The sequence below is a fragment of the Megalops cyprinoides genome, chromosome 1 (genome assembly GCF_013368585.1).
Source record: "Megalops cyprinoides isolate fMegCyp1 chromosome 1, fMegCyp1.pri, whole genome shotgun sequence".
Classification (NCBI taxonomy): Eukaryota; Metazoa; Chordata; class Actinopteri; order Elopiformes; family Megalopidae; genus Megalops; species Megalops cyprinoides.
Window position 1 is genome coordinate 28,499,626 of NC_050583.1, and position 72,089 is coordinate 28,571,714.

At 38.5% G+C, this 72,089-nt stretch overlaps 3 protein-coding genes across 4 annotated transcripts; all 3 read right to left on the reverse strand.

Annotated features, from left to right (window-relative positions):
* Positions 1 to 2,587: 2,587 nt before the first annotated feature.
* On the reverse strand, positions 2,588 to 22,368 carry LOC118784089 (epithelial membrane protein 2-like). Of its 2 annotated transcripts, none has more exons than XM_036538086.1 (5): positions 22,275 to 22,368; positions 7,448 to 7,560; positions 6,897 to 6,990; positions 4,502 to 4,642; positions 2,588 to 3,926 (listed from the first exon to the last, which is right to left on the reverse strand). In XM_036538086.1, exons 2-5 carry the CDS (start codon positions 7,523 to 7,525, stop codon positions 3,757 to 3,759), a joined length of 483 nt encoding a protein of 160 aa, XP_036393979.1. In that variant the 5' UTR covers positions 7,526 to 7,560; positions 22,275 to 22,368; the 3' UTR covers positions 2,588 to 3,756. The 2 variants fall into 2 exon arrangements, with proteins under 2 accessions (XP_036393979.1, XP_036393987.1); XM_036538094.1 differs by lacking the exon at positions 22,275 to 22,368 and adding an exon at positions 19,472 to 19,508.
* A 30,455-nt stretch (positions 22,369 to 52,823) lies between these two features.
* Positions 52,824 to 56,242, reverse strand: LOC118783261 (Golgi apparatus membrane protein TVP23 homolog A-like). The gene is made up of 8 exons (XM_036537031.1): positions 55,989 to 56,242; positions 55,804 to 55,886; positions 55,324 to 55,468; positions 55,078 to 55,167; positions 54,495 to 54,626; positions 54,193 to 54,321; positions 53,597 to 53,629; positions 52,824 to 52,930 (listed from the first exon to the last, which is right to left on the reverse strand). The coding sequence occupies exons 1-7, from the start codon at positions 55,995 to 55,997 to the stop codon at positions 53,603 to 53,605; spliced, it is 615 nt and encodes a 204-aa protein (XP_036392924.1). The 5' UTR covers positions 55,998 to 56,242; the 3' UTR covers positions 52,824 to 52,930; positions 53,597 to 53,602.
* Positions 56,243 to 58,952: 2,710 nt separating this feature from the next.
* On the reverse strand, positions 58,953 to 61,487 carry dexi (Dexi homolog (mouse)). Its single transcript, XM_036515537.1, has 2 exons — positions 60,385 to 61,487; positions 58,953 to 59,847 (listed from the first exon to the last, which is right to left on the reverse strand). Exon 1 carries the CDS (start codon positions 60,789 to 60,791, stop codon positions 60,522 to 60,524), a length of 270 nt encoding a protein of 89 aa, XP_036371430.1. The 5' UTR covers positions 60,792 to 61,487; the 3' UTR covers positions 58,953 to 59,847; positions 60,385 to 60,521.
* Positions 61,488 to 72,089: the final 10,602 nt, after the last annotated feature.

Sequence of the window (72,089 nt, forward strand, 5' to 3'; positions counted from 1 at the left end):
TTACATGAAACTGCCAGTGAACAGTACTTAGTTTGTAATGATACTGTTGTTCTAGTTATTATCTATGTGAATGAGCTTGGTAACAAGCTGGCTTCTTTGTTTCACACAGTGTTACACATTAGGGTTCACGTGCTGGCTTAAAACAAGGACTGCTTACATCTTAAAGAGATGGCAAACATTTCCACCTTCGGTAACTTATATTGTGAAATGGTCCAATTACAATATTTATGTTTGTATGTCAGTGAATATTGTCATCCAAACTGACCAACTGGAACAATGAATTGGACTTGATCGTTGTATAAAGTGGATGTGTCATGGCACTGCTTAGGAGTGCAGCAGTTACATTTGAGCCAGTTTTCATCTACGTTGTGTGCTAATTTGATTTTGGTAGATATTTTTATGGCCACAAAACATTTAACCATTTTCTGATAAAAAAAAAATGGCAGGATCAGAAGTGAGACTGGTGGGACTGGGAGGCAGAAAAAAATGAGATTGAATACATTCACATGCAACTGATATATTTCAATAAAGAATAAATCTAAGGACAGCCACCTACATGCGTTGAAGGGAAGTCAGGGAAAACATGTTTAAAGGAATTATAAATCATGTGGTCATTCATCACTTATGCATTATAGAGGGTGAATACAGTACCTCTTATTGACATTAGAGTTTGACACACAAGTGCAGAAAATAGAGATTTCTCTGCTGTGAAAATGGTTCCATGCTCCCTTGGAACATTTTTAAAATTTTATTTTGGTGACATTACCCTGTAAACTAGCAAACAGTTTCATTGTGTGTCACATGTGATTCTGAACAGCCGTGCCTCAAAGCATGCGTTGCTGTAACTACTTGCAGCATACCATGTTAAGACAAATGGGTATTCCACTACTTTTGATATTATGGAACTGATGCTTTGTGGAGGCTTCAGTAGCTAAGCAACTGCTACATTTCAAGCAATTTTGAATCAATACAAGTACAGTTTGTTCATGCTCTTTTTTCTTTTAAAGGCTATGTTAAGAAGGATTACATTTTTATGTGTGTTTTTCGGCAAAAATCTGAATAGTCCTAGCCTTTGTACCAGAATAAGTCAGAAGTAAAAGCTATTCCTTAGAGAGGTAGCAATGATTCCACTCTTGAAATAAAGTAAAATTTTTCAACAGGACAGAATACTATACAGTTTCTAGCAGCTGGCACATTTGTTTGCAAATTAAATTTAATGTATTGTAAATGCATATGACTGATTTTCCATGTGTTAAGTTAAATTCTTTATTTAGCATTTACATAAATGCTAAGTAAACAAGTGCATCTTCATAATAAAGAATTCAAACATTTCGCATCATGTCCACTCCACAGACAATGTAATCTGACAAAGGATCTAATTGTAATCATGGAAATAATCTAATCATGGAGCTATACAGTGATAAGCAACACAGTTTCATAGCAGGAAAAGTGACTGAAATGTCACATGCTTGAATAACATAACACAGTCAAGTTCACCTGAGTAATAAATGTCAATTTCTCATATAAATCAAGCTATCCAGGAGATATAGGTGATGTTTCCTGTGTCTCCAGTAAGCTGCAACTTGACTCTACATTGTGATTTCTCAGTTGAGTTGCGTGTCTTCAAGAATGACACCCCTTTCACCCAAACAGCCATTGTGAATAGTCAGCCGGAGGGTATTGTAAACCTCATTCTTCTACAGGGGCATTATATTTTCATTTTTGTATGGGCATGAAAAATATGTTATTGTATCAGTACTATGAATACAGGGGGTGATAAATGGTACAAAATATGTTGAGGAATTTGATGCCTGTGATGTAATGTAAAATGTCACTATATTACTGTTCTGTAATTACAGTCACAAGCTAGTGATATGTTTTTGCTAGGTAGATTGTCAGACTTGTTAAACTGCCTTACAGGTTTTTTTAAGGAACCAACATTTGATCTTTTTGTGTTCTATGTTCTCATTTCGTAATTAAAAAAGCAGTTTGTTTCTTTCATTGTTGTGTGAATTAGTCAGGGTTGCAACGTCTTTGTGTTCATATTCACGTCTATTTCACCACATCTTTCTTTGTTTCATTGCTATCAAAGACCATAAGACACACAAGAATTTGTGAATTATATTGGAGATTAAAACCATGTTGTGTCAGAGATACATCTGTTGCTGGTGGTTAGCAACCTTGTAACATGAAACTGAGGAAAAAGCCATATTATTTAAGAAAGCCGCAGGAGGTGAAGAATGAGGAAATTTGTATTTTTGTATTAAAAGCTCACTTTAATTGGACTTACACACATATACAAACCTTTGTAGGGTTCTCTATCAAACTGCTGAAAAACATGCAATGGTGCACTTCTGGAACAGTTTTTAGATTTATACATTAAAAACATAGCTGTCATTTTATACAACTTTGAAAGCTGTTCAGAATTATCTAACACAAACTATTATCTAACAAATAATAAACAAAGGTATACAAAAAGTAACAAAAAAGTTCAAGCTTACTGAAATAATACTTCATTACACAAAAAAATCAACAGCACAATAATGCTTAAGTCTACTAAATAAATATTGTTTAAGGGTTTGTTGGCTTTAAATTCACTATTTGTTGTTGTTTTCCTCTTCTAGGACTACAAATACTAGACTACATGAATAACAAATTAATACCCCCAAAATGATTATTCTGTACAAAATTCACTTCCTGTGTATGTACTGTATGACTGATTAAGAGCAATTAACCTGAACAGCAGAGCTTCATAAATGAAGGAATTAAGATTAAGCCAAAGAGGAGATGGCTGCCACAATTCAGGCCTCTGTTTCACCTGCTGTCAGTGCCATTCAGACTGTCAGGCCTCCTCGTTCGCACAACTTCCACATATTTGGGTCTCCTCCAATAGGCAACTTCATTGTTTAAATTCACTTTTTATACAATAGTCTGCTTCATATGTAAACACAAACTTCCAATGCAGAACAAGAACCTTTGAAATATACAACTTTAGGTCACAATAGCTGCTCAATAAATTTGGTCTGAAGCAAATGTGAAAATATTCCTCCAGAAAAAAATGATGGAATGGATTGCATTTTTAATAGTACTGTACTAGTTCATGCTGTCAGTTGAATATAACAGATAGACAAGTACCCAAACTACATTTTATTGAGTGATCTATAGAAACACCAACCCTCCACCTTTAACTTTATTTTCAAGTAAGATGTAGTGATCTGCAAATTTGGCTGCACATTTATTAAAATGGATTTCTTATTTCACCATGGTAATCATGAAGGCACTTCATTACAGTGAAGATGACCACTGCCAGATACATGCTTGACAGTAATCATAAAATGGTCCATTTTCTGTTTGCCATGAGGGACAATTCCAAAACTTACCCAAGTGTAAGTCCTCTAAATTTTAAAACTGTCTAGTGGTTTTACACAAATGCATTTTCTGTGAAGCCTCATAACTTTCATCTATGTGTTCAGAAGTCTTCGTTACCAGCTTGCAAGCTTTTCCATCACAGCATAACGTGTTTTCACAGAACGGGGATAAAAATGATATATTTAAGGGTTAAAAGTCTACATAATACAATTTCTGGTTTAATATGTTTCCAGTATGCTACTATTGCATTTCTTCAGTCTTTGTAAAATGTATTTTTATTATTTGTCACTGTATGTTCATTATACATAAAAAAGTATATACAAAACATCTGTTGCATCCACCTAGTTGCAGTTTATTACTTCTGGTGAGGTGTTTGTTTGAGGTGATCTATTTGCGTTTTCTCAGGATTAGATACATCAGGCCACTGATCAGAGAAACAGGGAAAGCAATCCAGGCTAGGACAAAGGAGTAACCATAATTCCCATCTTTGAACTCTTCTGTTTGGAAGCTTTCATGCTGAGCTGCATAAATTGAAGCTCCAATCATAACACAAAGACCTTGAAAGACAAAAACAGAGGCATTAGTAAGTTACATATATAGAACTTATGCCTGAATACAAATGTTCCATAGCCAAAGTAATTAACAATGGGTTGGCAGTAGTATGCATGTGATATACACTTCCAATTAATGCTTATAAAAATCCAGAATGGCAAACACAACTGAGAAATATCACAGGATGTATCACACCCTGAGGTTAAGTACAGTTTTGCATTTGTGCTCTCAGGAAAAATTAACTACACACATTTACCCATTCTAACATGAAATTCCATATGGAATATATGGAATTAAAGATGGTATTACTATTACTTGTAATGTCTGGAAAAATATCATATATAATTTACATGTCATGACTCTTAATTTATAATACTTTGGCATTAAACTATGCAGAGGATACAATAACATTGCTTCCACAGTGTCGTCTGTGTCTTGGTGAAGGCTTGTGCTACTCAAGTTTTCATGACATTCAACCTAAAATGGAATGGTGCGTTGAGGAGGAAAAAATAAAATGAATGAATATTATTCTATCCTGTCACATTCTTGATGCACTTTTGCCATTGCAAGGAGAACTTACAAGACAGCAGCTGAATGACTGCAGTAAAGACAAATCTCTCTCCTTGTTTCAGACGGAAAAGCTGCAGGATGAATACAAAGAAACCAACACAGGAAAGGATGGTGGCCAGTATCATTGTTGCCTGCACAGCCTGGAGGTAGCCTGTGTAGTTAAAAAAGAAAGATTTGCAAACCTTGAAAACTAGGATATCTTGTCTTATCTACCTGAATTCTTTGAAAAAAAAAATGTGAGTATACATGTAATTTTCTCTGCTAAAAGCCCAACCTCAAATTAACATTTCGGTAACAATTTTATTTCAAATGTTATAAATCCCATGAATTTAACAGATGACCTTGAAATCTTAAAAATCCTAATACGAATATATTAACAGGGTAAAAATTAAAGCAATGAAAATGGTATTTCTACACACTACTTGTTCATATTTAGTTGCTAAAAGTAATACTGGTGTTGAGAAAAAGAGAAGTAGAATGACAGTTTTGCATGACAATGAATTCTGGATGAATGCTCAAAGGGAATACCTTATGAAAGTAGAAGAATGTTTTATACAGCGTGTACTGTTCTTGCAGGGTATAACACAAAAGTTAGCTGCAACAGACATTGCTGCAACAGACATCTTGAAAGTGCTTTGCATGGATTTGCTTGTCAATTGATCTTTGTAGTCTTTTGCTGACATAAATGATGTCTTTGCTTGTTTGCTCAAACAGAAATAAAATGAAGACCTACATGACTGGTCAGGAATGGAAATATACATTGTCCCTTGACGATTCATGAGTAAAATCAAGCTATGTCATAAACAGTTGTCTTCTTATACAGTAAGAATGATATGGTATAATTCCTGCTTCATTCCTAACCACTGAGAAAACTAACTACTTGGAGAACCATTTCAGAATGTTCTCACTGTAGCGGCCAGAATGCCTGCCTTCTGTGCCATGCATCAGCTAAGTGGTCGGTGGTTCCTCTTGTTGCACAGGGGAATACAGCAGGAGCAAATCCAAATAATGCCATTTTGGGGATTGGTTCAGGTGAGTTTGCTGATAGTTATAATAACTCACCATGCAGCAAGCAGTCTGAGTACCAGAAGTAAATGCTTTGTTACAACCCAATTTAGAAAGCCAGCTAATATTGTATCTAGGTGTTAATACATCTAAAAATATCACTCCTCATTGAAAAAATACCTCTTGTTCCCACAGTAGATTGTTGAATAACACAGCGCAAAAAAGCTTACATACAAAAAACCTGTGAAATATGGTAGAACCTTTTTAGTTGTGTTTTAAAATACAGAGCAAGAATAAACTACATGGTTTGATGAATTCCAACAATGCCTTCATTATAGACAAACAATACACTACATTTAAATATATTTTTAAAAACATTGCTTTGCATGATGAATCAAAAAGTGTTATGCACACTGCTTGTTCATTAGACCCTTGCTTACAGGGTTGAGACAACTTTACGTAAATTTCAGAAATACAGTGTAGCGAAGGGCAAGAGCAGTCACCCCACCGAGGCTTGAACCCGGGTCTACAGGGTACCAACCATGCAACTTTGACCACGACACCAAAGAGCCTGGCTCCCTTCGCTACAAATGGTGTCAGAAGTGGGAAGCACTGGTGAGTGGGGCACCCTGGGATGGGAGAAGTACGGCAAGAGAATGTGTGAGGGACGCCATGGTGCGTGAAGCGCACGGGTGTGCTTCCCGAAGGGGAGGGCAGTGTGATGGAGTGCCGTCACTATGGTTGAGTATGTGCTCTGACTGCCTTACCAACAAGCCTGGCTCTTCGGTGTCACAGTCAAAGTTGCATGGTTGGTACCCTGTAGACCTGGGTTCAAGGCCGGGTGGGGTAACTGCTCTCGCCCTTTGCTACATACAGTATAGCTATAAATATGTTTTCTGTTTTATGTATGCTGTTCATTATTAATAAATGATGACACTGTGGTCAAAGACATTATGTGATACTTGAAGAAACTGTACATGAGAAATAAATGGCCATGTGGTACTGTAACAGTAGTACAGTATGGAGTAAAAAAAATATCTTCAAAATGCAACTGAGTTAACTGTTAAATGCATGAACAGGCATGATTACAATGTCCTGCATGGTGGAAAACTTTTAAATTCACACCACACTTAAAATCACACAATCGCTGTGAAATGGATGTGGATTTTCCAGTAGTTTTCACTGTAGTTGATTTAATTGTACTATACATTACCATTAATTAATGCTCTATAGCCAAGTTCATCCAGTGATATTTTTTTATAAAGCCACTGAATTCATAGGCCTAATTATTATTAATTGTCTAGGCATATTTCTGTAGTAAAACGTTCATGTAACACACCACATTAAATCACATTAATTAAATGATCATGTCAGACAACAGGTACAGTCTTGTCGGTTACCTGCTGTGTGAGATTCGCTGTTCTGAACTGCAGAGCAACTGCTATTGCAGGTGTACCACAGATCAGTGTAAGCATTTCCTGCTACCCACCAGGCCTACAAGTGAAATAGGTTACAAAACATCATCAGACACAGGTACAGGAACCATTCTGACAGCTAAAGCCTTCTAATAAAGCTGGCTGAAATCACATTCCATCCAATATTCAGGTAGTTTCACAAGGTACTCATTTCAAGTCATTTTTTAAAACAAAGATGGAAAGCATGTAATATGTCTTGTATTAAATGAAAATACAGGAACCCATGTTTGCCTGGGATGTTATGTACTTATGAGGTTCACTTCCACAGTAGTCCTTTTCAGATAACAATAACAGAAACTACTGAGGTTTTATGGGTGTCCGAAAGCTGTAGTCTACAATTTTTCTATTATTCATCAATTTGTATATCTACCCTCTGTCTGTCAGTCTCCCCCCCTCTGTGTGTGTGTGTTTGTGTTTGTTTGTGTGTGTTTATTGGGAATTCCAGACTGGGAAAAGACTGCAAACTCTCCTCTTACGTTATTTATTGTTGCAATGAAGAGCAGTGTAGCTGAGATGACATGGAAGAGGATGATGAAAGCTAGTATTATCAACATGGCTCAGAGATAGGAGGTCTGGGGCAGCTTTGTGCCTAAAAATCAGGGCAGAAAAGGAAACACATGTCAGATGTTCACGGGCAAACATGGAATTGACAAAGGACCAATGTCCCCTTTGTTTTTTCGCCTACCACATAAAGCAGTTTTAAGCAATTGCTGCAAACACAGAATTATTATGTTAAATGGAAACAGAAGCTGGTTACATTTACAATTCCACAATAAAAGAAATGTATACCTTGTGTCATAATTTCTGACAACATTACACATAAGGTAACTGTTGCCCACTTAAATTTGTATGGAAATGGCAAAGGTCCAAACATGTTCATCACTGATAAACAAAGTGCACACCCACATTACACACTCATAAACATACACACTGCCACTGTAAAGAAATAGCTTATACTAATGATTGTGGAAGTGGTGCCATTGGTAAATAAATAAGAACACAGAGGACTTGTTCATATTATAAAGACAAGAATGGGCCAAAAAGCATATGGTCTCTCTCTAAAAAGACATGACATGTAGGAATCCTTTCTGGCAGCCTGGTTGCTCTTATCAGTACGCCCTGAACTGACCCTTGTGTACAGCAGTGAGAGCTGCTCAACATGTTTCTTTGAAAATGTAAGATCAAAATGTTTTAGATACAGTTGCCTGTGTGAAATTTCACAGCAATGTCATGCACAGAATGCCTCTGGCTGTGAATGAATCTCAAAAAGAATATGCTTCTTATCACAAGGTTTCATTCAGACGAGTTTTTATGTGGATGTGGGGTGGGGTGAGCAGCTACTGATTACCTTGAGATAATCAAAATGGAAAATTACAGTTAATAAATAAATTTGTCAATCTTTGGTTTCAAGTCAGTTGTGACCTTCTGGCAAATGTAATCCAAAATAAATATGAGATGATAGAAAGCTGAGAATGGCACTCAGAAAAAAGGTGCTGTGTTTATTAATAATTTGGAAATGCCACCATTGTTCTGAACACTTTTTCTCATGGCTGCTTTGTTAAGTAGGTTGTTCAACATTTGAAAAATGTATAAAAATGCCTGATTATTGAAAACAAAATAATACCATTACAAATATCAATGACAAATAAATTGTCACAAATGAAAATGTTTCATGAAACCTACTCAATATAACTAGTCACAGTCAATTAAATCCACATCCAAATGTTCTTTCCTTGATCTTCATCTGAATATCAGATTTGAATATCAGAATGTCATTCTTCATCATATTTAAAGCAATTATTTTTCCAAAGGCAAGGTTCAGGGATAGTCTGACTATACCATGAGATGCCACCTAGGCTCATTTGAAAGGACAAGTATTAATAATGGTTTGCACGAAATCCAAAAAATATACATTCTTTTGAAAGTGATCTTTAGGTCTTTTTTATATGTCTAGCATATAAAAAAAAATCCTTGTTTATTGATGTAATAATCTATCGTCTGTACCGTGGGTTTACTTTTGTTTAAGAATGGGGATGAACAGGTTGTCCTTTAAAATGCTATGTTAAGTTAAACTATGGCACAATAAAACAAGAAGAACAAAAAATCGTTGCTGTGAGAAACAGGAGACGTGATGGGGGTTGATTCTGTTCATGAAATGCAGTCAGATCTTTACAAAACCTTCTGAATTGTGTGCCTCATGTAAGTGTCTCTGAGTCATCTCATTTTCCTTTCATCTTCACACAGACCTGTGCCCTTAACTCCGCACTTTCATCACCCTATTCTCCTCAAGCTCTTTTGAGAAGAGAAACTCTGAATTGAGGGCTTTAAGACAGCACCACAAGGCAGCTTTCTTTATAAAACTGGCTGGCAACTCCAATGACCTCTTCCTTCCTCTGTCAAAACAATTTCTTTGCCTGAACCCTTGTCCTCCTTATCCACGTACTTACCTTCAGGATAATTATATCAACAGACATTTAAGTGGGCTGGGAAAACAAACAGCAGGATGAAGTACCTTTGCTTCACATGATGCATAATTACATGTTCATCTGACTTTAATGACTGATTATTACAATGAGTTTGGTATTTGTTTTGGCTTTAATAAAAGTGAAACTAATTTCACAAGCATAAATTCCACCTAAAGCAGGGTCCTACTTGACACCAGTGCTGTCCAGTTCATCACCCCCCCTACTACTACATACTCACAGTGGTCTGCCATGATTTACAACTGCTGGGCTGTGCTTTTTTCTAACATGACCTCCTGCAAAATCCTATACTGGAGCATACGGTGCAATCAGGATACCACCTGGAGGCTTGGGGTTTCCATGTAACTCTGCTTTTGTAATCATCTCAGGTGACAGTTACAATGTACTGATAATTATTGTGTAAAACTAACATGTACTACACAATGAAGCTCACATTTAAGGTCATTATGAATAGCTGTTCATGCAAAGGCAGCTCACCTTGCAGCATAGTGTTGCGCTCCCTACCAGGACAACAACGTTTGATTGATATCTGATATAAAGTCCTTTCCAATAGTCTTTCCCAACCACACCAATATGACAGATTAGCATCAGTAATGCTAGAGAGCTGTGCTATCATGCTAGCATGAAATGAAGGTAATGGAAAACGGTTACATATGGGATAGCCAGAGCTCCACACCATGTCTGTAACAGGAATAACACTGAAAGGTTTTGATGGCCTAATGACCTAAACCTGACACCAAGATGCAACAAGCCTTGATTTGGCCTTGCCCTTCCTGCTGCAAATACTAATGAAGGATCCTATGGGTGGTGAAAATAGTTTCTGTTCTGAAAACATTGACAATCTCCTCCACAACTATGACAAAAGACCCACAGGTGCTTAATTTAGTCCCATAACAGATCAAAATGTTATCTGAATATGGTTTCAAACAATTAATTTTAAACCACACTGGAAGTTTTTAAGCAGATAAAGTGAATATGGGCTGAGCCTTTAAAAAAAAGGTAAAGCTTTACTAGTAAAGCATAGCACACAGTTGGTGGTATAGTGGTTAGCATAGCTGCCTTCCAAGCAGTTGCCCAGGGTTCAATTCCTGGCCAATGCAAAAAATGCTCTTTGTATTGTACCTCACTTGCAAGTCGCTTTGGATAAAAGTGTCTGCCAAATGAATAAATGTGTCCTTCTGTTCCAAACTACTAGTAGGCTTCAGAGTAGTCATGTCTATAAAATGTAACAACGACAGAAACACCTACAATGGGCAACAACTTGTTTATGTACATTGATGAGCCTATCATAATTTTTTACTTTCTCATCTCATCCTCTACTACCACTTAATTTCGCTGATGCTGAAAGAGTCACTGGTTTCCTGTGCACTCGAACTTTCTGAAATTTGTTCCATGAGAGACTGTTTGATGTTAAAGACTAAAAAAACAACTTCCACCCTATTTCCTCACTTCTGTTTTTATGTCTTATTTCAGAGTAACAGTGTATTGAGTATTGATGAGTTATTTCTTTATTTATTATATTGTTGTTTATTGCATGGATCTGTACAGTATAGCAAATAGAACTGTTTAAGCAGAATGTTCCATACAGAGGATATAAAGATCAGTGAATCATTATAAGAAAGAGCAGTACGCTGCTGCAATCAGTTACTGTTACTGACGTTATTTGATTAGCTTCTACACTGCACTTACCACAGCTTGAAAACAGGACATTCTGTTTTACTATCTTAAAGGGGAAATGATGAGTTTACTAATCCTTATCTGCAAATTCCAAATTTTTACATTGTGATGGATTCTTGAGATCCCTAAAGTCACGTTTTAACCGAACATGAAGCGAAAACTCACTTCGCTTTCCTCGCGCGGGTTTGAAAAATGAACAAGCGAATGTCACGCCACGTCACAGCAAGCATTTTTGATTGCCAACGCTGCTAGCAAGTGTCTGAAGAGATTTCTGGAAAGGGGGCATGGCTTCTAGCTCTACTTGAAGGTGATTAGCTTTCACCAGGTGAAATTTTCACTCGAGTTGAACATTTTTTAAATCAAGCAAACTGTTGCAAATGCTCACTTCGCCCATTTCGCGTTGCTCACAGTTTCGCTGCAATTAACTCCACCCATTCGCCTCCTGCCATTGACTTTTCATGCATTCCTGTTGCTTGTAAATTTCACATTTGGTTAAATCGCATCTTAATAATACCAACACTCCAAGGAAGCAGCATGTTTCCACTAGATTCATTCAAACTATGGAAAGTGTCCCACCTCATTTCCGATTACAGATAAAAAATCTTACTAAAACTGAATTCCAGGAACACTGATTCCACAGTTTTGTGCATTCCCTGCAAGACAGTCATTCCCAATATTTTAAGAATAGATTGCTTTGGTCTGCTGAGTATAAATGAGTGAAGGCAGAGGTTAGCGTTAGTAAACAGTGGTGTGTGGTGGTCTCAACACACATGTGGTTTCCATTTACTGTATCATCCCTTTTATCTAAAGGAAAGGGTGAGAGTCGCAAGAGCAGGGAAGGAAACCCAACAGAAGCATGAAGGAATGAAAGAATATGCCAAACACAATACAGAATCATGTAAATTGGAGTATCACCGCACTAGGGGAATTACAACTGATTGATTAGGTTCACTGCATTGGTACAGCTCTTTATAACACAGCTACGCCTATTCAAATTCATCAGTCCAGTCGTGTTTTGGAGGAAAACAGTCAAATATCAATTCACTCATCATAAAGTGAACAAAAACCAATACAGCTGTCACAGATCAATTATTATTTTTTTTTTTACATATTACTTTTTTTCCTCACAAAGTCGTATAGGCCAATTTTTCCTACCAAAAGTAGAGCCTGGGACATAAAACCAAAGACATAAAACTGTATTGTACAATACTGAACATTCATGGGTAGTTTCTACCTATGGATGTGCAATATGGTTTTTATGTCCTTACAGCTCCACTCCAACTGCATTCTGAAAATAGACAACCATGTAACTGTTTCTTCCTAGAAATGGCAGACAGTATGGGTACAACATTCAGTGTACCAACAATCCTTAACTCCAACATGTGGAAACACTTTGGGTCTTACTAGAAAAACTGAAATTTGGTAAAAGAAAAAAAATAAATAAATAAATAAAATAAAAACTCTTGCAATATGCAAAAAACTTTCAGCTGAGATATTTCAGCAGCATCACAAACCTCTCCACACCTATGCGAAGATGGCATGACGTGACTGAGACCAAAGCTCGTCTGTTAGCAATGCAGTGAATGACGCGCAAGCTGAGACCGTGACAGGTATTAAAACCTTTTTCCACAGTTCCTTCGGACACAACTCTCTCCAGTCAAAAGCAATAACAGCTTCAATTGGCTACTTCATTTGCAAGGACTTGCTCATTTCATGAACTACAGCTTTAACGAGAGTCATGGATTTAGAAATATGTTCGCTGCCCTGGATCCCAGGTACACCAAACCCAATATTTTTCAGAAAAATATATCTGGGAGCTGTATGCTAAAAGCACAACAGGCAGGGCAAGTGGCCATAAGAACCAGAAGTTGGACACCTTGTTCAACTGACTTGTCCACGATCCTAACAGTACATTTTGCAAACACGAGTGTTTAACTTGGCACACATGTGAGAGAACAGCACAACTATGTTGCGAGAGGCATGTGTAATATGGGGGACTGATGACAAATAACATCTCTTGTGATGGATAATGCAAGGAATATGGTAGTATCAAGAGTCAAGGCACAAATGACCCCGGTGGGCTTCTGTTTTCTGCACAGCTGGACACATTGGGCGTTTTGTAATTAATAGGGTAGAGATTATTCACCTTCTAAACCACCAATGTTAGGTGTGATGTTTTTTGGCTGTCTTTGAAGCAAAGGGAGACAGTGGTGGTTATCTATAATGGTAAGGAATGTACTGACATTGTTACATGAAATAATATACTGAAAATATATAGAAACAGAAAGGAAAAGTGGTGTATGGAAGAAATACATGATTTCCTTCCTCATGTCATCTGATATCAAACTGCAGCAGTAGGGCTCCCAAGTAGCTCAAGCACTTGCGTTGAGTACAAGTTGAGCTCTGTAGCCTGGGTTTAATACCAGCTGTGTCATCAGTCAACAATGACCAGGAGCTCACAGCACTTAGCTCACTGTAGTATTCTGGGTAACCTGCAGTTTAAAAATACATATATTTACATTGGTGTGTGAGTGAATCATAAGATTACAATTCTCTGCATGAGTGAAGTGGATGCCTTGGTAAGAGATGACAATGTTCAATTGAATTTCAAGAGAGGGAGTGTAATCAGGGAGAAGACAGAAAAAAACTGAAGCAGTGATCTACTTTCAGTTTAGCTGCTGCTATGGAATATGTAAATGAGCATCTGAAATAACATCTACAAGCACTATGCAAGTAACAGAACTCCACCACAGCCCAATTCTCTGAAAAGAAGCCCCTGATTAAAGGAACGAAAGTGCCATGACATCACTGAGAAATGGAGGAATTGAGGATATGGAACAGAGTAGTAAAATAACCAGAAATCTTGTGGTGACAAACTGGTGATGGATTTCTGGTGACGGCAACCCCAGCTATATGCTTTTGAGATTATTACCGCACCAAACCTCAACCATTTGCAAAACCATTCGCCAAAATGTGAGCAACAAAAGATCTCCAACCTACATCAAAATACTTGTGAGTTAGTTTAGAGTGCTGGTAAGTAATCTGAGATATAATTACTTTTGCAATGTTAAGAAAAACAGTGAGAACCATGAAACTGAAAATGTAAAATTATGTGGTTTGCTCCTTTAAGAGAACAGGTATAACTGCCCAGCCTGAACAAATTTAAACACTGACTATCTCACTCTGACACCAAGCAAAACAAAACAAGTACATGACCGAGCGCCCACTGAAATTTCTCCATGTTGGCAACCATTTAAGATGATAATCTTGCTTTGCCTGGAGGTTTGTGTGGGAAAAGAGATCCATTGTAAGAGTTCCGCTATGCCTGTTTAAGAGCGTGAAATGAAATACAGCATCAGTATGACACAACATCAGCCTACATTACAGATGTGCACAAGTGATCACCATTACACACAAAGCAGCTGTGTACATCACACCATACAGGATGTAATATATTCTGTGATTTCTGTGGGTGTCTGCAACATCAGAAATGGAAAGTACAAACTGTGCACCCTGTAGCCAGGCATTCATGCTACAGAAACAAGACCCACTGCTAGTGAATTGCATTTATAAGTCACTGTAACCTGACTTAAGACTTAAGACGCTGTAAGACGCTCAATCCTACCTCTCTGTATGCGCTGTCAGTGTGTCCTGGAAGAGTGGTTTCTCTACACCCCACAGGCTGCCTACAAGTGTTCCTCAAGGCTCTGTACTTGACCCCCTCCTCTTCTCTCTTTACAATAATGTTGGCCCTGTTGTCTCCACCAATGGTTTTTCATACCACGTCTACACTGATGACACTCTGCTTTTCCTGTCTTTTCCTCAGGTCTCTGCGCACATCTCACCTTGCTTGAAGGACACTTCATACTGGATGGTAGACTGCCACCTAAAGCTCAACCTGGATAAGATTGAGATGCTTTACATCCTCTCCAGGCCCTCTCTGTTTCAAGACCTCTCCCTCAGCCTAGACACTACAAGCTATTTTACTGATACCACTTTTACTATCAAGAGCCTTAGGGCAGTCCTTGACAACTTTCTGTCCTTCTCTTCACAGGTTGCAGTGGTGAGTTCGGTCTGCAGACTCTTTTTGTACAACATCCAAAGGATCCACCCCTAACTCACTGTGTATTCTATGCAGCTCCTAGTTCAGGCCCTGGTCCTCTCATATGTAGACTACTGTAACTCCCTTCTTTCTTGTCTTTCTGCTTGTGGCATCAAACCCCTGCAGCTAATCCAGAATGCAGCTGCTGAACTTACCTACAACCTTCTTAAACATAGTCACACCTCTCCTCACCTTACTTCACTTGCTTCCTGTTTTCACAGGCACCTATTTCAAAACCTTGGTGCTGGCATACTGGACAATGAATGGGACAGCCTCCTCATACCTCCAGCCAGTCTTCAAACCATATGTACCAGCCATATCACTACACTCTGCAACCTTGAGGCAATTGAGTGTCCCTTCCCTACAGGGTCAATCCTCTTAGCCATGATACCTGTCTGTTCTGGTCTCCCAGTGGTGGAATGAACTTTGCACAGTGCTCAGAACAGCAGAATCACTGGCCACCTTCCCACTCAGACTGGAGACCCACCTCCACAGACCATACCTAAGTTCCACTTCAATCTCCACCCCCTAACACCTACTACTTTTATTTCTTGCCACTTATTTACCTGTAGTATCGTGATGTGTTATAGATACTGTGATCCAGTGACTGTGTGATGTATGATAGTGTATGTACCCTACTTCCCTTAGTTTTCTAGTTGTCTAGTTTCAGGATAGCACAACATAACTTGTGGTAGTGCTTGAATGGTATTGTGCTCACAGTCATTGGTCTGGGAGTGTTGGTAGCCTGATCTGACACTGTTGCTAATTTAATTTGGATGGATACACTTCAGTTCTCTTGTGCTGGAAGTCACTCTGTTAGTCTGTTCTCACAGTCTTGCTAATTTACCTTGGATGAATACACTGCTGTTCGCTTGTGCTGGAAGTCATTCTGGATAAGAGTGTCTGCTAAATAAATGTAATGTAATGACCAGTTCCATTCATTCAAGCATGACTTTTATCTTTGTAGCAAACATTTCTTGATATGATTTGCTTTGTGACTGGGGCTATGGATTTGACTTTTGTATGGGGCTGGGGGGTTTAGGGCCTGCTAAAGTTTCATATATAATCTAAAAACATCTGAACGTTTGTCTTGGAAAATGGCAGGATTAGGCTGTTCCATAACAGCTTCACTATCTAAAATCCTGTGGGTTTGTAATGACAGTAGAGTTCCCCCTAAAACTCCTCAAGATTCCACCATCTATAAAAAAAATCATAAAAGTCTTGTTGCAAATGAGTTGCAGTTGGATTTTTACAGCTGTTTTTGCTGGGTCTACCGGGCTGCGCATGTGCCAAACGGTTTTGTGCCCCGTGGAAAATGCTGACTTGGATTTCAGTTTTAATGTAATTTTTCATAAAACAAAAGCCGCAGTCTCCAGCATATCTCACAAAATTTCCGAACCCAACACTGCCGAAAACAGACACAGCATTGGTGGAACAAATGATCAAAATGTGGAAAAAACTCAAAATGACTATACAGCTTTTAAAATTCAGCAGTAAATGGAATGTTCAAGCCTGAAATGTTAAAGCATCTTGTTATAAAGTTCTGTCCATCCCTTATACGTGCTAAACATGCCCATATCACACATTTCCCTTCAACTGTCTTTAATTTCAGATTTTACAATACCAATATGTGATGCTATCTTTCATAATTGTTTGTAAATCTGCTATTTAAATGACATAAAAACCTGAAAAAATGTTAGATGTTAGATTAATGGTTGCTACTTATGCCTACCCCTTGCTGTGTGTATTTCATGGATGGATTGTTACTAAAGGGCATAAATTATTTATCTCATCCCCATTATGAATAATATCCTTTAACCACTACTGTACGCAGGTGAGGGTTACACTTTTAGTACATTCTATGGCATGCAGTACTCACACAGGTGAACCTTGGGGATGTGAAATAATAAAGTATGCATTTACTGTCAAAAATGACATATTCTGCAAAAACATGTGCTTGAACCATGAGGCATGACTGCAAGCATTCTGCATGCTGCTTAATGTTCAGGATTTGACAGTTACTGTGGGCTTGTATTGGGGCCCTAATGGTTGTGCCTAATGGGACGGTGCTCATACGTCATTATTGTCAGGGTCACATGCATCTATCACAGAAGAATGAACACTGAGTACAGCTGTGCTCCCACCTCAGTATAATATATGCAATCATTAAGAAAGCAAGTGATGGAACAAATGAAAACCAAACAGCATATGCTCTGATATGTAAAAGAGATGCAGGGTGAGAGAACACAAAGCTCTGCTCTCCATGACACTGACATCATCTGCACCTTTTAATGTCATCATGAGCCTGACGTAAAAAGCTGAATTCCTAATTCCAGATTCTCAGGGCAAACACATGTAAAAGATATTGGCATGATTTTCACAAGCAGAGAAAAGTGTTTTCCCATCATGCTTGGGATGTGCACATTCCATTTATTTCTTTGCCTACTGTCAGATAAGAAAGTATGCTTCAAAGAGATATTTAAAGCTCAACAAAGACCTTGCTTAAAAAACAGACATTGTCTAAGAATGAAGACTGAAAGTCAGTTGATCCCTTTTAATTTAGCCCTCAGAAGTGAATATCCAGACAACAACTGCCAAGGAAACTGCCACACTCTTTGCTTAACAGTTCCAACCTGTCATACCACTGACTGCTTTTATCAGTGTGAGATCTTTCAAATTCCACTTCCTGTATTTACCAAGCTCTGGACTTGCCACAGAGTCATTCACAGCACAAAGAGACCATTCATTTCCAAGACTGACCATGGGCACAACAGCCTAAAGCAGTCACTGAATATTTACATATTTCAGTCACAGTCCCACTGTTATTGAATCACGGGTATCCTTGTCTAAAAGGGTGAATGTTTTGTACTTCGTTTTTACACATTTCCCTTCAACTGCAACAAAATGGTCCAGCCCAGCTGCTTCGTTCATGTCCATACACAACTTTGTACATCCAGATCTTATTCTGGAGAAAGCACCACAAGCCAAGTCCTTCCCTGGTAGCTGTCCCATTATGAGTTTCAACACAGTGAGTGTGTTGGGGTCAGTCTGTTCAAGAACTGAGCTAACTCCCAAACAAGATTCTTGAAAGGTCGAACAGAGAACAGCACAGCAGAGAGCCCATTGAAACATGCTGAGCATAAAGCTTTCCAGTGAGATGTCTCCTGACCAACCAAACAAATGGAGCTCAAACAAAAAGCTTATATGGGCTGCCATACTATAGATTATTTATCACAGACAAGCAATCAAAATCTATTGAGACCCAGTAAATTTGTCCTCAATATTCTGTTGGTTTGATACAATATCTCAGATGCTTTAAAGTAGCCGAAAACCATCTTCAGATTTTTCTTGTGTTCTTTCTCCTAAATTCCACAGTGAAGCACTGTGAGACTATAAAATGTCACATGATGCCTTATCTGTTATTTTCCCTGATAGAATTTTACATTTTGTTTTCATTATTTTGTTGCATCTATGTAAACATGACAGAATTTATTTTAGTCGTTTTTATTTATAAGAACTAAGAAGTTTGCATGAAAATGTGCTCTTTTAGCTCAGAATACATTAGACTTAGGGATATGCATTATTACATAACAAGGACAGACATCTTTAATTCAGATGTGTGTTTTAGATTGAGGGTAAACAACACAAGTCTGGTATATGTCCTGTGTGGTTTTCATAACAACCCTTCACACAAGGGGTTAAACCCCAGCACATCTGGAAGCTGTATAGTGCAGCTAGAACCTAGACCATAATAGAACAGCGACCATGACACAGTGTATCGAGACCATTTTCTACAGCACTCATTTTTGTAGGCTTGTTTTTCTGTCTCTTCATTGTCATAGACTTTATGGCTAGGATTGGTTTGTTCTGCCTCCTCATGCAAATACCAGATTTCACAAAGTCTACAGCCTCTCTGCGCCAATTGCTTCTGTTTACAGTGCTCCTAATGTTTAAGCCATATGTGCCTGCTGACGGTGTGTGTGTGTGTGTGTGTGTGTGTGTGTGTGTGTGTGTGCGTGAGTGCATGTGTTCCTCCCCCTTCCTGTCAATGTGTGATCTCCATAGCAAGCTACACATAGATGCATCACGGTGCTCCCGCTCCACGTGGCCAGCAGGGCTCAGCACACTGCAGGCTAGGTTTCACTTGAGGAACTTCACTTCCATGCAGCCTTACTCTAGTAAACTCACCCAAGACATCTGTAATTTATTGTTTCGCTCACTGGTCAGAAATAACTCACCCAAAATCTTGGTCGCAGATTAGAATGCTCCAGACTATACCTCGGTTTCAGACACAAACACGCGCTCTGTGAACTCTGCTCTCACTCATTAAAGACAGATGTGTTTCACTGAGCCTGCATTCTTTGTTTAAAAGGCAAAAGCAAAAAAAGGATTGGCTGAGGTGGACAAGCCCAGGAAGGAAGTATTTTTTTTTCCTTGTGCCTCCGTTTCACTCAGACTTTCATTTCTGGATCTCAAAGAGGAGCAAAAAAAAATAATAAAATACTGCACCCCGGCACATTCACTACCTAAGTTAGAGCACAGCTGACCTCAAACCTAAAGATAACAGCAGTGAGTCAGAGAGCTGAACACTGGTTTTCCATAAGGTTTTAGAATCACAAAGACTTGTCAGCTCTTCCACAGCCAAAGAGAGACTCTCTTCCTGATCCAGACTTTGACAACATCAGTTCTGTTGAAAGTGCCCTGGGGCACATATCCAATCTAATCTGAGAAGAGCACTGCAAACTGCACATATTCAAAATGCAGCAAAATGTCACCATCTATTCCTTTCTTTCCAGCACACACAATGACCCATTTCATTTGTTGTCTGACTTCCCACTCTCTTCTCTTAGAAGAATGGTAAATTAACACATGGGAAATAGGGCTCAGCAAACAAACCCTTACTCAATATTTCCCACAATTATTTAGAGATTTAATGGAATATAGTGACTCATTCAGTGCTCATATATGATTTTGGACAAATACTCCTGTAACTCATATTTAACCAATATTAAATCACCTTTGTAACTGTGAGTTTACTACAGTGACACCATATGGACAGGTCATAAAGAACTACTGGATCAACTTGAACACAGCTTGAGAACAAGCAGGTCACACAAAGCTGTGTGCATGTAACTGCACTATAGTAAAATTCAGCTGTAGGTGAATATAATAGCACATGCATCAGACTATTAGTAAATGGCTGGAGGAAAATTTTCAAAACACAAATGCCGTTTTCCTCAGGCACAGTATGAAATTCCATTCATCTGATGGACCTTTAGAGATCCACTAGGACATGGTCTCTTAAGAGTCATAAATCTCTTAAGTTCATACAGTGTTGAAAAGTAGTGCAAAAGCAAGACCTACTGACACACCTCGCTGGCTGGGAAATTTAAGAGAAACCTATAACAGTCATTGATGAATTTGATGAAGTCTTGCTGTCTGAGAAAGATTACATGAACAATTCCTTTCATTTTATTTGAAAAAGGCCTCAGTAATGTATTGTTCAATGAGTTTAACTCCACAAAGCACAAAGTGTTCTCCATTCTCTGAGCAAGAATAGAAATACAGCAAAGCACAACAGTAAAAAGTATAAATGACTCTTATAAGTATACAGCACAAAAACCAATGGAGAAAAATGCTAAACAATGATTAATTATCTATGTTCAAAAAAATATCCAATACATAAAGACAAAAATTATTGCAGCTTTTCTAATGGTTTCATTTTCATTTTTCCCCTAACAGCCCCGGTTGTAATGGACGGACACACACACACACACACCTTGCATAGTTAAAGCATTATGTAACATCATGCACAGAATCCAAATACCTATGTGTTTTACAAAACTCAGATGAAGATGTTTGAACCATTTGTCAAAGGAAGCTTCTATCACAGTAAGGACAAGTCTTATATCATGTCATATATTCTTATATATTTGGCAACTTTTGCAATGAGGTAAATTTCTACCTTATCTTTATGAGAAGGAATAAAAGACTAACCTTTGCGCACAGACTGAATTCTATGTCTAACCATAGATAAACCACAGATGGCCAAATATCTCATTTATTTGTCTCTCTACTATATTTACAAACTGTGAAAGAATGTAAGGTTTGCATGTATTGCTCGACCAGCTGCAGCTTTCCAGCTACCATGTTCCATGCTGTATACACAATCAAAACACGTCACTGCAATGCATGGAAACCTACAGAATTCAATCGGCACCATTCGAGTTACTGAAGTATGCTGCCCTAGATTGCCGAACACAATGTCCTTGTGCAAATCCCTGTAGTTCAACATAAAAATACCCGTAAGCTAACTACTGCAAACATTCCGAACATATTGTCCGAAACTAAATCTGGTTCCTAAATAATTCTGACCACAAACGTTCAGTTCACGTTCCTCTTTGTCATTACAACCAAAATTCAGCCAACGCAGTAGTCGCATCAGTTAAGTGCTGAACATCAAAGTTCCTCCCTAAAAGGACACCAGGAGGCGTCGTATGAGCCACCGAAGGGGAAAAACCCTTAAAACTAACAAAAGTTTTTCATTCTCAGTGCCCCACCCCCACCAAAATAATAAAAGTAAAAAATGCAGGACGTATTTATATAGTTTTATTTAGTGATGACTTCAGTGTATTTACGTAATTTACTTAGTCAAGAAAAAATTTCCAGAGTTGCTCATTAAGAGTGACGATAAAGGAGAATCGAAACGCTAATACTTCATATAAGCGGTTTCTAATGATAAGAATATTTTAAACAAGTATTTAGTTACTTCAGGACTAACATGGACAACGCCCCTTTGTGGAAGTTAAACGAGTTTAAATTAAGTTATAAACTTCAAGTATAATGCTCGTTAACCATCCAGTGCTCTATGGCAGATAATAACATATTAACGAATTTTACCAACCGTTGCAGTATGTCAAAAACAGAAAATTCCAAGCCTACCTGTTTACATGCGATAATATTATGTATGGATATTTAAGCCTTAAAATATGTCGTATTTTACTATAAACCTGTTTTAGAAAACTGCGAACAAATACTCACTGTTATGAAACGTACGCCTTGAAGTTTGGTCAGTTCAGATATAGCAAGCCAGACGTGCAGACCTAAAGATGCAGATCAAACGTGACTGGAACAAAGTTGTATAGTTGTAGTACTATGCAACTATAACTGAGCGTTCACGCTCCACCCACCGAGTGACGTTGCAGAACTGAAATTGGGTGTGGTTTGGAATTTAATAGTTGTTTTGCCAGAGATGGTATAGTGAAAACGGACGCAATGGCCATTCTATGATTTAAAAACGGTATTTCTTTATATGTTTAAAGCGACAATGCATCATAGTCAATGCCACGAAGTTTAGCTTTTACTCAGTATAGAATGTAATGTTCTTTGATGAGCAAGCGCAACGTGGATAAATGTCTTTTCAAAACAATAAGCAGAAGATATGCATTGGGATGAGACAGTAGCCTATTATGTGAAGACTACTATACACATTTGTAGAATCTAAACAGAATCGTAAAATGATCTCCCAAACATTATGAAACGTCTGACGTGTCGTTTGTCTTTGTTAAATGTTTCTGATATAATGCAATAGAATACAATGGACATGGCTACAGAAGTATTGTCTTCAAAGTTGTTTTTGAGAAGTGATATTGTTAAAATGTAAACAGCGCAATAAAATATCTCTCTGTGACAGTTATAGTGTGTAATAGTGTTAACTTTAATGTTTCTTGTTGTGTTTCTATTGTTTGGAAGGAAAGTCGAGAACTTATGAAGACTAATCAGTGAACTATCCCTTATTCACCAGTGGCTACCTCTACTATTGTTGCTTGGTTAGGCACATAGAACTGCAAGAGCTTCTTGATAAGGTTGGAGCATGACAGAAAAGGAGCCTGAACTGAGGAGAAAATGGGCAGTCTTATCCTGTTTGCAAACCTCGCTGAGAGAGGCCAGCAACAGGAAAAGAAATGCAGGGGATTTGCTCTCAAAGGAAACTGTTAATCTCGCCACAGTGTCCCAAGCAGTCTACTTTAAAAGCCTTTCATTCCTTGCTATGGATGGTTTCTCCCACCGCAACAAATAGAGGTGCTTTTCTCCCCAAGACTTTCTTTATCTTTGGGCTTTTGCTCACGTGAATTTCTTACAGATATGTTCTTTCCAAGTCGAAATAAAAAGTCGTTTTTGCTTTATTACCCAATATTTAACCTCTCTACCTTCAAAAGGGAACTCTGCATTGAATTTATTTATTCCATTCGTGACAGTGTTCTTGTCATATGTCCCGCCTCCTTTTTTGGACCGATGTCCTATGCCAGACTGCAGCATATCATCTGTCTCGTCTCATCTTTGAGCCTGTTCATTTCCTGTTCATTCCTCCAGGTTCAAGTGCAGCTTTTTTCCCTTTGTTATTCTGAATATGTGCAGTGGAACTGAGGCAGACTTCAGTGTTTTATGTTACCTGGAAAGGGTTTCCCCACTCTCAGAGACTACATTTTTTAGCTTTATGATAGTTTTAAAGTACTTGTTGTAAACATTGTACCTCTCTGCAATCTTGTTCTACCCTCCTCTGAATCATTTTGAAATATTCACCTTTTTTTAGTTGAGTAAGTCTTATTGAGTAGACTTTAAATATCTTTACCAGAGCATGGGATTTTTCCAGTATTATCCAAAAATAAACAAATACAAATGTATTATTATTAATTTTGGTGATTTGGTCAAACTTACTAAAATATAGCGTGACAACACTGTTTGCTGCATTAAGATTGGTTATACATGTCTGTCTAAAGGCCATGTTTGTATCAAATTATTTTTAGTTAGCATTATTAGTCTTTATCCTCTAAAGTCACCCCCCCTCACCCCACAGTAATTCATATTTTTGAAGTGAAAGTATCTCAGCTCGACACTCATGTTTTTTCTATTATTTTTTGTATTTATTTATTTTATCTAGAGAGAAAATAACTTGATGGATGTACAACATTGAGGCTGGAACAGGAAAAACATCTTTTTTTCATAATTGTTCTCTCAGTACTGTAGTTCTTGAATTTAGTCCTCTATGAAAGTGTTCTGTCCACAATTACTGTCATCGATCATGACACTGATACAACCACATACACAGAGCCAAGAATGTGAGGAATTCAGTGGCTATGTAAAGGGTGCTAGACCATAAGAAACAGATTTTCATGCCAATCAGACAAGCATGCCATGTTAGCCCATTAAAGGCAGTCTGTTCATTGCAATACGTACAGTCCTCATATTGAGTATACCACATGTGTGCCTCATTCTTTACAGGCAATGATTTGGGGTAGGGAAAAAAATCCTTTCCTTAAATTGTGCATTAATGTGAAACACCCCCTCGCCTCTGCAAGAATTCTGGCCAGTGCAGTGGAGTCACACACAAATGCTAATCAAGTAGTGAATGCAGTTAATCTTCCTTGGAGTATTTCAGAGCGAATTTGGCTTTCAGCTTTTACACAGTATAATGCCAATTACTTGTAAGTACACTGTAAACATTACGCTTTCTCACAACAGTTTAACCAATCTGACACACTGGATTCTTGTTTGTCTGTGTTGACTTGTCTCTGAGCTGCAGGAAAAACATGTGAGGGCTCTGACATGTACTGTAGCAGAAATGGATCGGAACCCCGCTTCTTCCATAATTTAGTTTTCACACTGCTCTGCAATTACACAGCTTGTGCCAACCCACCCTGCGATGTGCAATTCTAATGGAAGCGTGATCAAACAGAGCTGTGATTCTGAGAGATCGTGCCAGGCTACTGAGGAACTGGATTTGCTCCTCTGTGTTACCACATATCAGGTGTGCATTTTTGTGGTTTGCATCACCTTAGTTGATGGTAGTGAAGCCTAAAGGAGTAACAACGGAATACATGACAATAGCTGAAAAATAACCAGTGCAATGTAGAACAGTTATGTGTCTTTTTTCATTTTTCTGTAACAGCATAGTGTAGTCTTGCTTTTGGAATTCTTCCAAAGGAAAAAAATATACTTTCTTAATATCTGAAGTATTTTTTTGAATACTAATAATGTTACTCTATAGGGAAGGGGAGGATTGGGCCAACAAGCTGCTCAAGCCAGTGTTTTTGTATGATTTCTTTTTCTGTCGCCTGAGAAGTATTTATACTTGACTTAATTGTAGTTCCATCACCACTGATCAACACTCATGAATATGCTGCAGTAATCTGGAGACTCATCAGCATCTTGCTGATTTTATACAGTCACAGAGCAGCGAGTCCTAGAGATTCAAGTGTAGTCACAAGGTTAGCATTTATTTGCATGTAAAATGGCAATTTGCCACAAATGTATTATTTTATAGGGCCAGCACAGCTGTTATCAATGTAATGCTCATGCGTATAAATATGAAATTGAATTGGTTTAATGACAGTAACAGTGATAAATGGCCAGTTAAACATGAAAAACTTCAAAGTAGTGATCCATATAATCAACGCTTGAGGGAGAACATACTAACGCTACAGGGGAATCTGATTTAATTGTGAATGCTATTTCTTTTCCTTTGAACCTATAATGCAACTTATATATGGTATTTTAAAGAACATCACATTTCATTACCTAAAGACTACACATTTTGAAACAGATATCATTGTTGTTATCAGTATTTTTAACCTCCTTGGTGTCCTGCCCTCTCATTTGTAAGTTGCACCAAAACTATTTTTGCTGTACAAAATTATTTTCTTTTTGTTACAAACTAATCCCAAAACAAAATGCTTTTCGGCTCTTTTATACTGAAATTGTGACACAAGATCACAGAGGTAGTCACAGCGATCAATGGCCCCTGTAGTGGATGTCTGAAAGTCAGCTTAGTTGAAACATGGCGTGACAAGCAGCTGTGGAATAAGCCAGAAGGGTGGCCAAGGAGAACAACAGAGATTTGAGTTAGAACAGGATCTGTAATTGGCCCTATGGTGGACTCTAAGGATACCTCCAGCTAGAGCCTCTGCTGCAGAAACCTCCTCTGCTGCAAAAATAGGACAAAACTAACTACACATGAAAAAGCAGTGCAAATATAGCAATGAGATCACAGATGCATGCCTCCATGTACCAAATTACATAAAACTCTGCAGCACACTACAACATATACAATTGCACAAAGAGGAACAAAAGATTATACTTGGGTAGGGGTTTTGGGTACCTTATATGATCATATATAAAACAGACATTTGAAAACATGCCTCACACTCAGAATTGACTTGTTTCATTGTTTTGAAATATTACACTTATTGAACATTATATTGTTTCCTTTATTTCCTTGATCTATACGGCTACATAAGCAAAGGTACATGAGGTGGATATTTATCAGGTAGCCAAAATGCAACACAAAATTTTTTTCATGTGAAAGAGAAATCAATAAACGTAATTAAGAATCATCTTTAATTCTGTAATTCTGTGTTTGTAATTGTCAAATAAGACACTGTTGTTTTAAAAGCAGAATTGTTTAGCAACACAGAGTACATTTTGAATAGTATCTAAAACTACACACATGACTCAAGACTACTTTTACAATACTCGAAGCTGTCTTGTGTTAGTTTTGTATACAGTGACATGAACCCCCCCCCCCCCCCCCCCCCCCCCTTATAAACATTAACTGAGCGTTTGAAAGCTCTCTTGACCCATTTACAAAAGTTGACCACATGTGTGGTCCAGAGTCATTATGTGGGCTGCATATACTTATCTTGCAATTCATCTACAGAAACAGATTGGAGCCTATGTTGTAATGTTAGCTGCTGCTGTTTCATACACTGCAGTTTGTCTCCCTACAGTAAAGAATGGTTTTCTCCTCAGGTCAGCTGTACTATATCAGGCAGCCATTTTTCTCCTCCTAGGCAGCATGTACAATGTGCCCTACAAAGGAGACAGCATCTGTAAGGAGAAAAAGCTCTGCAAAGCCAGCTGAAATGAGCTTGTGTTTTACATCCTTCTCTTCTTAGCCAGTATTCCTCCTTGTGCATTTCACCCTCGTTTAATACTCCTCTGGAGACCGCTCAACAGAGCAGCTGTTAAAGGGAACCAGCATCTATTATTTGACTCGCTTTACAATCACATACAATCAAGCTTCATAAGTAACTAAAAGAACAAGGTAAATCAAATAGTAAATATGTTGGCCACTCTGGTTTTGAGCCTGTAGTATTAAGTCTGTGATTACATACAACATCTGGATGTCTTTTGCATTCTTTGTCAAGATTAGGACACACTTCTGTTGAAACAAGCAAGAGAATAAACCAGGCAAACCAGGTATGATTTGTGCATTCTATCAGAAAAGTGATCACCAAAAAGTTGTAATGCTTAGTATATTCAGTATGGGAAGACCAAGCTTGAAAAACCTTGCAAACAAAATACAAACTACAATACCTTCTGAACTAATACAGAAACAGCAGCCTGTCCCACTTTAGGGACTGTTAACCATCTTCATTCAATTATTACGTTGAATTGGTTGAAAGTTTCTCCAAATATACTCAATGTCTGTAACCTTTTACATACAGTAATGGACTGTAATATAAATACATTTGTTGTATGCTCAGAACCACAGCTTATTTGAAGCCCTGCTCTGTGTGATTTAATTCATCAAAAGCAGGAAAAGTGGGTGAAAAGCAGCACTGTGTTTGGAAAAGAGTCATGCTACAAAATGCGCTACTTGTTTGGCAGTCCCAGAATGAGTTTACAGGATTTTTTTTAGTAACTACAGTGATTTAATCTCATTTGGATGAAATGTATAGGCAAAACCACAACACATTTTGGAATCCATGTGCAGCTGTGTTTTACTGGAGTAATCTGGAGCTCCCTAGTCAGAGGAGTGCCATGTGTCTCCTAGGACCTGGATCTTCAACCCTCTGGCTCTGAGTCTAAAACCCAAGTTCCAGAAGCAATTGCTACTCCTACTCTTAGGCATGTGACGCAACCATATAATCATAATTCATTACTAATCATAATTCATTGCTTACCACTTCCTTTAGAGTGCATGTTTTCCTTTATATCAGCTATACCTGAGCACAGTGAAATGCAGGCTGGGCTCAGTTGCATGCTGTACCTATTATTCGGTGTGACTAACTGCTTTGAAGATGGATTGATCTCTTGTGTGTTGCACAGCAGGTTGCCATAAAATATTTGACTTCACACAGCTGTAGCCCATCGTCATGTTGTGTTATTAATATTTTTAAAATCTAAAATCAATAATAGTTGCATGGCTAGATAGGTTTTGCAATTTCACTTTTAAGAAATATTTAGTCTTACATTTTGCCTTACTTATTATAACTGACCACCAGCAATATAACAAAAGTACAGCAAATGCATGCTTAGCTATGTTCTTTAAAAATACACTGTGTAACCCATTGCTTTCGATTTATTTCGAGATACATGAAGAAATATGCAGCTAGTTAGTTAGCTACTCACACTTCTATGAAGATAACAATCCAGGGGCACTTTGCCATTTTGCATAGCACAATGCATGCATTTTTTAGTTGCCAAATGTATTTAAATACATAGTGAGAAACATGCAATTGCACGAAGTTACTTGAAAAACATTGTTCTGTAGTATAGAATGGACACTTGGTGAACTTGGTGAAATGGCAAATAATGAATTTGTATGGTGGGCCGAGAGACAGTAAACCTCTGTTTGCTGGAACATTCCTGGGCCAGCTATCGCCTTGGAAAAAAAAAAAAACATGATGGAAGTACAATCCACCATCTGGAACTGTACCAAGTCCTCATGCTACGCCTTTCTTCTGGCTCAGAGTGGCCAGTGAGATCACAGTAAGACAGAAGCACATTACTGGCACTGTTAATAGCTGTTAAAGTTGTTAATAGTTAAAATGTGCTATAATCAATAAGTCATGCGGCTGCTGCTGTTGCTATTGTTTTAAATGAAAAAAAAAAATCCATTAAATTTTCCCTTGCTATTTATTTTCCAGAAAAAATGACCAACTCTCTTACTGAGTGCCATAACATTATCTAATTTTCTTCCCTGAGAATTCAGTGACTCTAACATTCTGTAACCTTCCTGAGTGTGCAGGCCCACACATATGCAAAACTGCTGTGATCAGTATCAGGAATGGCAGGTGTGCTGCCAGCTTGACCAGCAGGGAACGATGCTCCCAGGACAAGCTGTTCCAGTCAAACTGGTGGCCTTTAGGGGAGCTGAAGTGAAACAAGGACACCTAAACCTGTTATCCTGTCTGCATAAACTCTACAGCTGATGGTGGCATCTGCCCTGGCTCACTATATCTACTGCTGTCTAACTTGCATGCATTACTTCCCAGCGAACCAGCCACATTTTGCAGTATTCTAGAGGGATGCCACTAGATTATATGTAGAGGTCTTGAGGGTCATTGTCCATTCAGAATAATCCTGTAATATAAATTGGAATGGCTGTCTCTACCATTCCACTAAAGCAGAGATGGACCCAGCATCGCCCGAACGTCCAGCGGGTGAGTGTGTGAATAAAATGTCAAAGAATTGTGTCGATAGAAAAGACAGGAAGATGACAGAAGAGGTGCTCATTAATAAGTGACTCAATGTGAAAAGAGGCTCTTACAGTGAGGAGGAGAGCGAATTAATAGCTTTCACTGGCATCCTGAGAGACATCCTGTCATTGACACTGGCATTTGTCACTAAGCAGGTGTCTTGGAAAAGGACCAAAATGAGCTCATCAGAAACTGTTACGGTGTTCGTGTCAGAAAGCCTTTAGTGTCTCACACCATTAAAATCTCTAGCACCAGTTTCAAAGCTGCTGCCTTGCAACCCTCACGGGTTTCAAACAGGTTAGATGCGCAATGCTTTCTATTGTTATCTCCACGCTGGATCTCAGTTAAACACAGGTACCCCCTGCCCACTCCCCAAACATCTGCTTCTTGTAACAATCTGGTCTCCTAAGGAGGTACAACAGAAATGGACTAATCAAGGCTTAATACTAGTTGGTATATCCATTGGCTCCCTGAACCCCAGATACTCCTGTTATTTAGTGCCATCCTAAAATGTTCTTTTTTTTAACTTGTTATGGTTATTTAAGGTTGTGGTGACTTCCATTAAAATTTTATAGAGATAGACTCCATCCCTGATTCAATCTCTCAAGTTTCTTTACACAATCATACACATTATTGCTGCATGAATACTCTAGTGTATACATCACACCGCCACATGTGTAATTGGGTCTACAACTTTAACATGGGTAGTTTTAGGAAATAGGTGAGCTATTTGCATTTGGCTGTAAATAACAGAAATATGCCACTTAATCCATCAATGCAGTGCTTTAGAAATTAGACTATAGGTTTTTTAATTGGTTATAATTTTTAAATGTTATTATTTATTTCGGTTATTTTTTGTGCTGCAAGATTTTCCTGAATTACAGTTCAAACCAAATCCAGTTGTTTTTTTGTTTTTTTGGTCTTTTTTGGTAAGGATGAAAAAAGAACTTATGGTCCAAACTCTACACAGTCATTGATTTAGTACTCTGAGTTATTACAGCCAGATTCTGTTCAAACATAGGGAAAGACTTGAGCACATATGCAGGGTTAATGTATGTTGGACATAATCTGAGTCTCAAATGTTTCATAGGGTTTCAAAAATGGCAGCAGGCTAAAATACCTCCCAGAAAAGGACTTTGCCCTGCCTCATTAATGTAAAGTACATTCAAGAGTTGCTGCCACACACTTTACAGTACATATTCGACAACACATTACATGTACAAAATATCAAACTAAGGATAGTGGAAGTTCGATTTACATTTAAATGTAAATGTAAATCAAATTGCTACTATCATGAAATGATCATTTTGAGTATGGACTAGTCTCCTCACAGTGGTGTTAGCCACTTGGTATCTGCAATATTCATTATATTCAAACACAGTAGAGTCTAAGGCATATATGAACTCCTACTGGCTGCATAAATCAAAATGGCGCGCCTATACTGTTGTCAGCAAGAGAGCCCAGCTTAGTTTCTATTTTCACTCTTTCCTGGCAGTTTTCTGGCACTTTCCTGCCAGCATTTTCTTATAATGAAAATCTTTAAGAATTCATATGTATCTTTTTATTCCACAGGGTACATGACCTCCATTGAAAATCGTTAATATTATTTACGATCAACGCATTTGCATTTCAATAATGTATATTACAGAAAAAATGGCCTTTAAATATAAGCATTTGTATGACTGAAGTAATAACAAGACTGATAAATATGTTGTAGTAGCTCACCATGCGATGGCTTTCACCATGAGATTGTGAGTCTTTTTGTTGAGGTCATGTAAATGTATTTTATGGTGTCTGACAATGTTTTTTCACACAAATATGAAACTTTGTGAGTCTGAGTGGGCTATTGTGCACAGCAGAACAGTAGCAATTTTTATAGACAATTCATGTTAAATATTCAGTCTTCACTGCACTCTCCTTGGCACTGAAATGCAACACTATGAGACAGTATATGAAGAGACATTATATATATATATATATATATATATATATATATATATATATATATATATATATATATAAATACCTTTCACTGTAAATAAAGAGGTTTATGTACTGAATTCTTTACACAAAGTGTGTCATGTCTTTTCCCTATTGAATATCTAATTGGACATGACAGGCTAAATTTTGCGTGTGCAATCAAAATCAAGGAAGTGCTCAGTGCTTGGGAAATCACTCATTTCTTTTTCTCTAGTTTCCCATCTCCCTCAGTGACCATATGAATGACACGTTTCATGTTTCATGTGTGTTGTTTTGCATTGTTGGCGGAATGTGGCAGGAAATGCTATTACTTGGAAGAAAACAGCTCATTGTTACTTTGAGACCTTGCTATATCTGGGAGCATTTAAATAAACAAATACGGAACTGTTGTATCCTTAACATGCATGCCCAGACAATCAATTGACTGTCTTTGCATGCCACAGATATTAGTCCTGAATTAAGATTAGGACTAGGAATATATAATTATTCAAAGAATATTTTCAGCTGAATCATCTTGAGAGTTCAATTCAAATGCATAGAATTGTTATGCATACTGACCAAGGCGGCAGCAAAGTGCCTGCTGGGGGGGGGGGGGTAGAGTAAAGGGTTGAAGAATGCAGGTGAAGGTCTTTTGGAGGATTTTGTACCCCTCCCGATTGGTGAAAAGTGACTAAAACTTGACAGAGAGCTCCTGCCCCACTGTGGGCTCATGGCCCTCTAGCTACTTCCAGCAGGGTGTGTTAAGCACCCAGTGTGTCCACCATCTCAAGGGTGCTCTGAGCCTCCATCAGCCTTACAGAAGACAGACAAAATATTTACACTCTGAAGTCAAACTCATTCTAGTCCTTCATCTCAATAACAAAGTGCAAAAGCTCGCAACAAGCTTCTGTTATTGTCACTCAAGTAATATAATTACACCCCAAACTTCCATTAGTTATTGTATACCTTTCCAGAGTCCATGAATGCAAGAACCTGGTCATTGGTTGAGAGGAGGAGGGAACAACTCACAGCGGCTCAAGTTTATCCTTCACATAACTGTTATATTACTTTATTCTTGCAGTTTGTTGTCACATCAAACATGCCAGCAGGTTCTAATATGGCTAAAACGTGCCCAGTGACCAACAGAAAACATGAACGACAACAGAAGTGGGTGCCTAAGTGAAGGTGCAGGATTTTTTGTAACTCATGTAACTCAATAAAGAGGCAAACAGCTGAGAATGTCACAAAATATTTGCCTTTCAAGGGGTGTATTGTTCACCACAGCCAACATATGACAGCAGGGAAGTGTGTACATAGGAGAACCACCAGCTCTCATCTCCAGAGCATTATGTTAATGAGTCTCACCCCAGTCTCTTTGAGCCAGCATACTTTACAGTCACATGGAGGAGTCCATCATCATCATCATCCTCCTCATCATCATCATTATCGTCATCATGACCATTATCACAAAATTACAGCCATATAAAGAGTTAAGGATTTAGTTTCAACTATCAAACGTAACTGTTTTTTTTTCTTTAAAAAGTAACATCTGTACAGAAAAGCAGGCATTCATTTTTTCTGGACTGTCTATTTCTATCAAAGGTTTCCTTTGTCAAAAGTTCCTTCTCTAGCTAGCCAGTAATGGTAGGCAAAATTAATGAGGTATTTTCAAGGGAAAAAAGCTGACCTGTGGAGGTGTACATCCTCATTATTTTGAGGTCTTGAATACTCATTCTCTGACTGAAAGTGTCTTTCTGTGCCATTCTGTGTTTTTTTTTATCTTGAATGCACATGCAAAATACTACACTTGAATCACTGCAACTGTTTCTGGGGACTCATTCCACATGTGACTCATTTGATATTGAGTTGTTGTAAATGTTGACATCAGGCTACCTGATTCTGTCCTTCAGGTGACTCTGATGGGGATTCCCTATGTCTTATGACACACTCCAGCTCACACATGATTCTCCTTGTCTAAAATACCTCCTTTTACCCATTTTGTCATTAATTAACTTGTCTCTTTTTAGTGATCCCATTATCTGCTTACAAATGCCATGAATGCAGCTGTTTTATTCTAGGTTAAACTGCAGTGCAGTGAAAATGGGACTAGTCATTTTGTGATTTGCAAATCAAATCAGTCTCCTTGACAATCTAGATTTGCATGTTGACAGTGAATCATTTCTCTGATTTGCATGCTGCTGCACTCAGACATGACAATGGAGTCCATACAGTCTCTTCTCCTCTACCAACTCACCGCAGCTTCAACCTGGAGTTCCTGCCTGGAACCTACCAATGCACAACATGTGTTTGATAAGATCGATTAGTCTCCTGTTGAGCTTTGCAGATGCCTGACTTTTACTGGCACCATATTTGCAAATGGAATATCAACATTAATTCACTGCCTTTTTGCATTTATGCTTTGTAGAATTATGACCATCTCCCACTCTCTGTGGAAACTGCCCTCAACAATTGTATTTCTGCCATTAGTATAAAGTGTTCACTGAAATCATATGGTGTCAATTCACTGAAAAGGCAAACTCTAACTCCATTTACTCTGTGTGAAGTAATTTTAGGTCCTAATAATTTAGTATGGTCAATTGTATGCATTATGAAAATTACAGTATTTGACTTCAAAAGGAGGTCAAGGTCTTTGGAAAATAATTGCTTCAAGATACAAGCTTTGGCAGTAATCCCTCATTTTTTACACATTCTCAACATGATGTTTCAAGATTAACATATACAGTATGATAATACTGAGAGAGGCTGCATGTGTGAGGGGGCTCTGGCTTCCCTGATTTTTCCCTCACAATCTTGCTTTAGTTTTAACATCCTATCTGTTGGTTTGGAAAAGAACCAAGGAAAGCGTTTTACATGCGGCAATTAAAGGTGTGGTTACCACAGCCAGTGCCTCAAATGAAAACTGTTGAAGTGTCTTGCCAGATAACAAGTGTATTGCTCACCTGCCAAGATTTTCATAGCCTCTAACTCCAACAATTCTCACTCATGCACACACAAACACAGACATGTACACCTATGCACACACACACACACACACACACACACACAAAAGCTTCCTCCCCAGTCTCTGAGACACTACAGTAAAAGATCATGACTGGGGGAGCAGTGACAGCACCTGTCTGAGAGCAATGGTGTGGAATAGTTGGCCTGTCAATGGTTGGACATTTATCTAAAAACTGCACCAAGACTTTTTGAGGTTATGCAGTCATGTTTAGGTCTATGTTTGTTCATTTTTTTATGTTACCTGCATTTTTTAATTATCCAGAGATAGTGTACATTAATATTCATATGGCAGGGACCAAGCCTTGATTTTTGCTATGTAGGGAACAATGTGACTTACTCTTATTCAAACAGAGGTAGTCTTTTCAAAGTTAATTGAACATGTACACTTTACAAGTCTGTAGAGGAATCAAATGTGCTGCAATAGAAAGAACTTCAATTGTTGTCTTTTCTATTTTTATGGATATTGTTCATTCATAGAGTGTTGCATCCATGTATGTAATGGCCAATGATTTTTGAGTTCTGAAGCAAAACATTCTTTTTTGGAATGCTTCCATTGTAGATGCAATTTAGAAAGAAATTATGCTGCAAATCTGCAAGCAGTGCATTGAAACGTACAAGGCACTTTTGCAGACAAGCCCTCGAAAAAAGGGGCCCAGGTTTCATACACAAGAGGTTAAAATCACGACAGCAGACACAAAAGCAAGATGTGCTGGCAAATCTCCAACATCTGAAACAGTACATCATCTGCATGACAGAAAAAAGGACTATGGCACTACTGCAAATCATATTCTATACAAACATCTGCACAGAATGTCAGCAGTAGGTTTCTGCACATGTGCATGTAAACTGGTACCAATTCACTTTCAGTAAGTTTCAAAATAACTCAAATTACATTCAGACCTCAAACTGCAAAACTGCATTTGCTCTGAGTATATGCCCTGGTATACAGGCTTCTGCAGTTAAACGTTCAAACCAAAATAACAAAATGAGGTTCATTACCAGTTAAGAGATTGGCAAGAACATATTCCAATGTAAGATAAATGAAGTTCAATTTGGTATCCAAAACCAATCCAAATGTAAAATTTTCCTATGCATGACAATGGCACCTTGCCCACCAGAAGGAATGAAAATGTTTTTCCACTTATAGTTTTAACTCACTTTTAATATAATAATTCCTTTAAGAACATTTCTAGCCTTGCCATTTTCAAATCATAGGCAAAAAGTTGTTAGGATCACAGGTTCACAGTGGCCTTCTGTATATTTGAGTTGTTTGGAGGCTACCTCACTGCCTCTGCATGCTTTTGGCTTGTACACAGTTTGACTGGGAGTTTGTGTAGGGTGGGGCAGACAAAAGACCTCTCATGTTACACTCTCTTTTGAGACACAATAATCTGGCTTGATCCATAATGGCCTGGCTCGAAAATAGGCTTTTCAATATGGAAAAATACCTGCTTCAGGCCCAAGATGATAATGGTGTATTATTCCCTGTCTCTTTGAGGAAGAACTTCAGATGTGAAAATACAAATGTCAAAGTACAAAAATAATAATACACCAGGGTAATGTTATTCCTGCATGTGCAGTAATATTTAGTCATTTTTTCCAATGCAAAGGGAGAGCAACAATTCAAGCATTCCTTTTCTCTACAGTTTTTGCAAGGACTTTTACAAAGGAACTGGGCTCATGTGTCGAGGAATTTCACATAGTACTAATGGCTAAATACAGACTCTTCAGATCTCCCTCTCCCCATTTCAGAAGACAGCAAAAATCCCATACGACTGTCAAAGTCAGAAGCGTGGATGACAAATGCCCAGCATTCAGCCAATCACCTTGCCTTTCATGCTGATCTCTGACATCTGGGAAAAAAAGCATCCGGAACAGAGGAGGGAAATTCAGCAACAATGCACCACCCTCCACTGTGGTGGGGCCTCGGGGAGGGTGTAGAGTTAAACACATTTCAGAGCTGCCTGCTCTTGAATGAGGTTTCCTCTGGGGAGAAACACAACAGAACATTAACCATTTCATGTCTCAATGGTTCCCTGAGACTCAGAATTTCCCTTTTCATTGCAAGCTCCCGAGTTACAGATCTTATATCAGACTAAATCACCACCACCATTGTGTCTAATGTGTTCAGATTTAGATAGAAGTTTGAATTTAATGTGAACTTTGTACGACTGAAACTTTTGTTCAACTACACAGTTTGTCCTATAGTAAAAAAATCTATCTATAAATATATTGACATAACTGATTTCAGCGGAAGTAAGTGTTTTGCCTTGTGTGAAAATAACTGAATGGATACTCTGCATAAAGAGTAATGCCTGCAGTACTTATGCTGTAATGGTTCATTTCAGGTTTTGTAAGTCATTATTACATTTCATTATACTTTTTTATATAAAATTGCCACTGTGACAGTCTAAGGAATAGCTTTAGGACACAGTGGTTATTTTAAAAGGCCTAAATTCACAAAACAATATGCTGTGGCAGATTTGTTGAAAAAGTCATCTAAGAGCAATAACAGAAATTGCAGCCTTTTGTGGGAATGCTTCAGGCTCTTGGATTATTTATTCAAGTTACATTCTTTACCCCCAGACCCTCTCTAACTCTTCTAGGTATGATTAAGTTACATCAGTTTCTAGTTCATAAATGATGGGAAAAAGTCACAACTGAATAATGAGATGCCAGTTTAGGCCTGATTTAGGCCCAAGTAATATGACAAAAATAAAATACCACAACTCACACAAAAGCTCTGAATGCTCTTGAGAATACAGCTCCACTCTCAAATCAACTACTTATGTTTGGCATCTGGCACCATGTCAAAGACAATCAGCCGTAACATTTATAATCAGTCCCTTTGGTTAAACCCCTACACTCAATATCTTTGTTCAATTTGATCACTATCCTGATACACCCTTTGAAGAACATGCACATGCAAATAAAGTTTTACCTGTATTTTTAATATGTATTATATTCTATTATGCATGTGTATTTTAGCCATGGTGTCATTTTTTTATTATTTTTGTGGTCCAGGGTATTTCCACATTGTAGCTGTCATTCTGTTGTATGTGTCTCTGAAAATGAGATTATGTCTTCATAAGGTAAATTGCTGACAGCGGGTCCCATTATTTCATAAAACTGAAAGTCGATATAACAGAGATAAAACTCTGAGTCCCATGCCTTTTGGCCTCAGAGATTTTCTACGCTCTCTTCAGCTATCTGGAGTTCCTAAGATGAGCCCTTATTGATTTCATGTTGAAGTGCTGTTGTTCTGATAGTGCTGTCAGTTTGATGGTAGGCAGCACAGCTCTGGGTGGCTCATGGGCCAGAATAATCCTCAATCCCTCAAACAATTTAAACCAGAAAGCCTTTGGGCTGTGAGATTGTGAGATTGCTCTCCACGCTTGAGGCAGTCAAATTAAGAGAACAGCGAGTTCCTTCCTTTTAGTTAAGCATCACCTCCAAATGATCTCACTGTTATGTATTATATTCAGTAAATCTTGCCCAATCAGTGATTCTTTTAAACATGATTGAACAGAATACAACATTTGACTAAAGATTCAACAGATGCCCTTAGTTACCCATATCTTATTATCTCAGGTTTATAATTAGTTGTTGAATATTCCATTCTATTAAATTCTACTTACCAAAACTTTAATCGAAATCTATGGGGGGAACTGAATCTGTGACCTGAGAAATGACTCTTTGGCCTGATGGATACTGTTATTCAAAATCTGAAAGGCTTTCCCTTAATTCATTGTGTGTACTGGTCTTGTTAATGTAGTTGTTGTTGTTGTGTGGTACTGACTGTTTTACTGGCCTGGTTGACAACCTTTGCCATATTTGTTCAGTTTTTGTCTGAGGTTACCTTACCAGGACACCATACTGAAGGTGAGAACACTTTCAATATGTGATCAGTACCCCGTTGTACATTGTATTGAGTACAGTTTTGCATTAAACAAAAACATTAAACAAACATTACACTCCTTAGTTTTCTGAGTAGAAAGGTTGCTGGCAGGTCTTCTCATAGATGTATTCAGTGTTTTCATGAAATGCTAATTTTTTGTTTAAAATTGTCCCCAGCTATTTCAAGTCTGAGACAGGCTTGTTTGTCCTGTCTTATCTATTCACTTATCAGTGTGTTGTGTGCTTAGCAATTGCTATGTTTTTTTTTTTTTCCTGGGGGTAACATCGGTGGAATCTTCCAGGTAGAGTTAAGGACCCAGGGTACATTGTCTGCCGGAATTTGATTTTGTTCAGGTAGTTGCTGTGAGCTGTGCAGGTGTAGGTCAGGGTTTTTCAGCTTTGTCACACTGACTGAATTGTCACTGATTTCATACCAATTTGTTGAACCTGAAGAGTAGATGACAGAGTTGAAATTGCCAGTTCTTGTGCAAAATATCTGTTTTAAGTTGTTAGAAGCCAGCTGGCAGTTTTTCTATGTATTGACTATGTCCAATGCAGGCTTTTACATCAACAGAGAATCCTGTTGTTGCCACATTTAAATATAGCATGACAGTAGCTTCAATGTTTGGCTTTGAAAAAGAGTGCAACAGATTACTTACAAAAATCATCCTGACACAGAACATTATTGCTAATTAAAAAAAAAAAACATGTATGTTTGCAGTAATTTTACTATAAATACAACCAAGCTGAGTTCACTTCAAACACACCTGAATTACAAAAAGGTGTAGCTCTGATGTGATCTTTGAGATGCAACAATAATGTCTGCATGGATATTGAGTTATATGTGTGAACTATCATGAGAAATGTTTCACTAGGGAAAATGTTTTAGGAAAATAATTGTTAGTCAATATTTTCTTTACAACCCATCCATGAACAATGGTATAGCTACATTCTGGAAAATAATACAAGACCCCATCCAGGATCTGTTCTAAGATTGACATCCAGACACAAGGGATTCAGTATTTTCTGAAACAGGGTCATTCAGATAAGGGGGTAGAAAATTTCTGCTTTTCTAATCTTTCAAAAAATTTCAACAAGAGGACTGACAATTATCTTAATTCTCTCTGTGTAGTGGCATTATTGAAATGCTTAAACATTTTTATGACACTTGATGTTTAAAAACAGTAAGCCTTTGGTATTTGCTCTAAGTTCATCTTACAAGTCACTAAGACCTACTGGCAGAGATAAAAGTGTGATTTAATCATCTTATCTCCTCAGCCCTGTATGAATAGCACACAATGTAGCAGCGCAAGTGGGTTTCTATTTCTATCTGTCAATATTCTATTTTGGGATCACAGCAAGCTGATTCGCACAATAGTCAGCTGGCTCCTGGTATGAAATATTTCAGATGAATTTTTAAGGATTTGGAAGGTTGCGAATGAGGAGCATATCCAGCAAATCCATTTCCTATATATGTATTTTCCTGGTACTTCAGGTTTCTGGACTGGGCAACTTTACACTGTGCTCTTAACAGTTCCTAATGATTCCAACTCCAAAGCCGTCAAGAGTGATAAGTAATTTAATAAATCTGTTGCATACACATCTGAGTAAATGGAATGTCTCCTGAAGTCAAAAACCTATTTTTTTTTCATGGAATGTGATTGGAGTCCATTTTAATCAGCCCGTGCTGATGACAGCCATCACCCTTGCCTGGCAACTGCTGATTAGCCTGTGTTAAGGAAGCTCCTTGTGCAGTGATCGCTTGAAAATCCACTGTTTTGTTTGTCAGGTCCATAATCTCCTGTAATAACGGAAGGGCTGTGAACAGGGAAATTGAACCCAAATGAGAGTGTTTTGTTATATTGTTTTCCTTCTCTCTTCCTGTTGATAACACTGCTGAGAGACCCCATTATTCTGAGAAGGTGCACTGTTAGGACTACTGGTGAGACAGTAGAGGGAAAGCTAATACACAACAGTTTTGTGGAGTCAAATTGATTATTGAATTTAAGCCCCTACGTGAACAGTATAAGCAGGAACGCATTGTTGCTTCTCATCCGCATATCTCTTCAAGTGTAAAATCACTATCATCTTCAGATACTCGCTAAGATTTAGCATGTGCCTGGTGATGTATAGTGTGTTACACATAACACTCATCCAAGCTGAAGGAGAAAAAATGCAGCGTGCATAACAAAAAGACTGTGTTTGTCTTTTCGACAGCCTTCTTAAATCTCCCCCATACTGACAGTGGCTAGGTTTGTTTTTTTAAACTGGAATGTTGTCACAGTATACTATTTTAAAAATAGTATACTGTGAAGATTTGAATTGTATACAATTCATTTATTTGAAGGAAGACAGGGTTTATGATTAATTTTGCAATATTTTTCACACATTTAGGAAATAAATAAGTGAACAGCATGGAGCACAATTTGTGACTCTTCCCGCTAAAGGCCTTAGGTGTTGTGAAATGATATTTTGCAGTAGATGAGTCCCATTCAAAATGTGCTTTCGATTTTTATTTCCACAACTTCGGCAGTCACTGGCAGGGACATGTGGTGCCTGTGGGAGAGAGGACTGTTTTTGTTGTCTCAACCCCTCCTTGTTTTTTTTTGTTTTTTTTGTGGTTCTGTAGGCCTCTAGCTGTACAGCTAATCAATATCACCTGGAAACTCATTTGGAAAAAAATGGCCAAATCAGCTGACACATTGCACATATATGTTCATTTCCTTATAGATATTTTGTATGATAACATGCTTCAAATTAAAGGCACACAAACACTGTGGTTTCAAAATCAGCAATAGAAGCAAACATGATTTATACATCATTGTGATCATCCCATACCAGAAGTTCCACACCAAAGGGTGTGAGTGCAAGCATCCCTTAAGAATATTTTGTTCTCTGATTGAGCACTCTAAGACTTACAGGCTAACACAGAAAAGCAAAACCCTGCCCTTGTGCCTTTCCTCACATCCGACCCACTCTTCTGCAAAAACGGCTCCAAAATATTTCACCCTCTACAATCAGTGTGGGGGCTGTGAGACCATATAAAGTATAACAGCTGTAAAACTTCAGAGACACATGGCTCATTCATGCTAGTTAACCTACACAGGAGATCCAGTGTTCAGCTGAACCATTTTTATTTGCATACTGTTCGGAGGCAGGTTCTAACATGCTACCACAACCTGATGTTTTTTCTTAGTGCGGCATCAAGGTCACACAATGTGTTGCCTACTTTGCATGGTATTTATATCAATGTCGGACTCAACAGCAAGCATAGCCAATGGGGACAGAGAAGGTGCTGGCGAGCTTTGGTGAGGTAACGAACCTGGAGAATGTTTTCAGCCTCAACCACCGCTCTCCTGCTGACTCACTGCCGGCCTCCTCCAACCATGGCTGAAAAATCAATAGCAATTCCTTGTACGCCCCTCCCGCAAGCAGCGACTAACTGGCATCAAAGGAGGTTACCGCATCTGTCAGTGATCAGAGTTTGCCCTAAGGCCAGCCAGCAGCCTCAGGAAGGACTCCTGACAGTCAACTGGAGAGGAGAGGTTTGCATCAAGAGGCTGGATTCCCCGCAGGCTCCATGGCAGGAAGTGAGTAGGATGTGAGGAAGTGGAGGTGACAGCGCAAGACGGCTCTTTAGATTCCACACCCTGTGTGTGTGTGCTGCAGCCTGAGCACATGGGCCTAATTTAGAGCGCGGAGCTGCCCCGGCTGTTTTTTCACTTCAGCTTTTTAGGTTCTACTCATTTGTGGACATCCTGCAAAAGGGATTTCACTCCCTTCAGTGAAAGCTCTTTTACACACAATTGTTGTCACACGTTATGTATCATTCCTTAAAAATACTGTAAAACAATGACTTGAGGCTTAATATCTGAAAATGAATTAAACCCATGGGTAGTGTGAACGCAATAAACACATACCAAACAGCTGTGAGAAGCAGTTTTATGCATGCTCACTACAACCAGCCATCCCTTCTTCTTTGTCTGAATGTTGGGTAGTTTTTCAAGAGGAAATCTAATTAATGTCAGCCTAGAAGAGAATGCATTTTCAAAAGTAAAAAGGGACATTAAACTTTATGTGTGCAAAATACCACAGACCCAAAGAAAACCTTCCAAATAAATATCTAGACTGATTCAATAGGTACAGCGGAATTGCAGAAGGAAACAGGCCTGAACTGAGATTAAAATGTGCTAAGATGTCAATACCTAGCACAGCTTGTTGTGTAATTAAACTGAAAGCATGCATGCTGTCAGATATTGAATAGTCAATTCAATTGTGGTTCTTCAGTGCTACTTAGGAAACTTGTTCATATATAATAGTTTCCTTTTAGTGGACCTCTAATTGTGCTATTAATTTAAGAATTGTGCTGAGTCCATTGTTTTCAGAAAGCAGGAGTAGTGCAATCATTTGAAAACATGCAGATCTAGGCTCAGTTTCTGATGTTTGCATTGACTCTACATTGCCCACAGGCTGCTGTTGAGTACATTTTGTAAGTATTCATGATGGAATGCCTAAAAATTGAAGTTGAGATTTCAGTAATGCTAGCAATTTCAGAATTGTCTGATGTTCTGCACTAAAAGTTGTACCATCAGGCAGTGCTATGTAGCCCCTAATTTTATGAGAGGCCTTCTCTCTGGGGAAGTGTGACCTCATGTTTTAGAATCTTTCACTCCGAGCAGCTGAAAAAACAATGACAAAGGAACAGTGTAAAATGGTGCAGCCAATGATTCAAGGGTGGGATCCAGAGACACAGTCTTGGCAGTGTTCAAGGAGAAGGGGGCAACAGCCCTTCAGACTGGGAGCAAACTGAACTTGAGCATCCTGCCCAACTCAAACACACACAGTTTGCATTTGACCTTGAGAAATACTGTATACAGAGATGGGGGGGACACCAGACTGAAAAGGTTCCTTTGCACTGAGTCTGTTGGTAATGTCATTGGTGAGATATGATCCAGATTGAACTGCTTTATTACCCATAATACAGCATTCATAAGGCCAAAATTCGAACGTGAGAAAGGATAGTAGCAGGATGAATTCAAACCAACACCATCCCAGGACATGATCTGGAAGGTGGAGCTGTAGCATTGAGCTGAATTGAGGGTCTTTCCATTTTGTGTTTTGCAAAGATGTATATCCCTGGTTTACTGTTTCTTGGTTTTGGTGTTGGACACAGGTGGATTCTTGAGCATATTCTGGAAATATGTGGAAAATGTCTAGGTTTGGCAGGGAGGGGTTGACCCTTTAAAAGTCATAGTTCACGAGGCCGGGATGTGCGCTTCCAGAGGAGACGAGCTCTGCATGCTGATGCTCATGGAGTTAATGAAAAATCCAAATGATACAGTTCCCTTTGGATGAACTCTCTTCCATTTCCCCTCCTCAGCACACAAATGCCTTTTACGAGGAAAATCTGCAGAAATCCAGTCTTTTGGATTATGTCCTCTGCGATCCAAGGGTTTTGAAAGGGATTTTGCTGAAGTGATTTTTGAAAATGAATGCAGATGAAAAACTGTGTAAATAGCTATTTGCAGAATTAACAGACAGAAAATAGCAGTTATTTCTGATTATATGACAATTTTAGCGCCTTTTATTATTTCACCAGGTGTTAGATGTAAAGCAGGCTAATTTTGTAACATTTTGTTAGATAACTACTGCTGTATGACCTACATTTTCTCCAGTGTCTTAATAGGACTAAAGCCCAGAATGTTATCAGATCAAAGAAGTGTGTATGCTCTGATTATTTGTTTCCAATAAAATGATTTTAATGCAGATTTTCTGCCCTTGATGTTATAGTTTGATTTTTTACTAAATGTAAAGCAAATTCACTCACATTTTGAGAAAATAATTTACAGAAAATGTTATCTTCAAAGCATATGAATTAAGATAATTTAGAAAATGGTTAAATGGATGAAAGTATATTGGTTTTATATTTTTGTAGGAGGAGACTGGTTCTTTATTAATCAGGACTGGACAGTTAGTCACACAATTGCTGCTTTGATGAAGCAGCTCCTAAAATAAAAATAAATGGGAAATTCTTTATTAGGTGAAATGAAAGCCCAGGAAAGTCAGTTCATTTAAACCCATGACTGCAAAATATTTGTGTTGCAATGGTCAGAGACAGGCTGACAGAGAGCTGAAAGTGGACCAAACAGTCAACCTCTGTTAGGTCGCTCAAAACACCCTTGAGGAACCGGAATTCTTAGCATTCCTTTAAAAGGTTAAGGCCTTGGTTTCCATCTGTCTATCCACAGTTCATATGAAACTATTTCTGTAGGTCCTTTGCTGGATATCCTGAAAATGCAATGGGAACCTCTCTGAAAAAAGGAGCTAAGAATTTAAATGCTGCGAGGCTTAAGTGAGGGAACAAAGATGAAGACAACATGATCTTTGCCAAAATAAACATACTTTAATAACAGCAGCAGGAAATGCACTGACATCCTGTGCAGATCTGTTGTAAAACCCCTGGTGGAGTATCAGAGTTGCTCTTTTGTGTTCACATTATTCTTTGTGAAATTGCTCTGCCCATGCAACATGTACATGGTTGCAGTAAGTTGATATGAAACAGCTTTGACTTTAGTATTAGTCTCGCTGGTTTGGTGGGAAAAAAATCTGTTGGTTACTCCCCTCTGTTCCTCGGTCGCCCGCTCTCAGTTTTGAAATTGCCCACTCAAGCTCAAGTACATTCTGTCCTATGACCGCCCACTTCATATTCAGGTTCATGATGCGTGAGGTTCTGCTGAGCTCAGATGTATATTGAAACAGTGCTTTTTTCTGTGCAGAAATAATGCTATATGGGAACTTCTTCAGAAACCTGATGGATAATTGAACATTCCTAGTCAACAATAAAACATTGTAAGGCAGAAGGTATCATGTCACTCTGATAAACAGAAATTTCTTTCCGCTCTATATAAAAGACTGTCAGTTGGGAAGTTGTGAAATTTGAACTTTCTGAAAATTCTGAAAATTTCGCTTTCAGCCTGTGTGTGCAGAAGGTGTTTATGATCAAGAAATTTATGTATTTTACACTTTTACAGTGACACTTTGTTTACTATAAGTAGCACTGTAACAGAGAAGGGTGTGGAAGAATTGACTATGGATGTATACAGCCCTGGGGAACAGCTGCATTAAGCAGGCTGATACTGTATACATTTGAATGAGACAGGTGGAATGTAGTAGTAATTTGAACAGACTACTGGTCATCACCCCTAACAAGCTGCAGAACAAAGAAAATGTTGATCTCTGTTTTGGTGTTCTCTCTCACAAAATCCTTCAATCCTCTCCGATCCAAATCCTGCTTGGTATAGCTAATTCCTCTCAACTGAAAATGAGAATAAAGCTTAGTCATTTTTAATGTCTTTTTCATAATTTCATCATCACCTTCACTGTAACTTCACTCTGAAAAATCCTTGTAGCAGCACACCACTGATCTGATCACCTAAACATCTGGACATAAGGAGCAAATGCTGTCATTCCAAAGGCATGCACATGCATTCAGATGGCTCTGTGGAAAGGATTATTATTATTATTACTTTTTATCTCAGTTTTGCCTTGAATTGAATGATGTAAATAGTTTTACCAATTCCAATTTTTCCAACATCCAGAGAGCGGATGTCATCATGAGGTGTAAGCCTGCTCTTGGTTCACCTGGTCCTTCAGCATATTAAATCACTTGAAAATGTATTTTGTAGTGAATTAATGGACAGCTTACACATATCTATGTACTCACTGCTGTGAATTTGAGCCATTTTCTGTTCATGTCTCCCACAATTTATTCACTGCAACAAGTAGGTCAACAATAAATTAATAGGTGAAACGGTGACTGAGACAATCAATTAATTAATCAATCGATCAAGGACCCTGAACAGATTCTGCTCTTTGGATGGATTTTGTTCCATGACAGAACTCTCTCTTGTTAGCCTCTGTGGGTGTGTCATAGCTCTCTACTTTCTCTCAGATTCTCTTTTTGAGTTAAGGAGTTAAGACTTTGCCTCCACTAAACAGTGTGGAACGGTCAGCAAGCTAGCTCTGGCAAGACAGTCTCAGTTCCAGAGTAGAGCCAGAGAGGGATCCTTTGCAAATGCAAAACTACAGTGTACAGATCATTTTAAACAATGAAAGATACTTCAGATATACAAATTGCCAGATAAATCACTGGTCTGGACTGGAACCTTCATGCTGGGTCACAAACTGAAAGTGGTTAATACAAAACAGGCCTGTGACCCCTTAGCAGCTCGTTATTGCAGGCTTTTACATATGCTGCAGCTGTTGGTGTCACATGGCTGTGTTGACAGGACAGTTACAGCCTGAGTGTCTGTCAAAGAGTGGTCAACACACCTGCAAGCTCTTGTTGAAGAATGAGCCTTGATGTGCCTGAATGAAACATTCTTTGGAAATGCTGTCCTCTGGTGTCAGGTGAAGGTATGGCAGCACACATTTTTCCACGGTGGGGAAATTTGTAAGCACCAGTATCCTAATATAATACACAGTTATTATCATACTATCAGCCAGAGACAAGCCACCCCCCTCAGAGATAATTGCTTGATCATGTAAAGTGTGATTATGATACCATACATGATAGCATACATCCAACTAATGACTCATCTCTACGTGGTAGATCCCCGTTAGCTGTAATGGCGGCTTCACGCCTACTTGGCATGCTGCTGAACAAGGTCTGGAGGCGTTGCTGCTGCAGTGCATCCCATGTACTGTTTACAGTGGCCCAGAGCTCCCAGCAGGTTCCCAGTGTTCTGTACAGGTGCTGCAAATTGGGATCTCCATGGGACTGCTGAAGGCAGCTGGCTGTGACTATCATCTTGTAACCTCAGTTTCTGCCTCAAATCATACTTTACCTTCACACATCTGGTAGCATGACAAGTGCTATTCTGTAATTTTATTTTTTTCCCTCCAACAACAGTCTCGGAAAAGGCTTTGTATGTATAAGGGAAACATGTAGTTAAGTGTTTTAAAGGATATAAACGGTTGAATGAAACAATCACAAATAGGAAAGCACCGTTGCCTTCGGACGTGTCCTTTCGCTTTGTTTATTTCTCTCAGATGTCATGCACAAGGCGTGAGTCAGATGGATCCCAGTGTTCCATACTGGTTCCTCCTCCCAGCCAGGCCTGTGGTACAATGTTGCCCTCTTGTGGAGAGTCACTGTAACTCCTCCTCATTGTATCACAGGTGATAGCGATAGATACAGATATCCGCAGTCCACCTATTCTAAACATAATGGGGCTGTTAAGCGAGCAGCTACAGTGCACCGGTACATGGCAAACTCATATGAATGGACGCCAGATCACTGTCTAAAATTATGCATGGGTATGAAGTATGTGAAGGAAATAGCCTAGATTAAAACACAAGGAAGAGGTCAAAAATATCCTTTGATATAGTTTATCAAAAGATGTAAGGGTCAAAATATGGTTTACAGCTATATTGCTTAAAACAGCTTGAATTCATACTTTCATGTGAATTTTCAGTGCTTAACAGTCCAGCGTCACATTTGTTAGTGACTTTAATGTCCTCATGCAGGTACATTGGAGTGTCCTCAGGCTAGACACCAGTGAGTGGATCAGTATTGCAGTCTTGGTTATGTGCTTTGATCATTTGTGTCAGTTCAGATGCAATAAATCAATCATGTTCAGTCTTTTACTCTCTCCCTTTCTTGTCAATGCCTTCATTGGTAATGATGCACCCTGTCTTGATACAGTAAGCAGCTCTGTTTGTAGGAGGTTCAAAAGATAACACTCTGACCAAATTTAGACACAAAGATTCGGCCAGGTAATTTAGGTCTCTTCTCATAGGTGATGAGTCACTTTCACATACAAGTCCTTTTTTTGGCGAGAGTCCATTTTTTCAGAGAATTTTTTCACGGAATAGCTCCATAAAGCTTGCTGAATGCCTTGTGATCTGCTTCCCCTAGCAGGTGGTCCGAACATCTGTAAGAAATGTGCAAGCATACCATACGTCAAGATTCAACTCTACAGTTTTTCAGCCCCAGCAATGGAAATGGCCCCAGCAATGGTTCAATGGAGAGATCTCTTTTTGACTTGTTTAGTATTTTAAATGCATTTGCTGTTCGATAAAAGGCCATTTATCAGCAGGTCATTAACATGTGCAGCACAGAGAACACTTCTGTTTAAACTTTTTTTTAGTTTAAACGCTGTTTGAACTCCCAGTATTTGTGCTTTGGGGAAGGCAGGGCAGTGACAAAAAATGAATGGGTGAATTTTTTGACATTATTGTCACTCAGTGAAACAAATGTCTTGAAACTGTGAATGGGAGAAATGTGGCAAGTGTTGGATTTTGGACTTGTACAGTTTGCTTAATTTTGGACTTGTACAATTTTCTCTTGTCTGAATAACATACCAAACCTGCAATTATGGTTTTTTTGTCTCTGTCATCTTCCCCAGGGTGTGACAGAGTTACTTTGTTTAAGGTGGATTTTGGATATCCTGGAGTGGATCTGGTTTACTTTTAGTCCATGTGGACATCTTGCCACCAGGGCCTTTATTTATTACAGCAGGAGTGATGAATAATGCACTGCCCTTGTCCTAGTGCAGAATTTCCAGTGCTTCATTTTAACTCCCAGTGCCTACTCATTTTACAGAGGCATTAATATCAAATTGATTGTGATTAAGTTTGTAAAATGACATCCTATATTTCAGTCTTTGGCATCCTCAGGTAGTTGGATCACAATGTTTATTCTCATATATTGTATATATGTATCTAAAATATTTCATTAATTCCAGAAACTTGTAATTCCAACTGCTCAGTCTATGAAAATTACTGCAAGTACATGTTTCAGAATCAAAATACATGTATAAAAATACAACAGATCACAATCACAGCAATAGTCTTTCTGTAACTGTTTGCTTTTGTATGCATAAAGTTCCTCTACAAAATAACAAAAAAGCAATTTGTTTCTGCCAGAAGGTGAATATGCCCATTACTGGTGTTGTGTGTCCCAAATGCAACACAAGACTGCAGTGTTTTGTTATTATTTATAACACTATGATTTTGAACATGTTCAGAGTGTTTATAGTTTGATTAATGAATAAAACATTATGTAGTACAGCTCTTCAAAAAGCAAGTATAGCAGAGCCTTTTGTAGAATTTGAAACAGAGTGGTTGTGATAAGTAAATGACAGATGAAAGGCATCTAGCCATAACATATGTAATTAAAAAGGCTATGATAATGAATAACTATTACCAGAATGCAAATACAGGAGATTAGCAGTTAAAACAGTTTAAATGCCTTTTAATTCCAAATTTTGGAATGAAATTTAACATGACAGTCCAGTCAGATTAAGATTATACTTTACTGTAAAGTTATGCTTGTCAGTTTGCCTGATGGTTCCTGCCTTTCAAACGAGAGTAATTTTTTCTCAATGATAATTTGTGAAATATATGCTGGGCTGGAATTGGACCTAACAAACATCTTTACATTTTTGTGGCCATAATTATTTTGCTGCCCCAGAGGGATGAAAGCTTTCTTGATCCACCATATTTAGAATTTAATTCTTAATGCCCTTGATCTTTTCATGTAAAACCTTACTGAAGTTCGTGAAATTATTTCTTTCCAGGCATGTTGTAGTAGTACACCAGCCAGGCCCCCCCTCCTGTCACCAGACTTTTACCAGCTCAGTATTAGTGAAGTCACACATGCAGTGATCACCTGTGAGGCTGGAATCATTGCAGGAAAAAAAGAGCAGCAAGGACTGATACCACCACAATTTATCATTATTTTCTTAGACAATAATTCCTATAGACTTATTCTCCCATGACTGGAGCAGCAGAGAAGTTAAGAGACTTGAGTCTTCCTGTTCTGGGACAAGTGCCTCTTGACCATTGAAAGGCAATCAAGGCAATCAAGTACCAAGTACTGTTCTCTTCTTAAGATGATATAGAAAACGAAGGACTGAGACCAGATTTGAATAGGATTTCTAACTGTACATCCACATTTCCCCTTGACAGGAAAACATGTTCCCTGTTGAGCTCAACATGCCCCATGTTTTAAATGCTTTAACGCCAAACAGCCCAGTAGCAATAGTAGCAAGATTGTTTCAGTGTGTTCATCATAATCCCTTAAATGTACTGAATTGCATAACTGAATGCATATAATCAATGCCTACATGTGGAGGAAAACCAAAGACTGATATGGACATTAATGTGGACAGAAATTCATGAGGGGTTTGGGGAGATTATGATGTTTAATTATGAACACAAATGGTGTGGAAATAGCAGTCTACACAAAGAGATTCCCTTCCACATCCACATTATACATTTCCTTCTCTGTGATTACATTTCCCAGCTAGGTGATTAAAGTGCGAGCCCACTGTTCCTATACAATGATGCATGAGGGGAAAGCTGAGGTCAACTCTGCACATGGAATAGACTAGAACACTTTGTTATACCAGCTGAAGATGATCACAGAAAGAAAATGTCGAAGGGAAATCAATCTGCAGTCACATCCCTCAGGGTCAGCTTTGGCTGTGGATGTTTTATTCAACTTTTTATTCAACAGACACCCCTCGTATAGGCATCAAATGCACTCATTCTCATTTCCATTTAAAAATATATCACTGAAAATAAATTCAAAGACACGCAGGGAAATGGCTGAAGTCATCATGCCTCACAAAAGAGTATGTGGTCCTCGGTGGTGAAGGCAACAGTTCAATTTGACTATGCCAATGACACTCTCAGAAGAAGCTATGCAAAACACTCTACTATTTCATGCCTTTTGCAGACCAGACGGCCAGAGTGGATGCTAGGGAGGTGCATGTCTTTATGTTCCAAATAAGGGCCCAAGGTTTACGACCAAACTATAACAACCAACTTCTGTTCACCATGGGCCTAGCAGCAGCTGGGACCAAGTCTTTTGCCAGACTGATGAGTTGCAGAACCCCAGTATACTCCCCAACAGATGGAGGACCGTTGCTCCCCAAGTGCCAGAGCATGAGATAAAACAATATACATCTTTTACATGCCAGAGGGCTTCTCCCCACTGACAGCTCCAGACCACTTGCTGGGGTAGGGGGACCGGTTGAAGGATCCTGTAATGATTACAGGTAATTGCACAAGCAGTTTTCCTCCTCAATTGCCAGAGAATAAATGCAAATTGTTCTTCAGACTGTTAAACTACCTCTGACATCCAACGACAAGTAATGACAACTTGATTAAAAATATGATTGAAATATTTGTTTGTGACTCAGATTGTTTAGTGTGACATGGCTTTGTTTTGATATCAGTAATTCAAATGGCAGACCCATTTTTGCAAGTGTTTCTACAATGTTATAAAGAATTTGTATTTTGTACCTGCAGATAACTTGGCATTATTGTACACTGAAAGCAGTTCAAAATAAAATTTAAATCATTTATTTGGATAAAATAAAGCTACCTAGCTAATTAACTATTTAGCTTGCTGACTGAAAAAAATTAGCGAGACAGCAAGCAAATGTACCCAACCTTATTTGCACGCTTTGTGGTCTGTCTTCTTTATATGGCTAATTTAGCTAACTTATGAGCGAACTAGCTAGAAATAAAATTAGCTAGCTAGTTGTCTCCTAAAATAAATATTAAAGTAATACATATAAATGTAATGTAATGAGTTGATGTGTTATGTGGTGTTGTTGAGCTTATGTTGCTGCATTATTGTATTATTGATCTTTTGACTGGGAACTTGGTTACCAGCTTTCATGCACAAGAATGAGAAGCATAAAAAGCACTTGCAATTATGTAAAGCGGAGGGAAAATTAAGATGTAAAAGCAGTAGTTGAAGAAAAAGAAGAAAATAAGGAAGAATTTACTGCATGGAATGTCTGTATGGCTGTATTAGATCTCTTTATGTTTAAATGAGGTTATAGATGGTACAGAAGTAAATGGTTGTAATGAGCCAGACCAGAGTCATTATGGATATGTCTACAGTATGCCTCAAATAAGGCCTAACTCAGTACTGTCTAGGTGTGAGGTAGGCATTGCCAACATGCAACATTTTCATTCTTTCAAGAATGTTAGAGTAAACCAGTGGGAACAGAGCTCAAAACCTGAAAACAAAGTGCAAATAAGAAATAAATTTATTGTCCATGGATAACACTGAATATGCTGGACATTGCTATTCCAAGCTTTAAACAAATAAAAATATGTTGTCCAAAAATAAATTTACATAATAAATAATGCAACATTTTACACAGATTTTTGTTGTTGTTTTCAGCATTGGTAAGCTTAGGTCAGTTTTCTTGAGAGCATCTTCCACTGTAAATTGTGTAAATTAAACGATGTAGCCTGGTTAAATCAATACGTTTTTGTGCCATCGGCACTGAAACGTCATTCTCCAGCCATCTGCAAAATAAAAACATTGACAATTGTCATTTGCAGTTCATTTTTAAGATATAAACTTCTTCCTCCTTCTGTATTAAGCTTTTGAGAGTAACTTGGTGCTACCTTTAATATTGAATAGTAAACAAAACTGAATAATATGTAATAAATAAGCTAGCCACCATAATTTCAGATTCGGTCCTATTAACTGATTCATAAAATGTTCACAAAACATCCATTTTTCTTAATGTGATTTGTATTTAGAGTCCATTTTATTGAAATGTACTTGTTTTAAACAATTAAAATAAATTATGTAAATTATATTCCATTTGGTACACTTAAAAATGTTTCTGAATCTGTCTAAAGTGCTTGCAAAAAACTCACACAATGTGTGATAGCAATAGTTTGAATTTCTATGATTTACACTTCTAAAATATTACTAGAGTGGTAGTCAAACAAAACACTGTGAGGGTTCTTGCAGGAAACTGTGGGTGAAGTATTTTGAAAACCGTTCAAACAGAGCTGCTAGCCTAATCACAGTCTAATTGAAGAAGGACCAAATATTTCAGAAGGATTAATTTCTGAAAAAAAAATATTCATCATCACACCTGTCAACCAATCAAAACATTTCTGAATTGCACCCTTAGAACACCTACACACGCACACACAGCATAACCGTCTGCTGATTACCTTCTTTCACAGCATGCCAAAAATGATATCCGGCTGAAAGGCAATAAATGTGGCATATAATTAATTAATGTTTTAATGTTAAAATGAAAACTGTACTCGTCTTTCCTTACAATGTAACTATCTGTTTTTAAATGGAACTGAAAATCACACTGAAACAGCTGTCATCCCTTGCACCCTTCCACCTCAGATCCACCTACACGGATATGTCAGTTAAAAAATACATCATTTGCTCAGCAGATGCCCTTATCTGGGGTGGGGGGGTGGGGGTCACAAAAAGCGTATATTTTACATATTAATTTATATAGTGTGAGTATCTACTAAAGCATTTCAGGTTAAGTGCTGTACTCAAGAGTATCGCATACCACAGCAGTGGGATTTAAACCTATAACCTTTTGGCTACAGGTCAAGTTCTTGAACCAACATGAAATAAGTCTACAATGTACACAGCATATAAAAATTCAAAGAAGTCCTACTCCCTCTAATGCTGACAAATTATGCATTTATACGCAGTGACAAACATGGGGATGTTTCTCTATTTTTCATCTAGTTCTATGTTTCTGTGGGAGTCTTTTATGAGGCAACTGTGTTATGCTCACCCTCTGTAGAAATTGCTGTCCAAGGAAAGAGGAGGCTGAGCTAGGTGTGCCCTCCTCTCCCCCTACCTTGCAGCGGATGTAACCATACAAGTTTGCAGCCTGCAAAGAGATTCCAGCAATGACCAGTGCCTGCAAAGGAGACAGTCAGTAATGCACAAATTATGTGTCACATATGGCTTCCACTGAGGACAGCCAGATGCTCACAGTGCTAAAAGACAAGCCATGTTAAATATAGTTTAGCACTGGTGCTAATTACTTGCATGGTAATACAGAAATTGAGTGTTTTTCATGTTTGGTAGTACCAGCCACTTTAGCTTGAGGGAGAACAGTGTGCTGAAGAAAAATCCGGTCCAGATGAGGGGGCAGATGATGAGGCCGAGCCAGAAGATCCTGGCTTCTGCCTCTGTTGCTGTGCTCTTGTTCTGCAAAGATGTCTGTGGGGAAAGACAACACCCAACAGAAACAGTGTTTACCGTGCCTTAACATTTAATTAAAGTGATCCAGCTGAAACGCCATGCAATCTGACCTAAACTACAGGAAAGAGTTATGCCATATTACTTCACATTACCCACAACAGTCATTTTACAAGATTACAACAGAAGAAAGGATTTAGAATTTAAAGCAAATTAATACACTGCCTCATACACACCATTGAAAGTCAAGGTAAACTCTAATACCTCTACCTAGGTCAGATTAATCTTACTACTTCTGTATAGCCCCAAAATGTAATAGCTCAGTGGCAGCGGTTATCATTCTGAAATACTACTAACTCTGCCTGGTTGGGTCACCACCACCTTCCCTGACCCATTAACCAATCACATTTGTCTTTCAATAATTATTTGATCCTACTATTTGACTACCTAAAATGATTCACAATTTTCTCACCTTCTTTGCTTCAAACACCCAGTGACTTTTCCCATCCTCATCAATCTGATTCCACCAGCGCAGGCCCACCAGCAGTCTCCCAGTTACATTCTGTTGGAAAAACACAAGAGTGAGAATAAACCAATGATATATCTGTCCTATGCATAGTCTGTAAAAAAAAAAAAAAAATCACCCCATTTATTATCTGGGTAAATCCCAACTATGACCCATATTTTCTTTATCTTACAGTTAAATGCGGTAACTTACCTTTACAGACCAGAAATCACAGGAGAGAAGGGTGATGATCATCACAAAACAGGTGACAAAACTCTTGCTGAACCAGTCACAGAAGAGGTAGGTAATGATGGCACTTACTCGAAAAAAGAGGTGGAAAAATGTAGCCAGTGGATGTCTACAATAATAGAGCCAACAAAAATTAATGTAGATCAATGGAAACATTCAAAATGTAGAGAGCAGGGATAATGTGAGTATAGGTAGACCAAGCATATTCATAAAGCCTATGTTTTATTTTATGTCCTCACTGCATTCTATTTTCCCTGGACTTGTGTGGTTTAAATACATTTGTTCTAATATCTTTGTTAGACAAAATCAGTTGCAACCAGATTAATTTTAATTCCATGTTATGTATGTCATATGATATCCGATAAAATGAAAACAACGCCGTAACAGGTCCTGGCTCGTCCCATGCTGCGAATATGAACAGTATCGACCCCCTTAAACATCAACCTTATTTTAGCGGTCCTCAGCGCCCGCTCCTCCTCTTCTGCACCGAAATCCAGCGATACATCCTCTGTGTCATCCACCAATGCCTTTAAAAATTATGATATCAGCAACAATGGATTACAGCGAAAAAAAAAAAATCAAAATTATTATTCTTTTGTAAATATGACAAATAACATTATCAAACGTACCTGCTTCATTTTATGAGGGCGGTGGGCAGCGTTTTAATTGTAATTCCACTTGATTCTATTCTATATTATTTTTCCCTCTCCACAAGCATTTGACCCATTTATTGAGGCTGGTATGATAAAAAGGAGTGTGTTACATTAAAATGGGTCCGAGTCTCCTCATCAGAAACTGCATCATATTGAAGCAAACGCAACCAATCGGTATTCGCCGAGGATGTGACGAAGCCCCCAGCGAAGGAATATTGCAGAGAACCTAGTGTACGCGTTGGTTTGCGAAAATCAGTAATGAGGGTTTGGATATTACACCCGAAAAAATCTGTAAAAATGTTTTGATATGTATTACAAAGAGTTAAGTTACACTGTTGTGATACTTTTCTGCTTTGAGACATTTTTCGATAGAATCTATTCAATAATGGAACACAATGAACCTTTAAATTTTTAAAAAGGTTAAACAAAATTAGGCCTAATTTATATATCGTCTTGTCGTCATCATCATCCGATTGAAATACATGACTGCACAGGGTATGTCTAACCGTAAATGTTAGTTTGTTCGTCGAGAGTTGAGTTTTGCCATGTTTACAATAAATTAAGTTTTACTCGCAATTTTGATATAATCTTTGCCTATCCAGAACAGTAACATAACAGATAATACTTTTAAAGTAACTGTCCTGTTTTTACATATGCCAGATGTGTTCAAGTTTTGTGACGTTTTGTGTACGTTTTCATTGTCGTTTAATAAGTTTCTTTTTCTCTACCTGCACTTTTCGCTTGTTTGAAACTGTAGAATAATGAAACATGTTCATGATTTACCTGAAAAGTTTGTATTCCTCCTCTTTGGGACTGAGCTTTGCAGGTAGAGATTACTAAATTTCAACCCCTACCCTAGTCCCATGCACTTCAGCATCAGAGGGTTGCCTGCCCAGTAGACCTTGCTTCTACACATAACAAAGGTGAAGATCCATGAAAAGTAGAACTCATCTATTCCTCTTTTTCTAACTTAAGTTCCAGCCAGTAACATCAAGTTACTCCTTGGCCAAATTCATGCAAGTGTTATCATTTCAGTCATGCCTTCTGTTGTTTTCTTTTTCTTCAGAAGCACACACTACTCCCTGTGGTGTTCATGATCAGCATCCTGAGCAGCAGGACATAAGGATCAGACAGTTCTAATGTGCCAAAAAGATGTTTCGATTCCTCCATCAGTGGGAAACATCGCAAACATAATAGCATCACGAGTTGCCAGGAAAAAGGTTCATATAAGGATAATCTACTTGAAACAAATCTATCTGTGAATGATATTATTTCTTTAATGGAGACTTGCACAACAAACATGGCCAACGATGTTATACTTGCCTGTGCAATGTAATCAATTTTATAGACTAAGGAGAGTATTTAAATGTAATAACTTGTGCACACCAAGGTTCAAGTTTAGTTATTGGGGATGTTGGACATCCGTAAGAGTGTGATGAGGGAAATGGGGAAGGAGAGCAAAAGTATGGGAAACAGCACAGCACCACCTGGTCAGGTAAAATGGTGGGTGACCCAGCACTTGGGAAAGGGATCAATAAGTAAATAGAGGGCACCAGGGGAGAGGCGTATAATTGTAATAGTAATTATCATAGTCATAATGTATTGCTAACTCTGCTTAAATTCAGTTAGTTCTCTGAGGAGGAAGAGAAGGTGGTGCAAAAGTTTCCTTAACTGAATAGATTTAACGGCTATTGAAATGCATTTCTGATCCTGCATGCACTTCTTAATATCCATGCTGAAAACAAAATGTCTTGAGGACATATTTGTTTGCTTCATGTATTATAAAACTACTACACAGTAAAGGAGTAGATAAATTTGTGGAAAACTCATATTTTACATGTGAACTAATTTTTTGGCAACACTCTCTGGTTTCAGGTATGGAGAGAGAATCAAAAAGTTTTAAATCAGTTCCCCTATTTAGTGTAGCACATGATCTATACCTGTGTTTTAAAGAGATCATTTTGCTTAAATATAGACAAAAACAGCATATTAATGTCACACCATACATATTGGTGCAGCTGATGTCACCTCTGGTAACTTCGTTCCCTTTGTCCCTCATTCTGAGTACTCAAAGGAACTCTTTGGAATGCAGTTTGTCTAAGCTCCAAAATGTCAGCCAACAACATTCAAAGGATTTCACATTTAAATGGTTTAACAAACTACTCTATAGTTTTTCACATGGCAGTGTTCTGCCCAAACAGCATTATTATGAGCGGGAAAAGGGTTACATTCAGATGGGCATTTCTGGTCCTTTTTGGGTTCAATTCATAAACTCAGTTCTTTGTATTGTGTTGCTTGTTTTTACTTAAATGTTTTCAGTTTTTATGCATGTCGACTACATTATGAATGTATAACCTGAGTTTTTACAGGGGTTTTCAAAGACACCAGCTGTGGAGCATGAGCAAAAATCCAGTTCATGACAGGTTTTTGAAGGAATATTGCTTCCAGCTGCAATTCCAACATTTGCTGGTACCACAGAGTACACTGAAATTATCATGAAGTCCCCCTTGTGGATAAGTTTGGTCTTACTTAATATAAGCTTATCCAGTTCAAAAATTGGGTTTCTGCAGTACCGGGTAGCTTCTAGGCAATTTCCCCATCTGTTTATAGTCATCTGAGACTTTCAGATGTATAACCAAATAAACCATCACTGTTGCATCTTCTGATTTTCACTGAGACAGGCTGTGGGCTTGGTGTTTATATGAATATTGTCAAACCATTTTCAAAGTTACAAGACACTATCTGCATCAGTTACAAATGTAATAACTTGACTTAAAGCACCTCAGTGTACACATTTTAAAGCGTTAGTAGATACAGAAGTATCTACGTCTGTGTGTATACAGACGTGTACATGTGCATGTGTGTACATGTAAATGAAAACAATCTAGTATTTTCCAAGGACTCAGTGTTTGTAACAGTACAATGCAGCATGCAGTTAGATAAATACCAAGCTTTATTACAATATGAAATCACTTGCAGGGGTAATCCCTTTTAATGTTGTGGAGGGACTAAAATCTTAGGGATGCAATGCAGTGATATCCTTGAGATGTGAGCAGGAGAGACCAGAGATTTCAGATGAGTTCTTTATACAGCTCCATATGTTTCTGAAAAATGTACCACTTGCAGCAGCAAGAGGAGCAAAGTACATTTTCATCATCAAAATGATACAGATGAACAATAAACTGCAATCAGAGACTCTTCATTGCACATAAACTGAGATATCTCTCATCTTGTAAGCCGCTTGTAACAAACAACTGATGAATTATTAATCAACGATAAATCAGACTTAGTTGGAGGGATTTTGCTGGTGAGATTGAAAAACAGCATTCATAATGAAGAAGGATCACAGGAAATCTGTACATAGAGGAAAAATAGGTGCTGCCTATGCAAACAAGCACTGTCAAAAGAGGACTGCTGCAGTGCAAATGCAAATAATAGAATAGTTGAAACAGTAAATTAGAGACAAGCAGCTTTTCATCAAAGTGTTAGTTTCCCTGCTGAAAGTGATATTTAGCCCCTCAACAAAAAAAATGCATTTTCTTTTTTTATGTCCTACCCTCACATCTAAGTTATCACATTCCTCATTCAAAACTAAACCTAACCTTTTATTTCAACACAACTACTGTGAATTAACAATGCTCTCCAACATCATTAGCTCCAAGATGAAAACATATAACCCTAGTGTTATCCGAATTGTGTTGATTATGCTTAAGGGGTGAATTGAGGGGTTTCCATGAGCCAATCTGTCCCATCAGCTCATGTTTCCAAGGCAACCTTATAAAAGGGAGGTCCAACCACTCTTCATGGACATTCATCAACCTTGATCCTGGACAACCTGTCAAGAAACAGTTAACATGAAGTGAAGCACATTGCAAAGCTGAAAACAATAAACACCTAAAATGAAAAGGTGAACTTACACAGAAGATATCAGGACTTATGATGAGGACAATGATATTCAATAGCAGGCACAAACAGGAATGTGTGTCAGTTATAATTTTATCGCTATTTTTCATCCTAAACTTGTCATACTGAGAAATAAAGCTGTATCTAAATACATAATCACCGCCACAGTGCATAACTATGCAACATGTCAGTCATCTATCCAATGAAGAGTTAAGAGTATATTCAGCATTATGCACCGCACTCTTCCGAGAGCTTGTGTAACATTAATAAAAATGAATAGCACTAAAAATAAAGTCTATTCATTCGATAACACTGCAGTTCGACATATGCCGCAGTATTGGTTATCAAGACTACAGTGTTTGAGAAATAATGGAAGCGGAAAACAAACACAGGCCTACTTGAATACACGTGTGACAACGGTGCGATTTAATCGACTGTTTACAACTTTTTAACGTGCAAGCTTCTGTACCTGGAAGGCATCTCAAATCTCCACCAGTCTGTCCGTGCATACATACTGCCCTTTGAAACTGGCCGATGCATGTCATAACGTTCCGATTGCCCAACAGAATTCAGTTCTGAAATGTGGTGAAACGTCCTCATTGTTGCTCAATCAAGGTATCCCTCGAAAACGTCCAATTCAGCATCAGTGTCATACGGAACTGAGCCGGGGTCGGAGAGGACTCCCAAATCCACAAGCGCTTGGTCCATATCCTCTGGTAGGAAGACTATGCCAACATTCAGCACTATGTATTCCATCAAAAAAGCATAGTAGAGGATTAAGACGTTCACGAAAAACAGGCCGAGATAAAACATATAGGGAATCTCATTAAATAGCGATTCTATCGAATCTAGCTGAGCGTAAACTGATGAGATCATAGAATCTTGAACACCGATGTTTCCACAGAGAGACACCGAAAGTAATCAATCGCTGCAGCGCATTTTTTGTAAGCACTAATGCTGTCTGGCGGCATGGGATGAAGTTACTGAAGAGTCCATAGCGCTGTCTGTGCACATTGATTGTGTAGTTCGCAGTATCTGAAGAGCAGTATTATATCTAAGCAGAGCTACTAGTAGACTTCTTGGAATCCTCTCTCGCCATTTAGGATTGAAAAGAAAACATATCGGGTAATTATATTCTATAGAATGCAGATACATCAAAATAAACCGCTAATCATCCATAGGAAAAATGCACTGCATCGGAATTTGTGACATGGCAGAACTCGTCAGTACACGGGAACATCAGGCTGGCTACAGCGAATATAATTAGTTTTAAAAGCTTTACTAAATAGTAGCACTTGGATTAGCGATATCTGTTTACATATAAATAACAAACACTCGTCGCGTTTAATGTAACACTTCGAAATGGTTACTTTATGCTACTGTTTTGGTTGCATCACTGCTGCATATGTTGTAGGCTTTGATCTAACGTCGCTATTCGCTAGCTACTGTGTATATGGTGTTATCAGTGGTCAGTAGAGACACCAGTCTACCAAATCCCGCCTCTTTGCGGGTCAAACGTCGCATACAATTTAGACTAGTCCCAAGTGAGAGGCTCGAGAACCGCTGAAATTGTCGCATTTTATTGGTTAGTGCATGACCAAGTCTGCGTTTCTATTGGGCCCGTCCGTGACAAAATAAGACACGAGAAGGCGGATTGGACGCAGCCCTCAGTTGAAGTAGGCTACCTCTAGCTGTAGCCTGCAATTGGGAGAAGAGTGTACGTTGAAGACCCTCCCGACTTGTGGTATTGGTACTTTCCTGAGTAGCTGATCCTGGATCAGAACTGAAATTTTAGCCATAATGGTTGTTAGGATTTGATGTTGGAAAAGTGATCTTAGGTCTGTGATCAAGGACACAGTATGGCCGGACTCAGCTGACACAGGTGTACAACCATGTCATTATACAGCAGCATTTTTTTACTAGGTGTTTGTTTTTTTACGATTGGTATACACCTCAATAACTGAAATGGCTCATTATTCCAGGTTTAAATATAGTTCTAAGTGAAATTAATGTTAATAATAAACGAAATAGGCGTAGTACCTGCATCGTAAGCAACACAGATGGCCTTTAGCCTATGATCTCTACAGAAATACTTTCTGCCTGTGTAATCATGGGCTACTAACAGGAAGCCTACTTCGCATTGTCAGTGCCTACGCACATTTGCTATTGTAGGTCTGTGACGTACTCATGTTTCCTGCGACTTGGTCCGTGTTATGATATTAAATGTTTATTTTAGTAGGCCTACGACATGCTTAGAATGGAATCTTGTTCGGTGTAACGTTATTTGTTACAGAGGAGAATGTTAACTGCACTGTTTCACAATGTAAATGTTTATCTTTGCTTAATCGGAGAGGGATGCAATAGGCGGCAATTTCTAATGTTGTTATCAAGCAAGCTGAAATGTTAGGAAATGAGTTGACTAGCTGACTGAAAACAGACCAATAACAATAAGATACCCAGCAAGCAAGCATAATCTGTTGTTTTCAGGCTAATTATTTAGTGAATTCAAGTCCATTGTGAAGCTATTAGCAAGCTCAGAGTTCATGTTGTGATCTCCCATCCCATCGAAATACTGCACAAAGTCCTCTTCAGTGAGAGGGAGGGGGAGGTTGGGGTGAGAAGAGTGTGGAAGAAATTTTGACGAACAATTTGCAGGGATTGGTCGATAATTCCTGATTTATGTTATGAAAATAACATGCTTCCTAAATGAGAGAGTAATTGAGGAGGAAGAAAGAAGAATGTGTCAGACAGCCACAAACTCTGATAAGATAGTCACATAGGCCTGGAAATAGGAGGACAAAGAGAATCAAGAGAAGATGAGAGGGAGGACATCAGAAGAATCCACCCCTTCCTTACCACCTACTCTACCCAACTCCTGCTCCAGCCATGGTCCCTTCCCATCTGGACTGCATGTCCTTGTTTTGGACATTTTTTGCTGTTTTGTTAAATGCACTTTGCACATTGGAAATCAGTCTGGGTAAGAGCGTCTGCTAAACAACAAAATGTGAATGTAAAGTAGCTTACCTAGTTTGCTAAGTAGATGGCTGGCTGTATTACAGGCCTTTTCAGTCCAGTAAGTTGCAACTGGCTGTGAGCGCCTAGTCTAGACTGGGGATGCTAACAGACCTTTTAACCTTGATACATGTGAGCTGACATTCAATGTGATATTGTTGACGTGATGTTATTCAATTGATTCTTTAGAGATTAAATTGCGGCATTAGCGTCATGAATCTGTAGTTTGAAACTTAGTTGGCTTTCATACACCACCATGATGGCTGTCATCTATTTTCTGCCAAGAACAGAAAGTTTCTTGCAATTGACTGTAATAAATAGATGTGGTAATTGGCTGTGTATAAGGAGAGACAAACAGTGAGATTCATAAATTGGTGTTCTGGAACATGATGTAATGTACCAGGAAGATTAAGAAGGAGAAGAATAAGATAGGGAAGAAAATGAAATGATTCTAGTTTGAGCATTTTTGTATGTAGCTGGATGAGACCATATCAAAATTTTTGTGTTATATGGCACGGAAGTTAGTCTGTTATGACTCAGACTTCAATGTCACTGTTTATTTCTGTAGAAAACCCCAAAAGGGGCCTAACTTTCCATGCACTATTGGTGTGAGGTATGCCCCACCAACCTGTAACTTCTTGGATGGAATACGTACCATCCCAATGTGTGCTTCTTGGTAGCTAAAGCAACGTTTCTCAGAGCAAGGGTGGAATGTGGGACATCTAAATGGATGCTTAGTAGTCATCTCTGTGAACAACCAAGGCAATTCAAACATGGGACATATATCTTTAATGACGATGAAATAGCCTGTGGGCTAAATGGAAATGCATGTATGTTTTAATAGTAGAATATCAACCATTTTGTTTATCTTAGGTATCGACGTGTGCGTGATTGATGGGTATGCTTAGCTAAATTCATTGCGGATAAGAGACAAGTGTTTGAGTCAATTGTCACAATATAAGATGTGTTAAATTATTATTTAAATAAAAATGTACTTGAAGATAATACATCAATGTGCTACACTGGCATTATTTTGGCCATATATATTTATCTTTATATTAAGTTCATAGTTTAAAACAATGTTGAAGCATATCTATGCAATGTATGATATCCGACAGCAATAATGCTGTTCAATAATAGGCTTTACGTATGATTGTTGCCCATTCAAACTTGCAGATACTTAAAGCAAGGGTTGTGGTACTCTTGAATGATGGGAATTGTTGTTGAATCCTGTCTCCCAACACAAGATTTTCTCTGAAACAACATAAACAGTAGAACAAAAAAGCCTCATATTCTGAAGTTAACAGTTTCATTTTAGTCTCCTCTAGAGGGCAGCAAGACATTTGCAGATGGTGCTAGCAGATGAAACATGGCCACAAATTCACTGGCATTTTTATGGGACTTCACATTACCAAAACAAGTCAGAATGTTATAGCCATGGGGAGTAACCTAGAGTCTAAGATACAGATGATCCTATGGGAAATCTAATCGCTGTAATTGCCCTTGAGTCAAGTGAGTACTGTTTTGTTGCTTATAATAGAATATTTTAAACTCACTAACTCACTCACTCACTCAGTCTCCCATTCTCTATTTATAGTCTTATTATGCTAATCTTTTGGACTGTCTGTGTCAATTCTGAATCAAATGATGAAGACCTGTGCACATACCCTTCGTTTTGAAGGAATTTGTTTTGAAGGAATTGTGCTTTGCAACATTCTGCAGTGATTCACAGTACCACATAAGTCAGGCTGTTCTCTCTCCATCATATCAGGTGATCCATAAATCATAAAAAATCAGTAGACCTTTGCATAATTTTGCACAGCGTAATGCCCACAAGCATGACCCTTGTCCAAGTGAGGGAAACCTCTTTGACCTCACCCCGAAGTGACACCGGTGGTTATGCATCCATTGGCTGCTGGCAGACTTTACAAAGGTCTTTGTGGGAGTGAACAATTCTTCAAAACAAGGAGCATAAGCAGTACAAGAGTGACAAATAACACCCTGTTTTTTAACCATGAAAACTCACTAATACTAAAACTAATAAGGGGACTATGAGAGTAGTCCCAGGCCCTGAATAGAGCCTATTTTGCCTTTACCTTTGTTTTATTGTTTGCTTTTTAGATATATCATCAGTTTTACACAATTTGATATTTTAATGAAGTAATTTGGGTTGAGTACCTCACCCAAGGATACAAAAATAATATGTCCAGTGGGGGCCGGTCCAGTATAAAACCTCTACTTCTCAGCTTCTTTTCCCTAAATCTCCAAACCGGTGTGGTCCATAAAAGGCCACATAATCAACTTCGACAAATGTGGGCAGAGTGATAAAACTACGTCAATAGTAACATTTCATATGTGTCTGTGATGCTCCCTCAGATCACAGCAGTCAAAAGCTTCAGGTAGTTGTGCTTACCATTTCACTGGTATCCATTAGATGTCAGTGTTTCACTACAGTGAAATCATATACCTAGCATGCTTTCATGAATCTTGAAGGCAAGTGAAGTGTTTACAATACTTTAGGCCCAAGATTTAAAACTTACAGCCCTCTGTCATGTGTGTTTTAATTATTCTGTTGATTTATAAAAGCCAGGAAATATTTTATTCCTGACAATTACACTAGAGTAGACACAAATGAAAAGCCATTCATAAAGAACACCAATGTGGTGGTTTGAAAGATTATTAATTTAGCTTTTTGGTTTGGAGAGAAATGAAATTCCAGAGAACCATGACAGTGTGTTCCAAAGAACCATGACAGCATTAGCTATCTTTTGCCATGTTTGTCATTAAACTAATAATGTGAATTGACCACACCTTTTTCCATGTTGACAGTTGATGCTAATTCCACCTTTGTTGGTGTAAAACAGGAGCAAGTTACCTGGAGGTGCATGAGTGTAGACACCTGACAATACATCTGACAATGCAGATTAACCAAAAAAGCAAGCCTTTTTTGCCCGAAGCTGTGCAAAGAGACAGAGAGATGAAAGCTAAACACAGAAAAAATTAGGGCATAGGTCAGCAGTTCCTGTTCTTATTTGAATGATCTGTGCGAGCCTCTGTGTCTGATGTTATAGTGATTACAGCTCATGATACTGCGGCTCCCCATGTAGAGCCCAGCTGCAGCACATTTCCTTTCCCAGATACATATCAAACCAGATCATATTCAGCTTATTCTGTAGTATTAAGGGGATGCAGTACTTAATGCTTTAGGCCAGCTTTGCACCATTAAACATCCACCTCCACAAACAGGTGATGATGTTAAATCATCATTAAATCATGTTAAATATAAGAAACCCTGAATAAAGGTGGCTGCAAATTAAACATGTCATCTAGTCTTTGTGAAATACAGTGAACCTGTGTCCTTTAACAATTGTCCTGAGAAGTAGATTTATGAGGATGCCCTGCAGTCAGTAACACAACATCATTGAGCATGTAAGAGGGAGCTGTTAAACTGCAGAGGGGTTTATTCAGGTTTCATTTGCATAGTCATTTTTCTGCAGTTCTAAAGAAGTCCCCTTTTGCGCATATCCAGCTTGTTGTGCTTCTTGCTCTTTGAGTGTGCCAGACATTCATAAATATGTTTGTCACTGTGTTGCAGGTCGTGTGGGTGGTGTTAAGATCCCTCAAAGTAACGGACAGCTTATTTGTCTCACTGTATTTCTCCCTCTCCATCTGCTGGCACAAAAACACATGCAAAATGAACATATTGGTGGCCCAGCTCTTGAATCACCTTAGTTACCCTAGCAACATCCTGATCATGTGCTGCAAGATCCTCTCTGTAAGATTGCAAGATTCTCTCTGACCACATTCTAAACCAGCTCTCCCTGGCCATTTGCGTCTGCCTATTGGTCACTCAGGAGTAGGTGAGCCATGCAGTGGCTTCTTAGGGATCCTGGAGCCATGCCACTGGTCAGACTTCTGAGCCCTTATCTGACCACAGTGCCCCTAATCCTGTTTTTTTCAAAGCAGATGGAGATGTTAAATCTATTTTGTCATCAACTCATGGTGCTCATGGAAAAACCTAATTGCCCTGGGATCCAGTCCTGTTCTTCCTCCCATTTGTCACCTAATCAGCTGTCAAGAAAGCCTGTCTGTTTATTGCATTTTCTGGTTCTTGATTTGGTGTATTTATTCATTTATTCTCTCATTCATTGTATTATGTTTTGCTAAATCTTATTTTATCTTGACACTGGTAAAATGAATTGATGTACACAGTTTGCACCTTATTATTTTTACATTTACTATGATGTCAGATATGTATTGAAAAATATCACAGTGTCATTGAATATATTAAGTTAAGTGCTCAATAGCTCACCTAGTTACCTGTGTACTCTGTTCACTTAGAGCATGCAGAGGACCATGGCGATTTCCCCTACATTCCCTAATGTAAGCACAACCATGCCTCACAAAATCTACCAAATATAATTATGTTTATGTGTAGTTTGGATTAGTTTGTAGGTAAGAGAAAATGCCATGGACTGTTTATTTGATGCAGTGCTATTTTAACTGGCAAGGAGAAACATCATTGTCTTATTATACTATAAACCAATGGTTCACATATTTTAAAAAGCTTATGTTCGAATCCAAGAATGCATAATACTCCTCAACATTATGTGACTATTCAGTGTTTCCATGTGCTACAGACTGAGTCAGTCGATGGTTACTATTGCTACTCCTATTCAGTTGCCTTTGGGAGTTTCAGAAATACATTTTAGTATGAGATACTAGAAAATGTTGATCTTGGCCTAGTTTATTTTGATATTGTGTGTGCTGTTTGCTTGCTGTTGACATGATTACATTTATGTTTTGGTCTTCTTTTTCTGAAGTAATGGGAGCATCTTAAACTGCACTGAGACAGTGGTGTATACTTTTCCTTTGAAGTGACATTCAAACCAGACATAAAGATTTGTCAGTACAGTATGTAGGTGGTTGTGAAAATCCTGTGGTACAGCCGTTCAGCATACTGCTTGTGTTCTGTAGGATCTGAGAGTCAGCTACAGATGTATGGTGGAGGTAGGGGTGTTCATAGGTGTTCACAATATGCTTTCACAGGCTAGTACAGAACAAGCATGTGCAATTCATTTAGCTGCAACTGGAGGTGCATGTCAGTACATGTGGTTTATTTTCCTCAATAGTGGACAAAATTCTTTTCAATGTTAAAAGGATATTTGTCAATTTGCTCAGTAGACATTACAAAATGTGACCATTCCTGTATCACATTTTGTAAAGTTGGCTTTGTATGTAGATTCACATAATGAAGGCCACTCTTTGCTCAGTACCATAGCGCTTTTCTCAAAAAGGCCTCTTGACATGTAAATATCAGTCACACCTTCTAATTTCAAGAGTCTTCCAGATGTAAGTGTACCAGTGACAGCCTCTGCCAGTAGACTTGAATATTGTCCCTGAGCAATTGATTATTGAAGGGTCCACTTTCCCAAGTGCAACACTAATAGTAGGAAAACCACAATCATCCCTGAAGCCATCTGAGTACTCAATGATAATGCTCCACCAGTCCCCACATGGACATAATCATTGCTTTGCACTTAGAATCTGGGATTTCTGTTGCTTGTGAATATTGTCTCTGCACTTGCGCTTTAAAAACCCAGATGCTTGCAGTCATGCTGTCACAGTATACAGTATGTTTGCATTATATGTGGGAGGTGTTTAATGTTATATCTGTAAATGGTCCTGTCTTTGCTTTATGTTTTGAGGATTTTCTTGTAGCATTGCCTGGCATGGAGCTGGTGACTGCTGCTGCAGAACATATGAAGGCTGCTGTTACACAGTGCTCTCTCACTGACTGAACAGAAAAGATAGGTTTACCACTGGATTTGCTAATTAAAGCAGGGCGTCATGATGTGGTGTTTCTGAGAAACTGCAGCCCTCCCTCTCTGCTTATTGTAAGAACAGGTCGTCACTGGGCCTGCTGTCTGATTAAAGTATCCTCCATTCTCTACTTTCGTTTTTCACTTGCGGTTTAATTTATGCACATCTGCTTTTCGTTTCACTCATTTTTATACATACACTACTGTAGTGATGTTTTATAACTGATAATGTTCCGTTTCTTCATTGTTCAACATTGTTTGCATTTAGACTTGTAGTTACCCTCTCGTGAGTTTGTTCTAGTGTAAAAAAAATTTGATCACCTTTAAATCAGTTTAAAGTTTCTGCTGGACCTATTGTTTATGAACTGAAGAAACTAACTACCATCAGGGTTCACCAGTGATTGTGGGCCATAAAGCATCCATTCAAGACAATGATGATGTGACAGCAAAGTTCTATGGTTGCCTGCAAGTGAATTTGGTACTCTAAAAGCTTAACTATGGACAACTGAAGACCTGCTGGTGAGGTGAGTTAATGGCTGAAGATTGACAGTATACATATATAGTTTATAGGATAAACATTGTTTTAAATGCTGACTATAAGTGGCCTGTTTACTGCCACAGGGCATCCTACTTTACATGCTATTAATTTTGCACTGAGGAGAAAATCTGGTTATTTATCTCTGGTTCAGGTTTCCATTTCCTTCCATCATGGCACAGGGTCACTGTGCACTTCCTGACAAGCACAGATGTGGTGAAATACCTGCGCTCTTTTTTGTCTTTTCTAACCTACTTTCTCTTTCCCGTAAGGCCTGCGAGTCTCACAGACATCCATGCAAATTACCGACATACACAGATGTCTCGGCTCATTACAAGCACGCCGCACGTGTTCCAGTGCGACTGTGCAACTTCATTTTTTGCCCAAATGGTACCATAGTACACATTCTAGTAAAAGGTCACATCATCTGCATTTTACATTTATTCTCTTGGCAGGTGCTCTTATCCAGTGCAATGTACAGAGCAAAACCTCAAAAGTGCACATAATAAGTTCACATCAACAACAGTACATAAACACAGAAAACAACAGGCAACATTTGAATATGTGACAATCACAAAGTGATATAATAACTAGTTCCATATTGAATAGAGAAGTGTTAAAAACAACTACAGGAATGCCCTCAGGCAGTATATGAGAAAAGGAACAACTGAGCTGTCAGTAATAACAAAAGGAGACAAGATGCAGTCTGAAGAAGTGGGCCCTCAGTCTGCTGTGGATGTTGGCCAGTGACTCTGCCGTCCTTACCACTGTGGATAACTCATTCCATTACATTAGAGACAGAAATCCCCTAAGGAGGGACAGCCAGGTGTGCTAAGAATTAGGGTGGATTCGCTTGACTGGTGTGCACGTTGTGATGATTGTTTGCAGACATGGCTTCCCCTCTTTGCCCTGTAGCTAACACCAACAATATGAAATACATGCAAATTGTTACCAGTAGGTAGGGGAGGGAGATCTGGAGGGGTGAGGCATGGGAATAATAAGATTGTGGGCTACACTTGTGGCGGCGTTCTGAATGATCTGTGGGGAGTGATCGGATTGGCATGGAGACCAGCGAGGAGAGTCCAGGCAGGAGAGGAAAAGGGCCTGGAGCAGGGGCTGAGATAGATAATGAAGAAGGGATGGGGTGGCAGTGTAGCATAGTGGTTAACGAGCAGAACTCTTGACCAAGAGGTTTCCGGTTTGATTCCCCGCTGGGACAATGCTGTTGTACCCTTGGGCAAGGTACTTAACCCACAATTGCCTCAGTAAATATCCAGCTGTATAAATGGACATTGTAAATATAACATTGTAATAAGCTGTAACCTATGCTAAATGCCAATAATGTAATGTAATGGGATGGATTCTGTTGTGGAGGAAGAATCTGCAAGTCCTGCTTGCTAATGATGTATGTTTGGTGGACACGTTAATGGTTGAATGTCACCCTGTGGCTCTTGGTGGTCTGGCAGGCCAATACTATAGTATTATTAAATAATGTTTGCTATTATGGCCACACATTTTTCTGAGATATCTATCCTTCTTTCCTACAAAGAGAGGAGAGAAGAGAAGATCCAAAAGCCACATTTATTTGTAAATAATATTTAGTCATTTTTTTTTTTTCATTCAAAATGCTGAATGGCTGCCAAAAGCATTAGATGTCATGTGATATGCATTGTATGTTGTAAACTTTTTGCTACCATCTCTAGCTATGACTGGCTGTAGTTGTACTGAAGGTAGCATTAGTAGTTAGCTAAACAATAGTGCAAGGGTTTAGGCTTGAGCTTCAGAAATCATTTTGGCTTGTCTGGGGTGGCACAGCCTAGCAACAACATACAGTTCTCCTCAACCACTCTACAAACTGCTTGTAGAGCTTGGTCTTACTGAGAAAAGAAAATGATGCTGAAATGGAGGGACAAAGAGTGTCACATACCTCTAGTATTTTATTTGTTGTAATGCAGTGGTTTGTTTTGTGTTTTTAGGTCTGAGGTGTTTACCAAGAATTTAACCTTAACTGGGTGCTTCATTGGAAAACAAGAAGCTAGAAGTCACACAGTTTTCATTATTATTTCCCATTTTCCTATTATTCATAGCAGCAGTTCAGAAAGTAGCAGGAAAAAAAACAAGACGTCCTTCTGGAGCATTTCACCAAATCCAACTTAAGATCGCTAAGCCTTTTTTTTTTTTGGATTCTCTTCCTAAGCATCTGTATCTGTTAAAATGGGTGGTACAATGTTATGTATTATGAATTTAAATTACCATGGAAAACCACACCTCCCTTCCCAAAGCCTAGTGGCTGATGGATTTTCTCACACAGTTATTAGTCTTCACTGCAGAACAGTCGCAAGATACTGAAAAAGAAGCTGAGCAGATACTTCTGAGAAAATAAAACATGCCTGGAACAGGGATCCCATTAGCTGGTAATTTATGCCTGGTAAAATTCATTTAAAAAAAAAACGATAAATTAAAAACTTGCCGGTCAAAATGTCCGGTGATAATGCTCATACAAAACGTAGCTACAACGAGGCTATCCCTAAACAGGACATTTGTATTTTGACAGCGAAACAGCCTATTAACAGCCTACAGTACTTTTTTTCCCCAAAAGGGTGCACTCTTTTATTGCACAATACTTGCTACTAGGCCCATTTCTGTCTGCAGAATCGAATTAAGACGGTGCTGCGAAGTCGTCTGGAGGATGAGAGAGTGACGCAGCTTATGCGCATTGCAAGCTGCAAAGACACATTGGACACATTTGATTTCAAGTCAGCAGCAGATGACTTTGCCGCAATGAAAAAAAGGAGAAAATAAAAT

Bases quoted from the DNA above. Each gene is read 5' to 3' on its own strand.
- LOC118783261 (XM_036537031.1), bottom strand. The intron at 55,168-55,323 runs GTAAGTTACCGC...TTTTTCCAACAG, and splicing joins GTGATTTCTGGTCTGTAAAG to AATGTAACTGGGAGACTGCT. The intron at 54,627-55,077 runs GTGAGAAAATTG...CTTTCCCCACAG, and splicing joins GGGTGTTTGAAGCAAAGAAG to ACATCTTTGCAGAACAAGAG.
- dexi (XM_036515537.1), bottom strand. From the start codon at position 60,791: ATGATCTCATCAGTTTACGCTCAGCTAGATTCGATAGAATCGCTATTT.
- LOC118784089 (XM_036538086.1), bottom strand. From the start codon at position 7,525: ATGTTGATAATACTAGCTTTCATCATCCTCTTCCATGTCATCTCAGCT. The intron at 4,643-6,896 runs GTAACCGACAAG...TTAACTACACAG, and splicing joins CAGCGAATCTCACACAGCAG to GCTACCTCCAGGCTGTGCAG. The intron at 3,927-4,501 runs GTAAGTTCTCCT...TTGTCTTTCAAG, and splicing joins AGTCATTCAGCTGCTGTCTT to GTCTTTGTGTTATGATTGGA.